The sequence below is a fragment of the Pempheris klunzingeri genome, chromosome 10 (genome assembly GCF_042242105.1).
Source record: "Pempheris klunzingeri isolate RE-2024b chromosome 10, fPemKlu1.hap1, whole genome shotgun sequence".
NCBI classification, from domain to species: domain Eukaryota; kingdom Metazoa; phylum Chordata; class Actinopteri; order Acropomatiformes; family Pempheridae; genus Pempheris; species Pempheris klunzingeri.
The window spans coordinates 13928267-14000355 of NC_092021.1; the positions used below are offsets into that span (position 1 = coordinate 13928267).

The window sequence follows — 72089 nt, forward strand, 5'->3', positions numbered from 1 at the left end:
GCTGCAATAATGAGGATCATCTATGTTTTTTGCGACCGCAGTACAAGCTCTGTATAACGGCTTCAAGAACGAGATTTCAGGCATTCAAGATTAGGTTTTGAATGTCCTTGCTGTTGTACGAGTTTAGTGAAAAGACCTTGGTGAGGCTGTACAGGGAGGGGGATATCTATGGATTTTTTGTGCTGGTTTTTATAGATACTCAACATTACAATTTATTCTACCTTGAAATTGTTGCTTGAATACACCTTTCCAACAAATAGTAGAAATATACTATATTATCCATGGCGTCGGCCCAGTTACACTACATTCAACCGCACTAAACTAAATGACTACATGACAAGTCGCAGATGTCATTTACCAGACTGGCTAGAAAACGTCACTTTTGAGTCTTTCTGCACGTACGTCCCGGTCCAAAATCAGTTATAATGTAATTACTGTGCAGTTATTTCCCCCTAAACCTCGGGATTAAGCAACAGAGAGAATCACTTTGCTTTATAGATTGATCATAGGAAGGGATTGAGTTGTGGAAATGTTAAATGTTCAGTATTTTGACATGGATGACTTGTGCAGTCCATTACCAGCTCAGTGCCATTCACACTGACATGAACTCATTGCCCCCTTGCCGAGATACCTACAGTGGCCCACAGTGTATCAGTATGTGCAGACTGTGGCTGCTGGACTGAAGCCAATTAGTGTGTGTCTGCTCTTGTGTGTGACTGTGTATCAGTTAAATGGAGCTGCACTGTTCTGTTTACCCTTTTGAAGCTTTAAACTGTGTGTGTGTGTGTGTGTGTGTGTGTGTGAGTGTGTGAGTGTGTAAGGAGGAGAAGAGGAAACACATCCGAGTCTTTGGGGCTGTTGTCGAGTGAACACCGCACATGTGGCACTAACAAGCACACACAGACACACACATACACTGATAAGCTCTCCCATTCCTGCTGTCACTTTGGCTCTTTCTTCCTGTATCCTCTGCTGTTCCCAGCTGGGTGATAGCATGGAGCTCCCTTTAGATCCCAAACTGATTGGAAACCACTCTCAGTCACACTCTTCCCCTCAGCCGCTTCTTACTACTTTCTCACCTCTGTCTCCACCCCTTCCTTTCCATCTGTCCCTAAGATACACGGTGTATTTGAGCGTGTATGTTTGTGTGTTAACCAAGGTGCCACCTGCCACTGCACTCCCCAAGTACTGGCAGCCACATCTAATCTCTCTCCCTCTCTCCCTCTCTCTCTCTCTCTCTCTCCCTCTCTCTCTCTCCTGCTCTCCCCCTCTCCGCTGTTCCTTCCCCTTATTCTCTGTCACCCTTTTCAGATCTCGGCTGCTCTCCTCTGAGTCGCGGACAACATCCCATCTAGCCAGGTGAGTCTCTCAGTATCTCCCCCTCTCTCTTTGTTTTGTCATCTCACCCTCTGTCTTGTTCTCCCTCCCTCTCTCTTTCCTCCCTGCATATGCCTTTGGGTACTGCTGCAAAGATGCTGCGTCACTGTGCCGGTTTCATATAGACGCCGTTGTAAATTCACTGTGGCAAAAAAACAAAAAATAAATGCCTTTCTCTTTTGTCCCACCTGTTTCTTTGTCCGTCTCTGTCACCTTGTCATACTGGGGATTGTGTGTTTGCGTGTGTGTGTGTGTGTGTGTGTGTGTGTTTTCATTCATTATGTTTCTTTGTATGTTTTTATGAATCATCTAAGAGTCCCAGTATACAGAGCAATATGCATTCTTATCCTATATTGTTGTAGTCATTTTTGTTGAGAGAATATGTGTGTGTGTGTATGTATGTATGAAAACAACGGGCTATATTAGTGGTTTGTGTGTGTGTGTGTGTGTGTGTGTGTGTGTGTGTGTGTGGCTACGTCTAGACACTCCTAGACAGTCATTCTGTGGGTAGTTTCACTGTCACATGGCTCAGGTGCAGAGTGGCCCATTAATTGAGACACTGTAGATTCATCCTGTTTGTCCAAACAAATTTCTGGTGTCAAGTCTGGTCACCTCTCTGCCAATTGGATGTGACAACTTTAAAGCGGTGAAGTACAAAAATCGTCTAGCACCTCATCCAGACAAAAGATGGACTCACCAAATTCAGATCATCTCTCATTAAAAAAAAACAGCGCAATATGTATAATAGTGTATAATAATAATATTAGTAATGATGGCTATGTATAGTTTACTGATATTAGCTCCGCTTTTTAAGGCTGCCATAATCTTAAAATCCATATTATAGCTTTAACACTGTCAAAACACTTCCAAAGATTGCATTTCTTTTGTATTATGTCAGTACTGAACAAATCAGCATCACACGTGGATTATGTGCTTTACTGTGTCAGTATAGTACACAGGTAATCTTTGTTGACATGAATGCAATCAAGCGTATTTATTTTATGTTAACCCTGATCCTTCGTAATGTGAAACTTCAGCTGGTGCTACGAATCCCACCGAGAATCAAGATCCAACCCTGCAGCTCTCCGCAGGCCATTGTTTTGAGTTGCTGCTCTGTATGTTCGAGGTGTTATAATCTGCATCTGTCACTGCCCCCATACACAGCTTTCAGTCATCTGCACTGACAAGCTCAAAACAATCTTGCCTATACAACAACCAGCAGCTACCTTCAGGATAGAAAACAATACAAGCTTGCTGCTCTGTTATGGCTGGATGAGAAAGTTGTGTGCTAACATGCTACTAAGTAAAAACTTTCCTTACGTAAAGACTCACTGCTGCTGTGGGGTTTGTTTCTTGCAGGTTTTCTGCCCCCTTAGCAATTACAAATCAGTAATTGCTGCATTAAGAAGTTGCCAGTGTAATCATCAACTAAGGAGGGTTATTTAAGACAGAAAGTTAATGAGTTGCTAATAGTGCTGTGAGTCCTAAAATTGAAACTGTATCCTATTTAGGGCCCCTAGATTTATTATTCCGGTTGTAATCTCCGCACACGCATTGGCTGCTCTGCAACAACACTGTCAATATAAAAACAGTCCACTTTGCAAACATTGTTGGAAATCCCTGCTTTAAGCAGTTTCCTCGTCACTGTCAGCTTTCCTAATATTTAATTTGACCTTTTAGATGGTCCTAACTGACAGCAGGGCACAGTATTCATCAGCAGTCTTTCATGCATCTGTCTCTAATATTCATGACTCTGCATAAATATTGATCATTTAGCTCCTATACCTGAAGTTGTTCTCAACCCCACCGACTCTTCCACTCTTGCTCTCTCCCTTTTAAACACACACACACACACACACACACACACACACACAGACACTCAGTATGGCCTAGCAGGGCACCGTTTTTCACTTTCCAACAACAACGTGTACATTCAAACACAATGAGAGTATCTGATGTGAAAACATGTAAGCCTTTCCTCCGTCTCTCCCTCCCCTGCTGTCTTTGTGAGAGAAAACTTTAGTGGCATTTCCCAGCAGGTCTGTTTGACCTTCTCCTCTTTTTATTTTAGCCCCTCTTCTCTCCTCTCCTCCTCACTCCTCCATCACACTGACCCGGCTACATTAACTATGTTTACATCTATTCCCATTCCTATATCAGCTATTAGATCAATTACAACTTACAAGCCACTTTAAATAGAGGGTATATATATCATTTGTACATTATATACACTATTCTTATAACTTCTAATAACTTGTGCTATTAAAGAACATGCCTCATCAGAAAAATGGCAGCTTTGGTCATTTGTTTAAGCACTTAGAATAACTTTTTAAAGTTTTTCTGACAAGTGACCTCTTGTGAATAGAAAAATGACTGTAGCATGATGTTATTACACTATTACAAGACTCAGGGAGGAGCTTTGCGTGGATGATTAGCTTCACAAAGCGTCTGACCAGAAGGCCACAGTTTGTGTTTTCCCTCTGTCTTCTCTATGGCCTTCATTGTCGTTCTCAGTGATTTATTCAGCCACATTTGTTAGCCTAAATGTGAAATTTGTTGTAGATTATTATATATTTTGTGTCATCAGAGCGTCAATGGGATGTGTTGTATTATTCAACAGGACCGCATTAAAAATTGAAGCAGTGTGAGGGTGAGAAATCCTATCAACAAGCTCTGAATTATTAAAAGATAAACTCAAATCCTGAGCACTAGTTCACTTAATGTATCTTTTCACGTCTCCTCTAACATTTGTAATATCCCTGTAACGTCTTGGAGCACAAGTTTAGTGCCTTTACAATGTTTTATATGATTTCTAATATCAGACTAATATTTTGTAATATTCCTAGAGTACCAGGAGGAATTTGTAACAGTGATAATGTCATTAATGTCAAATATTGCTGGTAAATAGTACGTCTGATTAGTAGTCACAATAGTGAAGTAAAAGAGAGTGAGGCAGTTATTACCATATGTTGTTCAGTGGCTGTTACTGTGGACAAAGAGAGACAGAGAGAGAGTTGGTAATGTTCATGCTGTCAGCCACTGCAGCAGTGATGTAATGGCCCAGACTCCCCCCACTCCTCAGGCTAGATTCTTTCATTTTCTTTCTTCTCCTCTCTCCTCTTGACCACCTCTCCTCTGCATCTCTTTTCATCTCTTTGTCTTTGTCTCACTAAGCTCGCCGACTGCCATTCAGCGTCCTTTGCTCTCTTTGTTGTAAAGGCGCGCATACATATTAACAAGAATCGTTTTTATATACACAGTATTTGCAGGTATTTACCTTTTTCTCACTCAAGAGCTGCATAGTTATTACTGTGTTCAAAACAATTGTTGTAGCATTGTTTCCATTTTCAAAAGCCAGAAAGCAACAGTTTATACTTGAAAACCATAGAGAAGCTTTTATTGTACCCATCCTAATGAGAGGAGACTGAGCCCAAAGGAGCTCAGCTTCTTGTAGACTGAGGCAGGCACTCAGTGAGCTGAAAGCATCCTGTCTTTAAACTCCTGATCAAACTTGTTTAACATAAGTACACACTTACAGTACATACACAGTGTATACATATACCTGCAGTGTCCTCCAATATACTGTTGGGATAAAGGATGTCAGTTCTGGTTGGTCTTGGATGAATTCTTGTGATCTTAGTGCTCAGACTGTCTAACTGGTGCCCATCAGCAGTTGTGTCAAAAAATGACACTGTGGTCGACAGCTGGGATAACAGATCCAACTGCAGGACCGGGATTGTCTCAGAACAGTTTGGATGCTGCTGGAATGGCCTCAATCACAGTAGAATTGGTTAAAACATAATAGTGAGACATTATTTTAATTATATTTTGATGTACTTGCTTTCTGAGAGTCTGTGTCACTCTCATGTCTGTCCCTTAAGTAGGAGGAGATGGTTTCCTTAACAACTGAAACTGAACTGTCTAAAGGTGAAAATATCCACCACCTTATTTCATTAGTACACAATATGTAAAAATTACAATTTAAGATTGTCTCTCTCATAATTATTCGTCATGGACAGAAGTTAGTAGAACTCAAAGAGGAGGAATAATCTGAAAGCTTTCTTCTTCTTCTCTACTTTCGTTCCCGCTATGATATTTGTGTTCCACTTGTGCTTTTTTAAAAACTGGGTCATGAACAATAGCTCAAATAGTGATGAGAAAATGCATAGATTGAGTGCTGCGCTTTGAATTTCAGTTACACATACTAATGGAGGGGAATGTTGTAATGTGTCATTATTAGACTGTAGTGTCCATGTTTGATAGGCTAAATCAATTAAATCATGAAGCTGAACAATAGTGTAGCAAGCCTGAGTGGAACTTTCCTTACCACCAATAGAAGCAGCACTCTATACTGACTGTACTTAAAATCAGCTCATGCTCTGTTTAAATTAGATAGCAGTTTTTCTTTATTCATTTCATTAATTACATTTCAGTCAAAGACCATAAACTGTGAGTGTGTTCTGTCATCCGTCAACATGTCTCAGCCAAAAATTGGTGTGAATGAGGTGTGAAATGATTTCGAAATTGGGACTCTAAAATCTCAGCATACCAAATGCCACTAAACCACTAAGGATACACGGGCCCTGCATTCACCACAATGTTCCCATGAAAACAGTCTCTCGCTTGCGTGACTTGTTGTGATGATGCACGTTAAAACCCTGTGGCTGAGTTTGGATGCTTTGAGTGTCATCTGTGCATTCACACACACACACACACACACACACACACACACACACACGGACACGGACACACAAATTCATGATCTCCGTAGATCATCAGTAATTCTGAAGGAGAGCAGGTTGGCGAGGAGAGGGATGATAAATGAGGGGCTAATAGAGAAGAATAATCACTTTGCCCAGCTTAAACTCTGGGAAAATTCTATTGAATAGCACAGATTTTTCATTATAAAATGTATAGATTACATTTCTGTATTGCTTTTTGCAGGCCATCACACGGACTTAGGAATAGCTTGAAATAACACTTTAAGGTTCCTTGATCTCACTGCATGAGAAAGTGATGGAGCGTTTGGTTTTGTTGTGTCTCTTCCAAAAATGTATTGTCATCTTTGTAGCAACTGGTAGCAGATGACAAATCAAAGTGGTTTAAAACCGTAGTCCAACATATGTCATTTGGAGAACTTGCTGAAACAGCTGATACTTTCAACCCTGGACGGACAGAGTTTTATTGCAGCATCATACAGTGCCCGCAGAGGTAAAGGCCTTAGCTTGCAGAGCACACGCTCATTAAATATTGAAGCTTTACATAACCATATGATTCAGAATCAAACCTTCTAGGAACACATTTTACAGTATTACTGCATAATCCAAAGCTTGAAAGGTTTCTTCTTTTTCTGAAAGGCCTTCAGCAATCAGCACATATATTTTAAGCACTCACACTGGTCCAGTCACATTGCAAGTGTAGGATTTGCTTGAATTTTCTAAGAAGGAAAAATCTCGGCCATTTGAAACACACAAACAGGCACAGGCACACACACGCCACCCCCTGCGGACTGCATTAAATATGGGCTGACAGGTGGCTGCTGGATGTGCAGTCCCTGGAGACAGAATAAAGTACACTCGCTCTGTGTGTGTGTGTGTGTCCGTATATACTTAATCAGTTTGTGTGACCTGAAAGTTTGATCTGTGTGTGTGTGTGTGTGTGTGTTGGAGGTACAGGGTTACATAAGAAATGAGGAGAAAAGACCTTGACACTTGGGGGACTTGAGGAGAGGATAGTTTGGGAAGATGTGTCCAAATTTCTCTCATACACTTTCTGTCTCTCTAGTGTGTGTGTGTGTGTGTGTGTGTGTGTGTGTGTGTGTGTGTGTGTTAGATGCATCACTGACTGGTGCTTGACCAGATGCGTAACATGTTGAAAAGAACCTGCAGATGGCAGTGTAGATAATTCTTGATATGGAAGAGATAAGTAACGCAAAACCCATAATCAAAGTAACACGATACCCATATGAAAGCTACGTACCTTTGTAGGATGATAACACGTCTTTAGAGGCACAAAACTAACATCTAATGAAATTATTCCAAACTATGTAACATGTCACCTGTTGCACACATGTGTAGCATTATTTTACCAAGTTTGCCACATTTAGCTTTAGATAAATAAAACAACCCAATATCGCTGTCTTGCCAATTAAAGTAACTAGTTACCTGAAAATAATTAGCCACTTCTAAAATGGTCCCCAATGGTTTCCTATTAATAAACTTAAGCACAGTTTATTGAGTTGAAGTCTATGGAAGGAAGAACAGAAATGTTTGTATGAATGAGTTTGTCTGGTGAAGGCTGTGTTTTTGCCAAAACACTGTCACCTGTGGTGCAAGAGCACAACATGGAAGAGTTTACTGAGGCCACGGCAAGTGAAATGACTAATTTAAGCACTAAACAAGAAAGGTCTATTTTACCGATTTGGTAAATGGTTTTTCCACCTTGTTTATATATTTGTTTATTTATTCTTTATTGTTTCTATTTTTGAATTTAATTCATAAATACCACTAATGGTGGAAATGGTACCATGATACTGGTATGCCATGTTTGTACAGTATGAAGGATTCATCCATATCATAGTATAGTACCTTGGTTTTAACTACAATGGTTTCACAACAATTATGCCATCATGTATTGTTTTTACTAATCAGGGGTTTAACTGTAACCATTGTAACTACAATGCACAGCAAGGTATCCTGATGTGTCAATTGGGGTTTCTGTTGGAGATTTTATTCATGCTATAATATAAAAGAAAGAAGTGAACTGATTTATTGGATCTATGGATCTATTAGCGCAACTTTTGGCAGCAACAAGTGAAAAGGACAGCCTTGGTGGTCTAGACCCACATTATAATTTAAACCCACTATACTTTGCAAAGGCTGTAATGATGTCGTGGACAAATTGGTGAGTGTGGCTGCCAGAGACTGGCCACGGCTCCAGAGCTTCACCAGACCCGCCTCTGGTTTCTGTCTGCCATCTGCTGCTGTGTCACCACAGTTCAAATTTGAATCTACAAAAGGCATCCACCAAAGGTTTTTCTTACTCATTTTATTCTGTCCATTAATTATGAGTCATTTCGCTTCAAGGCATTTCATTTGCATTTTTATTGGAAACTCTTGACCATACATAATTGAAGTTACATGGGTTGATAATGTAGGGCAATGTGTTACATCTCACAATGAGCTTTAACACAGACTCTTTATACAGATTTGTTAGCACATCTGTGGCTATACTGTTATCACTGGGTGATTCATGTTACGCCACTCCTTATGTGGTTTAAGTCCTATAAAAGTGATGTTCTATATTTTTGGCATAAAACATCATTTTGTCCTCAAAAAGAAGGACCTAAAACAGACATTTAAGCTGTGAATGCACCATAAAGTACCATAATGAGGTGCAGAGATCTGTCTTCTGCCTGAGGTGTGTTGTCTCCTGGTGTAACGCACTGTGTGGGAACCAAACTGCATATTTACACGGGGAGCATACAGACCTGTCCAAGGTCCTTGTCTGATGTATGACTCACTTGTGACCCTCAGCTGCCGTCGAACCGAAGCAAAGCACAAAAATGTGTCTTCTGCCTTTCTAAATACTGCTGGTGTCTAAGCTCTCAGGATTTGTCTCTCATAGCTACAGGCTCATTCTCTCTTTCTGGTCTCTGTTAAGTGCAACACCAGAATGGACAGAGTTAAGATGCTTTTTGATAATATTTTGATAATTCATTTTGTTCAGATTTTTTTTTTTTAATTTAAAGTACAGCTCTTCATTCAGCATTGGTCAAAAATGTACAAGGAAAAAAGACTCATCATCAGTGGCCTTGGTGGCCCTCTAAGAAATATTTAGTTGCATTTATGTGCCTCCATTTTCCCAAAAAACTGTATGTGCTCAAGTTTGAACCTTTTGTAAGGAGCTAATATCAGGACATGACAGAGTAAGGGTTGATTTTTAGAAAGATTAAAAGAAAAAAAAATACTGGTTAATTTGCTGTTTAAAAACACAACACTGGATGTCCAATACAAGATGAAGTTATTTGTTACTTGATGAGTTATGTACTGTAGATATTATAAAAATCTGCTGCATTAGTGTAGCTCCAGACCTTTGAATCGTCTCCCACATCTCTAACATGTTCAGCGATTGAGATAGATTGAATAGATAAAATTAATTAGCAGTTCAGTCTGATTATCAGGCAACTGCTGCACTTTTTAAATCGAATATATCAGCAACTCAGGTGTACAAGCATCCTTTTCTTGCTTCTCTCAGCCAGAACTGTGAATTTCTCCACCGTGGGACTAATAAAGGAATATCTTATCTTATCTAACTCCCACTTCCCCCTCCTTTCAGTGGGATATAAGAATATGAGCCACTTTTTGTTTTACGGTAAAGAAAAGGCTCATTTTGCTGCTGACTCACTCTGTGTTGACCCAATGGAAAAGCAAAAAGCCTCATCAGGACTTCAACTCTTTGCTAATAGATGAATTATATATGATTAAATATTAGATTAGTAATTAATAATTGGCCGCTCTGGTTTTCAGTGGTACGCTGATTCTTTACACTCGTAGCAGCACCTTGGTCATTTAAATTACAAATTAGATTTTTTATTTTTTTCCTTTAGAAACCTCTTTATTTGGGAGGCAGATTCTGGCAAATTTAATGATAAAACCACAAAGGTTTTAGTAAGTTGGATACAGACAAATAGTTGCAGTTGCAGTCACAGTTTGAGAGCAAAACATTGTACAAGAAAAGCGACAGCAGTGGAGAAAGTTTGTTGAAAGTTGGTCTTCAGAATCATTTTAAAGATGATTTTACTGTGTTGGTTTTATGAAAAGGACGCTTCCAATAGTTATTTGCAATCTGCATGTAATCTGTAATCTGTATTTACAATTTAGAAAACTTTCCTTAATCTACAGATATAAACACTTTCAGACTTAATAAAACTCTGATGATCAGAATGGTTCACTAATTACCTAATGCATTTTATGTTATCTCTCATTTGTTTTATCCATATAAAAAGTGTGCTAAGTAGTACAAATATAGAGCTTTAGAGGTGTTGTCCCCTTCTGTCCTGTATTTATACTAAACTAAGATGATTATGCTGATGACACTAGCCTTGTGCTCAACAGACAGATATGACAGTGATATCGGTCTTCTCATCTAAGTTTTGTCGAAGAGGGCAAAAAAGTGTTTTTCCAGAAGTGTCGTATCATTCCTTCAATTTAGTTGTCAAGATGTGTATTTTAGGCCACACAAAGCAAAACCAAAAAGCTAATTCTTGAATGCAGCTGTGATAAATGTTTGTACGTGGGCTGTTTGTCACCATGGAATTAATGAAAACACTGACTACTGTCATGCATTGCTCTGACAGTTTGTCTTCCTGCCGTTACAATACAGGCTCAACGCTCACTGTCTGAGCCATGAGTCCATGCATTAGCTGATTGCTTAGGACAAAATACAGCGGTAATGACAAGTTTGAATATGCATATACAGTTTAAAGACAAATATTTAAATCAAATATTCTCTCTTTTGTCACTTCAGAATTGATGGAGGAGAGTGTAATTTTCTGCCAAAATTAGAGGTTAGTATCAATTCTGTATACTAACTGAAATGGTAAAATGCTTGAAACTAATTATCTTAAAAGCACTTGCGTGATATTTGTCATACATATATATATATACACACGCACTCTACTTGCAGCCATCAGTGCTGCTTGAGGGGAAAATATACTTTTGAATTGTGACCTGAGTTTTGCAGCTCTGGCCCCACACTAAGTTTTAACATTGTGCCAGCAGGTGCTCTTAATATTAACCCTCATCTGAGCTCAGTAGACATAAAGTACACATAAATATAATTATTTGTTTGAAATAATGAAATACAGATCCTGTTAAGTAGATTATTGTTGGCTGTGCTCAGAAATCCTACGTATAGAGAGCTGCAGTGTGTAGAGAAAATACAGAGTAAGCGTGACATTAATTCTATAATTAATTCAACACTACCTTCGTAAAGCTTGTGTGATTCTTGCGTGTGTCACTGAGGTGTTTAGTCAACTCTATGTTGATGTTTTTTAAAGCTGTAGGTTGTGGTGTGGTGTATTTGTAGAGCTTGTTGCATTTATGGTGGAGTTGTTTGGTGATGTTTTTGATTAATTCTTAACTATCCCACTACATCACCATGCATCCATCTGGGTTTAGTACACAAACAACAAATGGTCGTATCAAACTGTAGGAGTTTATGCAAATGATCTCCACGATGGATGATTGGTTATTATGGCCCTTTATACTCAATTGCCAGTAGGTTCACCCACCGTAAGCTAATACAACAGTCCTGCAATAAATCCTGTCTTCATGAAGTCGAAGAAGAGGTGTTGATTTAGCCCGATGTGTTTGTGGAAGCCCCACTCTGCTCTGTGTGCAGTAGCTTTTTTTACACATTTTACTGTCTGTTGTGTGATGTGCTGTATTTTTTATTGACCAGCTGTCTGAATGTCGAATGACGTGATAATACTCAGTTTAATGTGGAAATGCAGTTTAAGTTAACAGTACAAAAATAATAGATCTACACTTTCATAATTTGCAGGTGTGACACAGAAGCTGTCCCCCTTGGCTTTCAGTATCCCACTGACCATCTCGGCCTCAAACACCTGAGAATTGGAGAGAAGACGGAGTTTTTGCATCCAGCTTAACACATCACCCAGTTTGAGACCACTTACCCAGGTAAGGATACTATGTGTTACCAAATGTGGTGGCTGCATTACAGCAATATCGCTGATCAAATTTAGCTCCTAAAAGCAACAACCCCCAAAAGACACATCAACATATAAAAATGTCATAGAAATAATAATAAACTACACGGACAGGAAGGACATGAACGTAGTGTGGGCCAGGCTTCAGGTTTCCCCATAGGTGCATCAGAATCACTGGTGGTGATACAATGGTGAGAAATGAAGCAGTGTCGTGCACCAGGATCGCTGTGGCAGCTCACCACGCATGAATGAATGAATCCAAAACCAGCCAAAACCTCATACAGCGTTACTGTAAGCCTGTTCAGAACTGCAATCATTTATCCTAAACATTTGAGATGTGGTGAATACCTGTCAGAGAGAGAAAAAGAAACATTTACAACAAAGGACACAGAGCGAGAGAGAGAGAAAGAATGCCTGTTACCTCCGCAGATAAAATGGCTGTGTGGGTGGATGTACATGTGAGTGCAGGCTGCTAGGAGCTGTGAGTGGGAAGTGGTTAGTGAGTGGGAAGAGAAGAGCTGCTTTAGTGAGACGATCAGCACCGAGGCCCTCTGAAAGGCAGTCACGCTTTCATGGCTTCTCTTTGTTTTCTGCACTTCTACAGAGACAGACTTCCATGTGGTGAGGTTGGTGATGGATGGCAGACGCAAGAGTTTTTGTGTGCGCCTGCCATCGTCTGTATGTATGTGTACATGTGAGGGTCGCCAGCTGCTTTTCCTTTCTATTATTTTCACGCAAAGTCACGATGTATCTAGTTTCAGGAGTGGACAGAAACATGACAGAAACAGTCAAATGATGTACACGCCTTATGAATTATACGACTGATGCGAGTCGTCCAAAAGAGAATTTCCTTTTGTGACTCATTTAAATAGAATAACATGAAAATCCTCCAATATTCACAGAATTGAGAACAAATGAGATACAACAATAGCATATTGCAACATAAAACCATATTTTGTGAGAGCCCAAAAGCCTGGGGAATGAGAAAAAATTGTGTAGGAATAAAGAAACAAAAGACTAATTAACAACTGAAATAAAACACTCTCAAAAAGATCAAATCAGTATTTGTTGAAGAGAGACGCTCCAATCTGAAGCGGCTCATAATCATTACAAATAACTGATTGGTTGTCAGTTTCTTTGTCACGGTTCATTCATTGTGTTTGTTGGGCTGACACGTTCGTTTCTTCAATGAATAATATCAGTTGATCCCTGATATTTTTCACTTCACACCAAAAAAGGTGAAACAACTTTGCCGTCACAACATGAAACACCCTATCATCTGTGCTGCAGTTTTAATGTTCAGTACATTCGGAATTTCAGCTTTACATTTGAGGTGTGAGAGCAAAGGATGGCCACGATTATCACACGACCGCAACAGTTCTCTGTTTGGGAAAATGTAAACGCAGACTCTTTTAAGTGATTAACGAAACAACCACTGCCGTGCTTTTTCTGATGAGAAGCGTCATGTGAAAACAGGAAGCAACTGGTGTCTTCACTCTCCTTTTTATCAGTACTCCTTCATAGGTTTTAAAGGTGCATCCAGGGCTAATAACATAATTCCTGGATTGAAGCTGCTAAGAGGCATCATTTTATGCTCTTCAATATCTTTTTACTTTCATGCCAAAGAAATCATAAGAGTGCATATTTCTCAGATGGAAAGCCTTTGAAGCCACACTTACAGTACACCTTCACTACATCTCTCCACTGACAGCTGCTCTAATAAGGTACTCTCTTAACAGCACCTTAAAGCATGCATGCCATGAGTTTCATTCCAGGTTTTAAACAAAGTCACTATTAAAGAGGCTGAGTGGAAACTAGACAACCTAGACATGTTGATTTTAATATATCTAATATTCAATCTGTAGTGTTTTACTGTGAAGAAACACTGACAATGAAATAAGGAAGCAGGGACCCCGTACACACAGTATGAGAAGCACCTTTTTAGGCCTCGTAGGGAGGAACTGTTGTGGATAAAATTACCTGACCCTGAACTACTTTGGCTCATTTATTTAAAAGAAACTCCACTTTCTCCCGCTCCAGTAAAACCCAGCCTCAGACCTAACAAGTGCTTTCTAACATGACAATGTAGAATACAGACTAAAACAGGAAGTATGTTTATTCTTGCCAAGAGTTAGTTGAGAAGATTGATACCACTGTCATTTATGTAAAGTAAATATGTAGCAGCTGATTATTTACGCTTGGCATAAAGACGGAAACAGGGCTAAGCAGCTAGCTAGCTACGATTTAACTCATTATATCTTGTTATATCCTGATACTCATCCATACAGAGATTGCAAATGCAGTGTGTAAATGACAATTCATATGACTTTATATAAGCTAAGCTACCCAGCTACCTCCTCTAACTACATATTTACAGCACAGACATGGTAGTGGTAATCTTCTCCTTTAACTCTCAGCAAGAAGGTAAACATATTTCCCCAAAAAACATTCCTTCAAACACACACACTTATTTTCAAATATCTGCATGCCAGCACACATCTACAAACATGTAACCTCACAAATATGCAAGTCACTCATGCACATATGTGGAGTGGACACGCTCACGCTTAGGACCTACGTCTTCCATCCCTAAGCTCCTCTCCTGATCTCTGGCTTCTGCAGTGAGACGGCCCTGAGAGGAGAGCCCTGCAATGCAGCATCTGAATGACTCACACACATGCACGCACACACACACACACACACCACAGTGAGATGGTGGCGTGTGAAAGTGCTCAGATCGTAGGAGGGAGATGAGGAGAGAGAGAGAGCAGAGTGAGGGGGAAATATGAAGCCTGATGAGAGGTGGAGGAGGAGTGAGTAGGAGGAGAGCAGCGATGGGAGGAGGTGGTAGAAGGTGAAGAGGGAAGGAGAAATAATGGGTGGGTGGGAGATTTACAGGTGAAAAGGATGTTAAGAAGGCAGACAAAAGAAGAGAAGAAGAAGCAGATAAGAGCCATGGAAATAACAAATGGACCACTTAATGAGCTCTGTGATTACCTTGTCGAGGCAGGAGTTTTATAGTTGATGTGCTCACAGACAGTTTTATCAGTCCTGCTTCATCTCTATAAGCTGGACACACATTGTGATACATGCTTGAATTGACAAACTGTCTTGAAATGAATGAAAATAAACCAGAATATTCTCACTGTTGGCAAGTTTAAGCTCGGGCAAAACTTGTTGCTGTATGATGTCATCATTAGATTTGGCTTTGCTAATTGCCGTTTTTGTTGTAAGGAGATGTTCTGTAGGAGCAGCCTGCAATTAGCCTTCAATCTGCTGATATATGCAGGCTCTTGCTTGATAATTTGCTGAGCTGATATGATTCATGTTAGTCTACAAAACTCCCGAACAATGCAAAAAAGCTCTCAACAGTAATGCTACAGCACAATTAACAGAAAACACTGTTAAGTCAGTGAGCTATAACTTCTACGTAAAGTAACCCAACACATCAGCCTCTCTCAGCCTGCAGATTTTACAAGCAGTACATTTATTTACGGAACTGCAGCCTGTTATGACGAATTAACATTGAACGAAGCATTGTAAGTTTTAGTGTGGCCTCAAAGGTTAAGAGAAATTTTTGACCTTTTGGCCATTTCCACCTCACAAAGCACTAATCTGTGGTAAAAGCAAGGGCGGTGAGGAATAGAAACTTTTAGCCTCTGAAAAAACATCGAATTATACTTCACCAAGCTTCTATGTGATACATGACAAATGCATTTAAGTAGGACTATATTTACATTTCAGCCAGACAGCCCACCTGCTATTTTGAGGCCATGGGAGCGCCGCTGTGGAGCAAGCATTTGTACGTGTGTTGTGTTTCATCCAACCCCATAATAGAGTGTCCTTGTCAGTATATGTTCGTTCTATTGACTAACAGTTATTTCCAATTGATTGTGCCTCACTGGGAAAATACAGTTGCAAAAAGTGATAGTCACACTTTTCCTTCATTTGTCAATTACTGTGAAGGTGCCCTTCAGCAAGGCACCAAACCATCAATTCAGTATTGTTTTCCTTTGGAGGGATTTGCTTTGTTGTCAAGATTTATCAGTATCAATCTTTATTTATGAAGTGCCAATTTATACCAAGCATTATCTCAAGACACTTTCCATAAAAAATCAGGTCAAGACCAAACTCTTTAATTAAGACGGACCCAATGAATTCAAGAATTCAAAATGAAGGATTCAAGAATCCCCAATAGAGCAAGCATTAAACAGAGTGAGAACAAATGAGATGCAACAATAGCACATTAAACAAAGAGTCAACTCGTAAATCAGAGAAAGCAAAGTGTATGTTTAAATGTATTTCTGTAGTCCATTTGTCTCTTTCTCTGAATAACCTCCTGAGCCACGATTTTTAGTCCAACAGGGAAGGAAAAGTACACTGAATAGTCTATTCTGAGGACATAGTGAAGAAAACTGCCCCCCGCAGCAAATGTAGAAGGCTTTTCAGTTTTTTGGTGCAAAAAACAAATCTCGTTCCAGTGACACTGCACCGCAGTCGCCGCTGATTCACTCCCAGGGACTGATCAGTTTGCCAGTATGAAGCAGGTGAAAGGAGCAGAGATATTGAACCTTTATACTCAGCCTTCTGTGCACTTGTAACACTCTAAGGATGTGTAACAGGCATTCAGTGAGTTTGTCATTATAAAACAAATAAGGATTATTCATGTGCCCTGTAAAACAACTCTGTATGTGAACTAATAATCACTGTTTGTACTCATAAATATGTACATGTTGCTTAGCAACCAATTTGATTAGCTGAAGTTGATGCATTGTATGGTGGGAAAAACATTTACCCAGTATCATTACACATTTAGAATGGTTATAAATATATCATACAGGTAAGTTTTTCTCCTCAGCAGAAAATATATGCAACGTTTTTGTTGGGTTCTTTCTTTTCATGCCTCCACACGATAACTGTAGCCAGAAGTACTATGCTTTCGGGGTTGTTCGTCCATCCCATTCTCATGAACCAAATATCTCAGGAATACCTCTTAGAATTTTTCACCAAGATCAACATCACTCATTTTTGGCCATAACTCGAGAATTCATACAGCAATTATGAGAACAATTCACACAAATGTCAAACAGGATGGAGTGATGACATTTTATATCCAGTAGGTCGAAGCTCAACCTCACTGTGACATCATAATGTTCTGCGAAAACGCTTTTCTGACCGTTTTTCGATGCCATAACTCAGGAGCAGAAGGGGAGAATTGGTTGGATACTGAATGGGTGGCACTAGTCTTGTGTCTGGAAAGACTTGAATGGACTGGTTGGTAGAGGCATGTAGTTGTCTTTTAGTGACATCAGTTAGTATTAATAGATTATTTGTTGTTTTAATTACACCTTGCAATACCTCTTGGCTGTCATAAAATCATTGTAACCTCAAGTGACATGCATGTAATGTGGGCAATGGATCAGACACGTGTTGACTTGTTAGTTAGCAGTTGTTAAGAAAATACTTCACCACAAATTGGTAAAGCTTTTTCTCACAGTTTGCAGCTTAGAGTAAATTAGCTCTTCTATTCAGCTTTTACCATTATATCACGAATACCACTTTGCTTTAACATACAGCTAAAGCAAGACAGACAGACAGACAGACAGATTGTTATTGTTACAGCAGCATCCACAACATTTATAGTACAGTTAAATAAAATAAATACACAGTAAGGAAAAAGGTGATAACACTAGAAGAAGGAATACATACATCAGTAACAAAACCAGCACTTTGTATTGCTCTTCATCTTATTAGTGTTTTGCTATTTTTTATCAAGTTCTCCTTCACACGTTTTAAATTATCCAGAACTCAAAGTGACTGCCAGGGTAGGTTTAACATTTTAGTTTCAGATCCACTTATCAAATCCAAATCCTTTCAAATCCCTCATCTAATCTCATGAACTTTTTGGTTTCATCATTTTTAAGTAAGTAACTGGAGCCTAAAGATTCAAGTTATATCTGTGATCGTCTGTTGTCGGGCGAGAACCCATAAATGCTGCAGTTTTTAGTGGTAACTACTCAATTAATCAACTTTAACATTCATTTAACAAGCCTAATTAATTTTCACAACCAGATGCCACAACCTGAAAATGACATGAGCAGCAGAAGATATGAAATGTTGATTGTTCTGAGTCATTGAAATAACAGCTGTACCGTACCGACCACTTGATTCAAATACCTGATTCAGAACTATGAGGTTAATGAGCTCAAAATATTGGTTTGATTTGCATAAAAAGTTTAACTGGGACTCCTGTGGATTTATTGTGCCATGATCAGGTAGATACTTTCTCTAGAGAAGAGTCAGCATTCTGTTGAACTACATAAACACAATCTAAAACTACTAATTAATCTGGTTTTGAATATCAATATATTATAACCATACCATACTGTACAGATAGAGCAATATATTTCTATTGGTAACATGTTTTTAATGCTGATCAATACCACTACTGTAACACTGTAATGAGTCCCTATCTAAAATGTCCAGCAGCAGCAGTGTCCAGCTCTGCTCGTCTGCTCACTATTCAGCTCCATGCTTCTCTGGCACAGACAGAGAGAGCATCGGCGTCAACCGTCCATCTGGCAAAGTGCCACAGGCTTTTTGCCAAGTGCAACGGACCTACTGTCTACTGAGATGCCCGATGTCCAACTCTATCACATCACCATCTCATAAAGTCTCACTCCTCGCCGGACACAATGCCTTGAGGACAGTACATTAGCTGGACAATATGTATTGTCTGATATGCTGCTCTTCACTTTTCTCCGTCATAAACTGATCAAACTGATCTTGACAAGACTTTTTCTTTTTTGTGTCTTCCCCTCTGCTCTGTGTTATCAGCCCTCTCTGCTTCTCTTTTCACTAAGTTTCATCCTGTCGCCTTGATACTATCTGATACTCACATTTATACATCAGGACATAATACACCAGTATTTCATTTGGGACCGTCGAGCAAATGCATGGCATGTTAATTAGTAGGAATGAGATTCTGCACTGCATTGCAGCTTCAGTTTGTGTTTCAGGCTGATGAGAAAGGCGTGGTTCCACATGATTATGTTGCCTAATGCCTCTCTAGTCTCTAAACCCATCATGCTGAGTTTTCATACTGCTTTGTAATGGCCCCAATTGTCTTCTTTCGAGCCGCAATCCAGCAGGTGGTGCTGTTTCATTCACCCATGCTGCACACCCTCGCTTACAAGCATAAAGATCACACGCTAAACACTGTCATCAGCAGCACAGCATGCGGCCAGGAAGCCAGGCTGCACTTTTTTTTCCTCTCCTCATGAACCACCTCTGACTCCCTGACCACCACAGCCAAGATCATCTTGTTGAGTCTGGAAATCAGCCACAGAGCTCAAAGTGACCTTCATCACCAGACAGACAGCACTGAGACATAGCATCCGGACAGCAGTCTCATCTCTGTATTTTATGACTCCTTCAATATAGAGAGTGCTCTTCAATGGAGGTTCGCGCAGGGACGCAGTGGTGGAACGAGCATCAGAAGGGACAATGACAGTTAAGGGGCAATGCAAAATATACTGCTGTGGCTTTTGGACAGAGACGGAGCGAGCATTTAATGAGGAGCCTGTGCAGTTTTGTGTGCCGTGGAGTCTCTGTAGAGGCTTCATTCATACTGGTGCTCCCTTCAGAGCTGAGTCATGCAAAGCTCCATTGACTCCTGACTCTGATCCATTTAGGCTGCAGAGGCTTACAGCCGTCACATATTCTACTCAGTTCTATTCTCTTTTTTTCCATCTGTTTAATGCTATTCTGCTCCTCTGTGCTCCCTCCTCATGGTATTCTGTTCCAGCGGTGCTCAACCTTTTCTGTGTGGTTTAACCCCACAGATCCGTCAGTACAGCTGGTTGTTATTTAACACTATTACAATAATTATAGAAAAGTGAATATGAATACAAGACATAGGCCAAACAGCAAGAAGGTTCAAGATTTGAATCCGCTGGCTGACAGGTTTATGGTTTGAACCTTGAACCTTTCTGCGTGAAGTTTGCATGTTCTTCCCGTGGGGGTACTCCTCCTTCCCCCCACAGGCCAAAGACATGCAGATTTAACTGGTGACTCTAAGTTGCTCGTAGGTGTGAATGAGCGTGAATGGTTGTCTGTCTCCTAAGTGTCGGCCCTGTGAGTGACGGGTGACCAGTCCAGGGTGTACCCCACCTCTCGCCCGCCGTTTCTATCTAATAGACAGTTTTGAACACAGCCATAGTCAATAATGGAATTGTCAATGTTTAGGCTTGGCTCTTTTTCAGCCACACTTGGCTACGTTTGGATGGATATTCATGGTCCCCAGAGGATAAATCCAACTAACCTGACATTTCCTTTATCATTGGCAGACATTAAAGACGTTGACATTTTTTATTTCAATTGCAATGTCTTAAAAGCTACTGCATGGATCGCGTACAATGTCAGTGATCCCCTAACTCTTTCTTAGGTGCCAACATCAGGTCAAAATGTAAACTTATCCAATGCATTGGTTTATGACCAAAACTTGTAAACCTAATGACACTCTCATCAGCCTCAGTTGTACGTTTTTAAAGCTTACATTACATAATTCAAAATATGTTTATCCTGTAAATCTGGTTGGGAATCACTATTCTGTTGTATAATTTTTGTTTTGCTGTGCTCTATTCCATTCTGTCCTTTTAGTGGCAGACAGTCAGCAGAAGTATTAAATACTTTGTGAATGCAGTGACTAGTGCTCAGTGTAGCAGTGCCTTGGACCCAGGCTGCAGTTATTGACTCCCCTTTTCTCCAGCAGACTACCCTTCATTCTCTGAGTCTCTGCGGACTGCAGAGTTAAGTGACAAATTGCTTCTTCACACATCCCTTTACACACAACTACACAGGCTGCTCAGCAAATGCTTGAAGTACCTCCAACCACAACCCTCCCGTAAAAACCATGAATTCCCTTTTAAAGCATTTTCATTCTAATGTGTTTGCATGCAGGCTCAGAATTGACTTCTTATTCCTCTTTCTCTCTCATCAAGGCTGCATTAATTTGAGTGTTTGAAGGCCAATACTGGTGCTGTAAGACTGAACTGCCTCAAATAAGGATTAAAAGCTGATATTGATGTCAATATCTCAGAAGAAAGAGGAACAACATGAAAATAATATAGAATCAAAATATATACATATCTAACTAACTCCATTATCCACAATAGAGGAGCCTGAGTTAAAGATCTCACATCCACGACCTTGTGTATTCATCTTGTGCTCCATAAAACCCATATATCTGCTTTCTCCACCTTCTGCCTAACTTTGTCCATGAGATCATTGAATCTTACTGTCTGTCCCTGCCTCAGGCGATTATGTGGGCTGATCAATATTTCCACCCTTTTGCCTCTGCTTGATCTCCTCTCCACACTGTTCTGATCAATCTTTTTCACTCAGCATGGGATTTCACAAACACATAAGCCCTACAGTGGTTGTAATGTTCTCGTTAACACTGAAAATACCTGTTAAACACCACAATGCCCTTCCTCCATTCCAAGTGTTTGAAATACGGCATTTTCATTTTGGGAATATTTGCTGTTGGTTTATCACAGCTACCTGACTATCTGTCTAACGCTGGGCTGGACATTGTCAGATTGATCAGAGCCCAACTTACATCTTCACAACCCTGCATGAGTCACACAAATCCAAGGTCTGCTCTGTTCATTTTCAACCAGTAGTGATGTCCACCTGGTCCACTGACTATGTGAGTCCTTACACACACACACACACACTCACACAAATCAATAGGGTTTAATCCAGTGGCTGTCACCTGCCCGCTAACATCCAAGGACAGTATTTCACACAACCACCTGCACACACACTCACACAAGCACAGATGCGCTTTCAGAATTGTTGACAGCGACGTTCAGGGAAGCTGCAGCAGGGATTACGACTGACAAAAAGAGATTTGTGAATGTGACTGATGCAGCGTGTCCTAGAGCCTCCTCTGGTCAGCACACTGTTCATTCTCCTTTATGAAACATTGTTAACATTGCAGTTAATAAAACTGACCGTGCCCCGCTGTCTCCCTTCCATCTCCCGTCCCTTTTTGTCTCAGAGACCCCACCCCTTGCCCACCCTCCCCTGCTGCTAGCTAGCACCAGCATGGCAGACAGTCGACAGCCAGAAGACGGTGCCCCCCAGTGGGACCCATCAGGGGGGCAGGAGCCCACGGGCACCCATGGAGCCAATGGCTACTCTTCCTCCGCCTACAGGACCTGTCAGCCTGGCGGGGCCCACATGGCCACGGCCTCCTACTCCGCCAGGGAGAACGGCTTCAATGGGGAGCTAACTGGTGCTCACGCTATAACTGCAGGTGAGACATGTTTATGATTTTCAGATCTTTCAGTTTTACTTGTCAGCAGAGGTTCACCTGGTGTCTACTCAACCTGACATTTATGGATTTCTTATAAAAATTAGTGACTGTATATTGTATAAAGGTCCAGTGGGAGCCCATCTCGGCCAGGAAAGAAAAGAAAAACAGATGAGGCCCGACTTAATAGTCATAATTTTGACTCAAAAAGGCAGAATTTTGACAGGGCACTCAGCATGCTCTAACCAGGACTCAGACTGGAGATGTTGTGGTTTATGGCTGCTGCCTTCAAACTCCAGACAAGCAGGGCACGCCTAGACACATTCTGATTTAATAATAATTATAATACTAATTGTTTTTTAGTATTTAGTATCACTTGTTTTTCTTTTCCTGGCAGAAATGGACTTCCATAGATCCATTCTGAATTTTAAAAAAAGCATCACTTAACGGTAAATGATACATATTCGAGATACATATACAAGACTAAACGCGCCACGCTTTAAGATTTATCTCCTGTGGTGCTGAGAGATGCTTATGACTGCCTCAGCGAAAAGAGGAAATGTGATGCGTCTCCAACCCGCTTATGGTGTGCATCTAAAACCGGGACAAACATGTAAATGCAAACGATAAGTGGGAGCCAGTGGATAGTCAGACTCTTAGGGAATGGGAAACACATTAATGATGTTTGCTGTTAGTTTTAAGCATTTAAGGAGAAAGAAGTCTGTGTGATTTAGTGAATAAAAATCTGATTCAGAAGCATCAGTGGCAATTTTGGGCTGCATTAAAATTATGGTGCCAGCACAAGCAGTTATATCCCTTTTGGTCAGCTAATTTTTGTTGTTAATTGTGTGTCTGGCACAATAATGACACAGAAAATCGGTTTGTCAGTGAGTTATGTGTTTCTGTAGCAGTATTACGGTTGGTGTCAGTAGTGACAAATCAGATCAGCTCATCGTATTCCCTTTGAAAGCAGTATATTCACAGTTGCACAGTTTGATAATGGAATGTCCATACCAGTGTGTGCCTGTGTTTTATTGTTTGGACTCAAGTGTGTGTCATTTGTAGCTTGTGCATGTTTGTCTGTGTGTTGTATATTTGTGTGTACACATAAATATGGGTTTCTGTGTGTTATCTTTCCCTGCATTGTAAAGCGTGTTTGTATGTGTGTGTGTGTGTGTGCTTTGACATAGACACGCTTGTGTGAGTGTAAGCTTTGTCTATGACCTTTGACAGTTGTTGTGTTATTATGTGATGTGATTATTATGTGTGTGTGTGTTTGAGTTTCTGTGCTTGATAGCGATGTGTTTGTGTCCTGTCTCCTCTTGTGCGTGGGACTGCAGCACTCTGAGTCCTCACTAGAATCGCATACTGTTATTAACAGTGCTATAATTAACACATAAAATCTGTCTCCGTACCACTCGAGCCCCCCACCCCACTCTCATCCTGGAAACAAGAACAATAATGTGCCAATGGCGTAACCATGGAAACAGCTCCCCTACAATTTACTTTGCCAGGGCTTTTGTTCTTTTCGCCTCTAGCTTGCCACAGACAAGGCCATTTAGCGTGCATGGATATGAGCCCAGTTAACCTTCCATTACCCCATTATTAGTGCTTAACTGACATCAGTTTTGAAGGCTGATAAAAGTGTTTTTGAATGTGGCTGCCCTTTGTCATTTCACCATTTTTGTGACCTAAATGCCCATTTTTAGGTATTTAGCATCATCTAGCATCTTGATCAGGTTTTCCCATAAGGGAGCAATAGAGCAGATTCCAAGAACATGTCACATTTCTCTTGTTTCAAGGTTTTTCTTTGAGGTATTTTATGTTAGTCAGATCTCTGCACTATCGTCACATCATGACGCTGGATTCACGACGCGACACCAGTCAAGCTGATTTGTGTTAGAAACTATGGAACAAAAACTTGCTGCTTAGAGATTAGAGATTATTTTTTATATAAAAACACAATTTATAGATATTTGTTTTTTTAGACTGTACAAAATCAAAAACTGTAACACTTATAACGACAATGGTGAAAAAAAAACAACCTTTACCGGTGCTTTTACACGTTGAGATTTCTACTTGTTTGTGTAATTTTCTTTCTGTTGCCCTACTATGACCACAAACAGGTGAACAAATTTTTGAGTAAATATAAAGCGTAGGCAGAAAAACACTTCTATCTTACCTGTAAATGTCAACAGTTATTACTTGTGAGTGTGCAGACTCTGATGTGGCAATCTCAGCTGATGTCTTTTATCCTTATGATAATGGTTTTTTCATGTTTTATATAACTAACAGTATTGTCCTGTGTCAGTTTTGTTGGACTTTGACTTGACAATTTGACATTATGTGCTCTGTTGATCACTCCTTCAAATGCCAGCATCACTCCAAAGTTGAACTCACAGTTTTGCCAGCAACCTTTGAACCTATTAAATATTACTAAACAAAGATTGTTCTTAAAATCACCCAGATCAGCCCTTTCTTAAAGATGGCACTTTTTTTTTTATGTCCACAGCTTTTGTCACTTACTTCAACACATTAGTCATCAATAAAAATAAGAGGCTACATTTTAGCCTGTGGGCTGACATAATTAGCATCTGCCAAGGCCTCATTTGTTCCTCTGGGTCACTATTAGTATATATGAAAAACATGAGAGCTGTAAACAACATCCTTCTAACTTCAAAGTGATGGCTTACAACTGATGTCAACAAGAAAACAGCATTATTTCCTCTGAGAGGATGAAGCCAGGGGTTAGTCTAAGTTTTAGCCCAAAATGTAAGACTGTACTTTCATCCCCATCTCACGGTCTTCATCGGAAAATGGGACTGACTAAAATATGGCATAAATCAGAAATCCTTTGAATACATCATTTGTCCCAAGAGCTTGTCCTCAGAGGCTCTGATAAGATGCTACCAGCTTGCATCAAATGTGTCTTCCAGATCAGAGATCCATATCACGAGATGAAGCAACAGGATGTCTCTCAAATCAGATTACCAACAAATATCTCCACTATCACAAGAGGTAGAGGCTGGCACAGTTCTAAAACAATGGCTAATAATGATGCACGGCAGCATAAAATGGACAAATTTTGTGAGCTGCAATACAAATGAAGACAAACTCCTCGATTCCTTCAGCTTTCACAGACAGTAATCTGTAATAATGATAATGATCAGTGAGTCAGTACATGTTTTCTACTCATCTGCGTGAAAAAAAAAAAAAAAAAATCCACTCAGCAGCTGTGTACCAAAGCTGTGTTTGTCCGCAGAGCACCTTGTCAGCACACATAAGCATTGCTCCAGAGCAGTGCAGGGCAGGGGTAAGTGGGGCAGAATGGGTGACAGAAGGGCTGATGCTGGAACTCTGTGAGCCTTGTCTCCCTGTGAAAAGCTCTTCAGACACAACAAGAACTATTGAAGCACGAAATTGTCCTCTTGACTTTCTTCCTTTGAGACGAAGTTGAAAAAGCCAGTCAGCCATGCTGGAAGTGGTCAAGAGAAAGAGATGGAGAGAGGGAGACAGAAAGAAACAAAGCGCGTCAATGGAAATAGAAGCAATGCGAAGGGTCGTTGAGCTTATTCCAGTGAGTGGCTGGCTTGCACAAATCAAGGAAGCCCTTGTGTTACATTAGAGATATTGCATGACTGATGTCTATGTTATTGAGCTGATGCAAGTAAATGGGTACAGTGCCGAGACGCCTGGGCAAGATTTTCTGTTGTTAAAGTCCCTAATCAGCCTACGTCAGTATGTTAGGGTGCTGCAGAGAGAAGATTTGACCAAATGAAGCTCTGGTGTGAAGTGTAGACAAAAACAAAAAAGGAATAAATCCAAAGTTTGAGGAAGTCAGAATCTCTGAGACTGACTGCAACTGAGGTCCACGACAGAAAGAAAAAATATTTAGCTTTTTTTGCAAAATCTTTCAGCACGTGAGCAAAAAAACGCAAAAGTTAGCACAGTGAACATTTTAATGCGGTTAAAATGTAAAAAACACATTATACGTTACACTAACCTACTTTTACCTACTAAAAGAGTACTCCAGTTTAGCATTGCCTAACATTACCTAACCCGAACACTTGTTGGCTTAAGCAGGATGAAAAGGACCAAAACTGAGGCAACAGCACCAGAGATTTCTTCCTTTTCATATCATGCATTCCTCTTTCTAACTGCCAAAAGTTTGGTTGGATATTCGGGTGTTTGGGTTTGCAACCTGAAATATATGGCACCCACTGTTCTTAGACCCTCAATTTAGTTGAGGAAACACTTTAAGAAAAGCAAACAGGAAGAGCAACACACGAGGGATAGGCTACTTCTTTCAAGATGGATAATGATGCAATAGATATTGTAAATACTGAGGAGACAAAAGTAAAAATGGAAGATTACAACATGGAGAAACACAAAGATGATATTTAGCAAATAAAATACAAACATACATTATTAAGTAAATATTAAGGGTAACACGTTTTGTAAAAGTTGTCACCTCTGAGAAGGTGTCTACAGGAATGGAGCGAGTGAGTAGAATAGAGAGAGATGGTGTCCAGATGTTTCAGAGTTACGCAGATAGACACGGACATTAATTATGTGATAATTTACAGCTTTTTAATCAATTAGAGAGACTGGCTGACAGGTCTAGCCTCACCTGGCATGAAGAGATGAACTGCAGTGATAATCAAGCAAGGGAATTAAAATGATAATATGTGACCAGGCTACATCTTAATCTCTTTTGGTATCATTATGATAAAAGATTTTCAATCATTGTCCTCTGTGTAATCATGAAAACTGTTTTTTTAAGGGACTTAAAGCTCGATTTGTTGTATCGGAGCATTACTCCTCCAGCAGAAACAGTACAGATGAAGCTCGATGTTTAAGCCTTTGTAGTTGTGTGGAACAGTGCTCAGTCCATCGCTCCGCTCAGGTCACTGAAAGGTTTTCATGAGTGATGATGCAGCACTTTCTTTTCCCATTCTCTCTTTTTCTAAACGCTATTGAGGAATATACAGTACTCCTTCATGGAGGTGGAGTGTGTATGACCTCTGTCTCATAACCAGATGTAGACCTTGATACAGTGAGTGCTGGTTGTCACGCTGAGGATTATCACAGGTATATGTGCCACTGCAGGAGAGTTAATTCATCTGAGCACTGCAAAGAGATACAGATGTGATGTTTACGGTACTAAATGCCATGACCAACGTGATAGAACAGACTAAGCATACAATAAAGACTATTTCCCTTGTGCTGTACTCGTAATAACATTTAATGAATAAAGATCTACAATCACGAAATGCTAAGTCATAATTACAAGAAAACATGAATAGATGCAACATGCTTCCTGTCAGGTGACATCTTGCGGTCATGTGTGGAACCGCACGTGGCAGCCAGTGTCGTCACTTGACATTCCTTTTTTTTGTCCTGTTGGCCATTGGCAATCATATTATCTCCCACACAGTTCAATGGTGTAATGTAATTGTGATTAAAAAAAACAGAAATTCAAAAGAAATCATGTTGTTTTTTTCAGTAAGCAAAAATCTGGGCTCTGCTAGATTGGTTTTAATGTGCAGTCATGTCACAGAGATCCCTTCTGATATAGGCGACAGACAGAGAAGCTGAAACAACTACACTGCGTTGCTGGCATCTGAATTACATTGGGACCCAAATCAGTGTCCCACCAGTCTGTTGCTATGGCAACCACTCGCTTTACAGATTTTGGTTGCCGGCTGGTATCGTACCAAACGGCACTCCTGCTCTCTCCGTGCCCTCTCAGTCCTGCTGTGAGTGTGAGTGTGTGTGTGTGTGTGTGTGTGTGTGTCTGGCTGTGTCTTGCTTTGACTCTGGGCTTCTAGTCGTGGTCTCTGCTCAGAGAGGGAGCGTTCTCAGCTTCAGTCTGCCTGTCATACAGGTAATACACGCTTTTACTTTATCGTGAGAGTGTGTCTGTGTGTATGTACACTGTTATTTTAGATTAGGAGTGTAGATACGCAGATGTGGTACGGTCTTTCTCTATATCAAAGCAGCTATTTGTGCATGTGCTTTATTGTTCTTTCAAAACCAGTGCAGACTGCTGTGTCATTTGACATCACTCCGTCAGAGAAATGCTGAGACGGCCTGACCAGGCTTGTCACTGCAAGCTAGCTTTTTGGACATGACAAGGTCATCTTTTTACAGCGCTATTGCTTTGTGAATGTGCATTTCTGTAGAAATGTTTGAATCCATGATGCCTCATTGAACCCAGTGCCCTTGGTGTTGCTTTTGCTTTAAGTGTGTGTCTGGAAGAGACTGCATTTGTTTTTACCCTCCCAAGGCATATGCAGGAAGCCTAGCAGAGGAGTAGTCAGCTAGTTTTAAATTTTAATACATGTTATATATTTTTTACAATAGACTAACTTGTGGAGAAAATAATCCTGCAAAGGTTACATTGCTTGAATTTCATCAACAATTCAAGGATAAGTATTTTTAAACCTGCGCCCTGTTTTTACATATTCTCAAAATGACTGATAGATACAAAAACTTTTGGAATTGGTCCTGTAGATCACGTCAGCTCAGAGTGCACTAAAACGGCTATAACATAATCCTTTGAGGCAATTGTGCTCGATTAAAGTATGTCTACTGAAAGTGCTTGTGTTTACAACTGACAAGCTCAGATTGTTAAAAGTGTCTGACAACATTGCTGAAAGGATCCCTACTGAGACAGACCTGTAAGATCCTTTTTTTTAAAAACAGAAATAGCTGTTATATAGCTTGGTTAACAAAAGTAGTAATATTACACAGTAGTTGCTGCTCTACCACTGTCTCGATCAGTTAGTCAGTTTGTGTTATTGTGAGGCTTTGGTGTTGTAAACACAATATTTGTGCAACACTTAATAAAACAAAAAACTAACTGATCGAGGCAGTGATAGACCAGCCTTTCATGTGTTCTGCAAGGTAAAATTACTGTTTTTGTCAATATAGTCTGGTGGGTTTGAATAGCATGACGCAACAGCTGTTTCTGGTTAAACAAAAAGGATCTTACAGGTCTATCTCTGTTGGGATCCTTTGGGTAATCTGAGCCTGTCAGTGGCAAAAACACATGTAAACATGTAAAAAAAATAAGTACTGGAGTTATCTTTTTAAAACTGAAAAAATGCTTAAAATACTAACACTACAATAGCTATAAAAAAAAAAGCAAGCCACTCTCTAAGTCTTCAGGCAAAGGCACTCATTTTAGATGTGTTGTTGTACGAAGAAAATTTAAATATTCACACAGATCTGCAGGATGGTTTGACCCCAGGTTCAAGCTTTAGGGGCTGCCTTTTGTTGCTTGATGTTACATCCAGTGATGGTTGTTTGACGTTGACACCTTTGGCTCTTCTTTCCAGTATTAGGAGAGAGGATTTTGCCTGCAAGCAGTGAATAGGTGGTACATGTTCATTGCACTTTACTATTGAAAATGGGAAATGGCTGCTTTGAGTTGGTGAGTGGGTTGTGTTAAGTGTTCCTGGAAGAAGTGTGTGTGTGCGTGTGTGTGCGTGTGTGTGTGTGCCGGCTTGTTTGTGGTGATGTGTGGGCGCTGTTAGATAGAAAAAGGTCCTGCAACAGCAGCAGTAAAAGGACCACACTGCCACCCAATCCTACATAACCACTGTTTCTATGCAAATTGAGGCTGGTTTGATTACGACTGTGTGGTACCCCCTGCAGGCCTGGTGATATTTCAACTGATCCATACAGACAAGACAGACAGACAGATGCTTAAATATAAAAACCAGTTTAGTTAGTTGTCTCTGGTTGGCTCCCAGTCTGGGGCAAAACTGAAAGACCCATTTTTTACATGAAAACAAATGTATACATCATTGTCACAGTTTTTCTTCTATCCTTAGAATTCACCTACGGTTTGATCTTGGTAAATACCAGCTTGTGCCGTCTCCTACAGCACTGTCCTCATTTAGCTCCTGCTGCCTACCAATTCCAGACAGCCAGACAGTGCTGGCAGCTGCCTTTTAAATGCTGACATTTCTAATATCATGACGAGAGTAGATTTCATATTTCTTCAATTTTCAGTATTACATTTTATTAATGTAAACTATTTGCAAGGTGAAATGGCATTTCAGTGTCACCTCTGACGGGGTTAGAGCCTTCACCTTGACTAGATAACGCCTGTCTGGGGCACCTTCGTTTCTGTCTGTATCCACCTGTATCAAATAAAGGAAAACATGCCAAACAAAATGTGGAAAGCACACACTGATGGTTTACCCAAAGTGCCCCAAAAAGTAACAATTGATACTGCAACTTTTTACACAGACCTTGGTCCAGGTTTAATTTTTAGTCTGCACTTTTTAAGGGATGCTCGGTTTCCATGGTGACACTCACAGCCGTCTCCAGCAGCTCCAGCATCCCCACAGTTATAGAAACAATTCTGGGCCCCTCATACTGGCTTTCATCTCAGGTTTTGAGGAACTGGTTCAAAAGTACAGTAATGTAAAATGGATGAAAGAGAGACTGTTTTATAAAAATATATACTTATGTGTTCAACATTGATATATCCCATGAGTTATGTGTTATTCGCATTCACACACAGTTGTTTCACAGATTGAAACCTGAAAGCTGCTCAGTACAAACACAGTGCCCTGATGTACTGGAGCCGCTGGGAATTTGCTCCACTTTTTTCCAGCCAGTCTTGGAATTGCATTATAATTCGTTAAACTTTCCAACTTTGGCCATTTCTTCTACATTATGTTTTTTAGAATAATGACCTCATGAGTGTGTTTTTGTCTATGTATGTGTGTGCATGTGTTCAGAGCAAGTGTCAGCGCGGATTGTGCAGGAAGTGACGGCAGAGGCCGTGGCGGTACTGAAAGGAGAGCAGGAAACTCAAAGGCTGCCATCAGGTAAGCCCTACACACACACACACACACACTAAGGCACTCACTTGTACGAATACTGCAGGGTAAAACTTTCTTTCTTCCATTCTTCCGTTGAGTGGTCATGGGGAGCTGGAGCCAATCCCAGCGTCTTAACATTTGGCAGGCTCAGAGACTTTACAAATGAAATGGACGTAGCGTCTGGGTCTAAATAGTGAAGCCAATGCTGAAGTGCTTTAAACGTGCATTCTTCTCCACTGGCTCCAAATAGAAGACCGATTGTATGGAAGTCTATGAGAAAATGAGCCTGTTTCTCACCTTATTTATTACTTAAGTAAACATTTTCCTTTAGTTTATGGTCTCAGTCACTAGTTTCAAATCTTCTTTAATGGAGCATGATTTAGAGTAAAATAGATGATTAAGCTAGGTAATCTGCGGCAGGTCATGCCTAAACCTAACCAATCAGAGGTGGACTCTTTACGGAATGACTCTTCACCTCTGGTTCCAAAACCAAGATGGCAACAGCCAAAATGCCAAACTCCAAGCTTCAAAACAGCAGTCCACAAACCTATGAGTGATGCCACGGTGGCTACATCTACTTTTTACATACAGTCTGAGGAAGGGAACAACTATGGGTAGTTAGGTGACACCGGTAGAACTAGTGTCATTCTGTTATTCAAAAAGTTTTTATTTTGGCTCTTCAAGCTTAATACCTGTATAGCTCCAAAATTATGTAATATATATGACCATACTGCTTGATCCCCCCCCCCCCTATCTCCCTTTGTAGTTGAGGACACCACGAATTTGCCTCCGTCTCCTCCCCCCTCACCTGCTGCGGAGCACTTTGGTCCCCTGGAACAAGGTAGGCCAAGAATGTGATTTGAGTGTTAATGAAAATATGTCTCTAATGGACAGGAGTGCGGTTTCCTTCTTCTCCATGGCTGAATCTTCTGGAATGTAGTGATCGCCAGCACATTGGGGTACTGATGTAGGTTGGCTCTGGGGGTACTCTTTAGTCCCCCCTCTCGGGACACGCCCCTCCTACAGCAGACAAACCACACATTGGTACCCGTTCAAAAAAATCTTTACATAGAGTTGCTAAAAGCAGGAACATGTTCTTCATTTTTCAGACATCCATTTCTTCTGAAATCCTGCTTCCTCCTCCTCATCGTACACAGGGAACAGATACAATGTGTATCTTCATCGTCATCACCATTAATCTCTAACAGAAAGAAGTGCACACAAGCATGACCACCTTATTACAACAAGTGCTCTCTTTTTCATCATCCTCTTCTTTCTGTTTCTGACCTCCACACATCGCTGTCTTCCCACACACTAATATGACAGCCAATTTAGGTAACCCTCCAACTTCTTGTTTTTGTCTTTTGTTAAAGTATGTCTTTAGGTTTGCATGTCTAATCATGGTGTTGTGTTCACGTCATTGTCCACTGTCAGTCTTTTTTGTATGTGTTTGACTGTGGCTAAAGGTCAGAGTTTTAGCTCTTGGAGACAAAGCTGCCCTCAAGGTAAAGCCAAAGGATTCGCTAGTGTAGACTGAAGCTTAGAAGCAGAAGTATGGTGTAAAAAAGAAATGAGCTAATGTAATAAAGCCACTGTGACCTATAGAAATGCAGTGTAGGTTATCTGAGTAATCTTGACAAAAGATAGTTGGCCTATCTGATCATCCAGCTCAAATGAGACATGAGCTTACAGCTAATTCTGTGTAAGTTTGAGTTAACTAGTTGGCTTTTTGACAATTCAAACTGAAAATACATTAAATGAAGAACAGAATTTGTTCTTTTCCTCTTTCACTTTTTAGTTTACTTTAAGCAGCACGGTGAAGTTTGTGCAGCTGCCTTTGAGAAATGGTTGTACAGTGTGGCTGAAACTTCATGCTTGGCTTTGCCTTCCTCTCTGCTCGGTCTGTGGTGGGTGAACCATGCACCAAGATTCGAGGTCAGAGGGCTCCCTGCAGAAGGTGACAGTGTTTTGTGTATTTACCAGATAGATGGTAGAGAGGTTACTTGTTGTGCTGTGTAATATATTTGTGGTTATAATAGAAAACGTAGGTAGGGCTCAAACGTTTCATGATCTTAGAGATGGTGCAAACATGACTTTTTGAACTGCACAGGGGTTTCCCCTTTGCTCTGAAATGATGGTTAGATGGTGTTGTGGACTGGATTTAGAGGTTTGTATAGGCGTAGGGGTTCATGCAGTGGTAATGGCAAAACACACACATTACTGATTGTCTCACAGCTACAACTACTGCTGTGTTAGTATTATACTTGTTGTCATAAGCGTTAAATCATTTTTTGTGTTTTATGTCTTTTACTTCAGTTTAGTCATTCATATGGGTAGCAGTTTGTTTTGATATCCTCCTCAAATGATGTAATATACTAATTTTGTTTGTCCTAGAGTGTGGCTGCCCCCCCAAAGCTTTGTCACCTTTAAGTTGCTTGTTACTGTCTCCTTGTCAGTGTCCTGTGTGTTATGTTTCTCTTGCTCTCAATCAAGTTTTGCCATCTTCTCGCATTCCCCTCTCTGGTGACTCTGTCCGTGTTTGTTGCCTTTATCTCATTTTTCACTATAAAAGCCAAAGATGTCCATCTTAAAAGGTCGATCTATCTAGGGATTTATCTAGTAAGGAACATGGATATTATTTACAATTTCCAAAAAATTCAAGGACCACAGCTGGTCCTAGTTGAACTTCTGATTTAGTACAACCTCTCATTCAATCAAATATCTCATCGCTATTAAGTCTTCATAACAGAGAAATGAAGCTAAAAACAATATAATAAATTGTTGCAGTAGTCATACTATACCATTAAGATATTATACTTCCATGACACTACATTTTAATTTCATTTTCTACACAATTAAGTTCTGCCTATCAACAGATGCCAAAAAGCTAACATTAATGCACAGAGCAAATGTATGTAGGAGCATGATTAGGAATATTTTTTCCAAAACTGTATGGCTTGGATTGAATTGTCAAGTTTAAGAAAAAAAAAAAAATCAGTGAAGTTGAAAACAATAGTTAGTTCTTTAGTGTTTTCAAAGAAAAACTAGATCTTATGTTGAATCACCTTTTAAGATGGACATTCTTTGTGTGTTCTCCATTTTGTTTTGTTGTTTTCTTCCTCCTTTTCTTCCTCTTCGCCCTCTCTTCCAGTCTGTGTGTCCAGATTTCCCTGCAGTTCTTCTCCTTGTGTCTGTCTTGTTTGTAGATGTAGGGGATGAGGAGGAGGCAGGGCCTCTCCGCCGCTTCCAAAATTCTCGGGAGAGGTGCAAGTTCCTCGCCCCCTCCATCTCAGTTTCGGTGCCTGAGGACGACCCCTACCACTCCGACGAGGAGTACTATGAGCACCCATTGTTCAGCCCAGAGTGGACGCACTCGGGCTCTCGCCCCACAGGGCAGGCCGTGGCCTTTAGACAGATTGAAGGTGAACCACGCATGGTTCCTCTTTGCCGTTTCCCCCCCCTCCATTCCTCTCTCTCTCTCTCACTCTGTTTCTCTCCTTTCTCTTTTTAACACCAATTTCCTCTCCCTCTTCTGTGATTTGACCTCCTCCCTCCATCCCTTCCGTCTCTTCGTCCGTCAGTTTGTTTCCTCGTCCGTCAGTTCGTCTCTTCGCCTGTCTTTGTGTGTGTTTGTGTGTCCTTGTGATGTTTGTTCGCTCAAAATCTGAGCAGTTTCATATTTGTTTATCAGTCATATTTCTTTTTTTCATTTATTTCACCCGAAGCCATTGCTACCTGTGGTTGCTATGCCGTTAAGTCTAACACATAGCAGTGAGTTCTGTTAAGTAGGACAGTGTTATAATTGTGCGTCACTCAGCAGACATAATACATTACAATCAGTAAAACCACATGGCCACCAAGGTTTACTTTTGGGACACAAGTTAAGGTCTCTCATGAATATCTCAGCGATACTGGGCACGACTGATGACCTCCATGTGCAAATTTCAATCAATTATATCCCCAGGCTGTGTTTTGATGCATTCCTCAAGATGGCCCCTCACACCTTTAATTATCCTGTGCCATGTACACTGATCCTAAACTACTCTCACACACTTACTGTGGCAACAAGAAACACTTCCAGCTCCGTACATTGCAAAAACCTACACCTACCTTCCACTTTTATTGTGTGTAAAAGTAAAATAGAGGCAGTTTGTTTTACAAAATGTCTGCCCAAATACACACCCCAAAGTACACCCTGACAGAACTCCTCTAATACTTTTCCCCATATCAGCATGTCTAAGCTAGACTAACACAATTCATGCCATTAATATCTTAGAGACTTGTAATGCAAGAAAAGTATTGCTTAAACTCTAAATTGCTATATCTGTCCCTTTACTTTATCTAAATGTATGTATTCCTTCGATAAACACACAACATTGAAGTAACAAGTACTTTACTGTAAAACTATAGCAATGTTACATGCAGCAACATTCAGCAAAGCTGCTTGTAGAATTTGTGTAACCAACGCAAAATGTTATGCAGCAATGAACAAAGCCGCGCGCTACCACATTGACCATTACACAGTATGAATCCAGTCCGGGCAGCGTTGTGAATCTGCACAGGACTAGAGCTCTTCATAGTCGTCTTTTCTAAAGAGCCAGGGATTTCAGAAGTGCTCTGAATATAAGTGCTTCTAAAATAAAGCAATGTTAGGCCATGAATTGTTGCTACTTCATTTATGTATCCATTTTCTTTGAAAAGCGTCAGTCATCAATGATGTTAGGTCAGTCTGGGTTACAGACATGGTGTGTGCGTGAGACACGGATCCTTGATTATACTGCATACTGAAAAAAAGATGGATATTGAGAAATGTTAAATAAATCCCATTCATGCTTATGACCTTTATAATTTCCTTGTATTCTGGGTACACCAAGCACCCACAGTAGAATACCATATAAACAGAATGAAAACCCCGCACACATAACACTCTGTACTGTATGTGTAACGTACCTTTATGTGTGAACAGGCATCCACTTTAGGTCATCTTTTCCCAGAGCTGAAAGTGTCCCATCATAAGTTGTGTTCTCACATAACCCAAGTCTGTGTTGCCTGTAGTCTTAATGTGTCCCCCTCTCACCCTGTTTTTGAGAAGAAGAGACCATGGAGGCTCTTACAGCTGAATACGAGGAGGAGGTGGAAGAGGAGGATGAGGAGGAGGATGAGGAGGAGGAGAGTGCAGAGGCAGCAGAATCCGAGGCAGCTCTTGATGAGCAGCAGTGGAGCGGGGAAGAGCCTGAACTGGACAGCCCCCAAGCTGAGCCCTTAGAGCAGGCAGAGGCCATAGACGAGGCCCAGGAGCTAGACCTGGAGCCGGCTGAAGCAGCTAGTGGTGCTGCAGAAAGAGAGGAGGAGGAAGCAGAGGGTGAGGAGAGCCCTGAGACAGGTGTGTCCTGCCCTCTGCTCTCCCTGCCTGCATGTTACTGCATTGTCCACTGTATAGAAATGCCAGATGTGCCAAAAGAAGCCCATAAGCATTAAAATTCAGGTGGAATGGCAAATAATCCTCCCTGCGCTCTGCTGTGGCTGCAAGGCAACACAGGCTTGTCGGTGAAAAGAGTCATATTCTTTTAACTTAATCTGGTTTTATTGTGTGCTATCTCTGCGCTTGTATTTTCTTTTTTGTGCTGTGGTTTTCCGGGCCGGCCGTTTCGTATTGGTGTGATGGAGTGAAGTATTGCTGAACCTAACAGTGCTTTGTTTCACCGGCTATAAGCTTACAGGTTTCTCACTATGTTTAATGTGGCTTGGTGCTGGTATGCCAGTGCTACACACTTTTTTGTATCATTGTCGTAATTCTGTGTACAGAATTTTGCAGGGGATTTTGTGTTGGCTGTCTCATGTTAAGTGTGGTACAGTTGTCTCATCAAATGCATTATTTATCAGTAAGAAATTCCAGTTCATTTTTTTTTTTTTTTTGTATGTTCGTTTTTGTCACCGTTAGTGACAGTGAATGGCATTTCTCCGTCATTTATCAGTATATATATATATATATAATATATGATATATTCCGTATTTATGCTAATATTCTTTGTCATTATTAAGAGCCAAAACTCATTTGATGTTAATGAAACTATGTGAGCACTTATAGATTTGATTTCACTGATTTAAAATTCTCATAACATTTCATTGTACTTACAAAGAATGACAGAAATGCTATTCTTTTTGTAGCTGATGTTTTGAAGAGTCGCATGGATATCATCCCATCTATTATTTCTTGTTTCCCATAAATCAGCATCACAGTTGCCTCATGCCGGTTCCGTCACATACCATGCCATATTCTCATCCATCTGTGACTTGGTGGACGTCATAATCTCGCCGTACTTCTTCAGTGATGGCCGTATCATTGTGCTGTAAGTTTCTGAGGAGAGCTTTGCCTGCTTCTGTGAGAACGGCTTTCCCAGTTCCTGGCTTAATGAATATCTCACTTGCAGCATGCCAAAGCAATACTTTCCTATGTGATTCAAAACAGCCAACTTATAGATGTCCTTTCAGCTTTGAAGATGGACTCAGACAAGCAGGGCAGTGAGAAAAGTGGTTCCATGAGCCCAGACAGCATTGGATCGGAGAAACGCCCAGAGGAGTTTTTTGAGCCCCAGATCCAAGGATTCTTTGCTGGCGAGCGAGTTGTACCAGAGAGCCCCACCATGGATATGCCATCCTTTGTACCTCAGAATGTTCAAAACCAAGCCAAAGAATCTGCCAGATCCCTCACACTTCAGCCTACATATGGTGAGCCGATCACAGTGTCAGAAAAACAGCCATCAGTGGAGGTGGTGGAGTTCAGCAGCATCTCTGCTCCCTCTGATTTCTCTTCAATGGGAGACAAGGTTCAAGGAGAAGACTCAACAAGAGACGCAAGAGATAGATCTGGCATGTCAGCATATTTTGAAACATCAGCCATGGTGGTTGATGAGGCTCCCCAATGTAAGGGTGAAGGTTATTATGAACTGAGCAGAGCTGGTGAAGAGAAGAGTACAGTGGATTTCAAGCCTCAGGAGATCAGTTATAGCACACTAGCTGAAGCCCAGGATAAACCGGAAACTAAAACAAGTACAAAAGAAGACGCTAAAGTGTTCACAGTTCCTGACAGGAGTAATGAATGCAGGCTTTCTCCAGGGAAACTGGCCTTAGAGCAGAGGAGTTACTCACTTAACATCACCATTGGAGCAATGGATCAAAGTGGCCAAGCCAGACCAAGGAACTTCTCCCCACTGGCCACAGATATTATGTCATACACTAGTGGAAGTCTAGATGAGTCAGCAGACTACCTCCCAGTCACTACACCCTCTGTGGAGAAGCCACCATCCATCCCTCCCCTGATCCTGGAGACTGCAGCTTCTATCACTTCAGATTCTTCATCTCCTCCCAGGACCACTGAACCAATTTCAAAACCCAGTCCTGAGCCGGAGTCGCCAGAATCACCACAGCCCCTTAAGGGCACCTATAAAAATGGCACAGTGATGGCACAAGACTTGCCTGAGATGCTCGACCTTGCTGGCACCCGTTCCAGACTGGCATCAGAAAACACTGACCCAGAAATCGTCCGGAGAAAGTCAATTCAAGCTGATGTTCCTGCCTTCACTGATGACCCACTGGCTAGCCTAGTTTCAGGGGAACAGAGTCCTGGGGCCAGAAAGAGTGAAAGCCAGTTGGAAGAGATGGGCTACTGCGTCTTCAGTGAATATTCAGGGCCCATGCCATCCCCTGCAGATGTGTTCAGCCCGACAGACACTTCTGCACAAATCTTCACCCCTTCCGTCCTGGAGGAAAAAGTTGCTGAGCAGGCTAGGAAATTAGCAGTCAGGGACACATCTGAGGACAAGAGCCAGCCATCAGGAGATTCTGATGTCACTGAAGAGGATGACCAGAAGCAAGTAGAAAGGAAAGATTCTGCTGAAGAAAAGGGCAAGGAGGTTGCAGATGACCAGCTGAGTAAATCTGTGAGCGAGGCGCCGCCTGCTCAGCCGTGTGAGTCGTTTGTGACACCAACAGTTACTGTGACTTTAGAAGAAGGCGGTAGATCAGCGAGTGAGACTGAACGACAAGCTAGTGGCGAAGGTTCAGCCTCAGAAACCGAGATTGCAGACTACGAGAGGCAGATCCGCAAATTGGAGATGGAGGACAGGCCTCTCAGTTTGGAGGAGGAGAGAGAACTACGGGAGCTGCGGGAGAAGGTGAAGCTGGTCCACCAGGAGGCCTATGAGGAAGTGGATGCTGAAGATGTGTACCAGTTGACCGGCGTGGCCAAGGACCGAATTGCCAGACCTGTCAAAACGTCACCTACTTCGTCAGTGGAGAGCAACATTGATGACGACAAGCTTCTCTCACCAGTGCTCTCACCCTCCAAGCTTAAACAAAGAGAAGTTTATGGTTCCCCCAAAAGAACAGCTTCACCAGTGTTAGGAATAAACAGAGAGGAGAAAGAGAGAGAGGAGTCAGAAAGAAAAATGAGGGAAGAGCAAGAAAAGGAAGCAGCTGAGAAGAAAATGAAAGAAGAGGCAGAGAGGAAAATCATGGAAGAGGCAGTAAAGAAAGAAAAGGAAATGAAAGAGAGAGAGGAGAGGGAGAGGAGAGAGAAAGAAGAAAGAGAGAAAGAAGAGGCTGAGAGAATACTGCAGCAAGAAAAAGAAAGGAAGGAGAAAGAACAGAAAGAGCAGGAGATGAAAGAAAAGAAAGAGAAAGAGGAGAGAGAGAGGAAAGAGAAAGAAGAGACAGAGAGAAAAGAGAAAGAAGAGAGAGAAAAGAAAGAAAGAGAAGAGAGGGATAAACTGGAGCAAGAGGAGAGAGAAAGAAAAGAAAGAGAGGAAAAAGAAAGAATAGAGAAAGAGCTGAAAGAGAAGGAAGAAAAAGAAAAGGTAGAGAAGGAACTGAAAGAGAAGGAGGAGAAAGAGAAGATAGAAAGGGAACTGAAAGAGAAGGAAGAGAGAGAGAAAGTGGCTGAAATGGACAAAAATATTGCAGCCAAGCCTGACGAGATATCAAGGGAACCCCAGGAAAAAGCAGCTGTGCAGCCTGTAGAGAAAGAAGCTGAAAAGCCTTTGGAGAAGGAGCAAGAGGAAGGTGAGGAAGACGCGTTAGAGAAAGCAGGGGCTGCAGCAGTAAAGGACATCCCAGAGACTCGTGCTGCCATAGAATCAGTAGTGACAGTCGAAGACGATTTTATCACTGTGGTCCAGACCATCGATGAGGCAGAGGAGCCGGGCCACAGCGTTCGTTTCTCAGCTCCACCTGAGGCTGACGCTCTTTGTGTCGATGACCAGAAAGATGAGGAAGAAGAGGAGTCTGTGGAGTTGGCCCAAGAAGCAGAAATGGAGGCTGCCAGTCTAGAGGAGGTGGGTGACATTCCTGAGACCCCTGCCTCCCCAGAGAAGGAGGCTCAGACCGTAGAAACCGAAGAGCCAACAGAAAGCTACGATAGAGATGAAACCACAATGGACGACTCCATCCTGGACAGCTCCTGGGTTGACACGCAAGGTGAGATCTCTTAAATGGTTTGTACCTTCATATTGATATTTTTTCCCATTCCCATTTTTGTCTTTTGATTCAAATAAACACATTTTGACACTGTCTTATATTTGCCATGGCCTATTTTGCCACACAGCAGATGACGATAAGAGTATGGCAACAGAGCAGATCGAGCCTTTGCCCAAGATGCCCAGCCCTGTCGACAAGCCCGCTGTGGTCCAGAACAAGCAGACACACCAGAAGAAGACAGAGAAACAGGAAAAGCCAGTCAAACCAAAGGCCAAGGGAGGGCGGACTAAAGGCCGAATTTCCACACCAGAGCGCAAACCCGTCCGCAAAGAACCTGTCTACATCCCCAGAGAGGAAGTCAAGAAGAAAAAAGGTTCTCATGATTTTGTTTGCCTTGTGGTTTCTTAAACTGTATTCATAATTGAAGTAGTTGTTATTTGTGAATATCATAGATAGTCATAGATTATCATCATGCTGTATATCGGTATGTGTCTTTGCCACAGAATAATTATTATTATTCACATTTCTTTGTCCTGTCCGTTAAGTAAAGCTGTGGTTGCACATCTTCTTGTGACTAAGGAGGAGTTTCTGCTGCTAGGGTTTATGGTGAATTTGTATCCTATAGAATTTCATACTTTATCATTGTCTGTGCAAATTAATTTGTCTCTACTTTTGTCAATGGCCCTGTTTCCTGTGATGATGCAGCCGTGATAAGAAAGGCTGAGTTTACCAAAAAAATGGAGACTCAGTCTCAATCCCCATCCAAGAGAAGTGTGATGAAACCAGCCGTCCGCCAGACCCGCCCCACCCAGCACCACTCCTGTCCTAGAAGGAGACCCACAGGTGACACATTGCCGTGGTCTGTCACACAAGTGTTGCTTTCTGCAGGAGAGCCCACCACAACATCGCTTCCCGCTATGTCTTGCCTCCACCGTCAGCCTCAGTTTGGTTTTGCATCCATTTTGCTCTCTGGGTTACAGCAGTTTGCTTTTGTCATTTGTCTTTCTTTTTTGAGTTTGATCATAATAAAAATTGACTTCCATACATGTTTCATTTGGCTTCATTTGTTCAATGGCTTCATTTTTGAAATTCCTGTTTTTGTTGTTTTGCACATTTTCTCTTTGTTCTTTGAAGAGCAATTTAACACCAGTCTGAAACCACTGTTCATTACCTTCCTGTGGTTGAAAGCTCGTGATTTCAGGATTCACTGAACACTTTCTAAGTACTTTTACATCACTACATCAAGCAAGCAAAAACAAGGTTTTCAGCTGGTGTTAACTTAATCTTTAAATGCATCTTTCCTTGTTGTTACCATTTCTAGCCAACTATTTTTATGTTCTCTGTGAGCTGTTGTTTGTCTGATCCTTTGTCACATTAGTATACTGATATACTGTTATAATATATTTATCCAAAATATTGTAGAGGTTGTCTGAAAATAAAAGGCAATCGCTTGGTGTGAAAACCCTATAAAACTTTCCTGACCTCTCTGGTCTTTTTTTAAGATTTACAATACACATCCACTCAAGCTTTTCCAACCTATGGTTGCTAGGCAACTAGTCATCCATGGTTTTGTTCTATGGCCCTGATACTATATAGACTCTGTAATGCTGCTCTCTCCCAGAGGCAGTTTGCATTTCATTTTCCCCTGGCGGACTGAATTCTATGTCACTGATGATGAAAGCTCACTATACTGCTGCATTGCCCCAATTAGATTATATTCTCAGGGTTGCCTTACATAATACAAAACCCCTTCATTCTGTGTGATATCTTGCCAAATCTTTGCAGAACAGAGCTCTCAAGGGGGCAGAAACCTGCTCCCACAGAACATATGATTTGTCACATAGTTTACCATGCCAGATTTGGGGATACAAAGTCTTATTTTAGTATTTCTGTGAGACATTTAAAATGTTCTCTCCCTCTGCTGTGTATGAAGGTTAAAATGTGTATTCTGTCTGTGTGTTCTAATATTGCTGTAATGCCGTTTCTGTCTTTCTCTCAGAGGCGCTATCAGACAATCGCCAGCCTCTCAGTGTTGCCAGACAGTCTCGTGACAGAGCATCGGTGAGTATATTCCACCAGCCCAACAAGGGCATGAACATTGGCACCAAAACCACTCAGAGAAACACCATATCGAAGCGTAACTAGCAAACAGCCTGAATAACTAATGTGGGTTTGCAGTAGAGTAACTGAGTAAACGTCAATCAGGACAAACTGACACAAAAGATGGAAAACAAGACTTTCTCCTAAGCAGCAGGGACTAATTGCTCCGTCTCTAGAAAACTGGACTCTCCATCATCAGGTCTGCCATCACATATTTTTGGTGTCCTTTGGTAGAAAGAGTCTCAGAACAGAAAGGTTGTTAAACGTGAGCATGATGTGCTCAGGTTACTGATATTCTATGAAAGCACGTGATTAATGTATAATTTAGTCAAAACAGATTTATAACCTTTACCTCTCGCTACCAATAGAGAACTAATAAACAAGTTGTCGTGTGCATCTTTAATACAGACATTGAAACAATAAACGGCACATTAATTAAGCAGAAGCAACCTAATCATCTCTCAGATAAACACATTACTGACAGTGTGTTGTCTGCCCTCTGTCTATCAAAGCCCTAATCCCTGCATGAAAAACATTGCATTGCATTTCCATATTAAGACCACTGTTAGTTTTCTTTTGTATTTAATGAAAACATATTTATGTTGGTTGCTTTTTGTAAAATGTTTGGTATTGTTGCCTTGTTTAATGGGCTTTTGCACAAGTAGACAAGACAGATCCATTTAGAGCTTTCTTTTTTTTTTTACTAAGTGGGTGTTGAATTACCCTGTGACATTTCTCCAGTGACTGTGGTCGTGACTCCATTTTACTCCTCCACCATGGTAATGGCATTTATTGTGTCGAAAATAACAGTTTCTGCATTTCTTAAATGTCATGTCATTACATCACACTGAAAGTGTATTCTCTCCCTTTAAGCCCACATTATATTCCACTCTTGATTTACATTTTTTGTTACTTTCTGCAGTGTAACATGAAATCTTGCATGTTGAACAATATTCCTCACATTCATCTTATTCTTGATCTCAGACATTTATTTTATTTCTTACTGACATGCTCTCAGAAGTCTGCATGGGTAGCTGTTGTGATTGGCTACGATTAAGTGCTAAACACACAAGATGCTTATAACTCACACCTCATTCCACCCACAAAGTGGAGTGCATCTTGTAGGCCGATAATGCATGTGAAAGCACTGACCTGTCTTTTGTCACCCTGTGCCCTGTATTTTGGTGTCATGCCACCCACTCACGGGGCGTCATCGTTGTACCATCTCAGTGCCATGCCCATCGTTTGCCACTAAGAAAGATCCCCACCTCCATATCCAGAGTGGCTGCCTCCTTAGATAGACCTCGCCCATCCACAGCAGAGCCTAAAGGCTCTTCACTATTACACAGAGCCATAGTCAAGGTAGGTGAACGTTAGAGCAGCGCTGTAGCTGCAGGAGCTCTGGAAAAAACCAACATATAAACAAACTTAATTAGTTTCAAAATAAATAACAGCCCCATTAGCCTAAGGATCTACTTCTTGTCTTTGGTGTTTGTTCCCAACAGGATGGTGGGTCATGGAGCCCTGACAAGAGGTCATCTCTGCCGCGGCATGCCTCGATCCTGAGTCGCCGCGGATACCATGACCACGAGGAGAGCTCCACCTCTATCACCAGCTCCGGCTCCACGGCTCCTCGCAGACCCACATGTAGGCTGCAGCTCCTCTAACGAACTGACATCACAAAGTATTGGTGTTTTAGTGGTATTAGTCTACAACCAATATCAAGCTCTATTAACCTCCAGTGTGAGCCCAAACAAGTTGATTCAACCAGTATGTTTTATGGAAGCAGCTACTATTCTACTAACATTTCAACCGAAAAACAATGTTTTTTTTTTTTTTTTTAGCTTTTAACAACGTACTGTATGCCATGTCTTTTGCCTCTTGTAGCGTTTCGCACAGAAATGAGGGCAGAGCACAGGACAGGACGAGCCCCTAGTATGACAGGTAAAAGGGAGTCTTTATACTTTCTGCCATTATAATAGGGAAAACGATTCATTGTACGATTTCTGTATTGGATAAGATTAAATTGTACAAGTTTACTTAATCAACTAGTAACTTGGTATATATGGATAAGATATTTTAATAGGAGATTTGAAATAGTTAATTTTTCATTGATTTCACTGATAAGTTCTTGATACAAAATATCTTGTGATCTGAAAAGCGTTTAAAATCTCTACAGGAATCTTTGACTCTTTCATACCGATCAGCAGTCCTATCAACTTTCAACTTAACAGATTTACAGTACAGGCAAAGGCAGTTCTGTGTTATCAAGTAGTTAGTATCATTCTGATTTCTTACAATACAGAACACAGAAATCACCAATATTGGAGTTAAAATATTTTCTATATCAGTTCAAACAGAAGGGCTTATAGTACAGCTCCTCTTTACCTTTAATTCCAACCTTCCCTATCATATTCCTCTTCACCAGTTACTGAATCAGTGCGGTCCCGTTCAGCTCGCAGTGGCCACTCCACCCCCCGCACCCCTGGCTCCACAGCCATCACCCCAGGAACCCCTCCCAGCTACTCGTCGTCCTCCAGGACCCCAGGAACCCCACGCTCCCTCAGCTTGATTTCCCAAGAGAGGAAGGTGGCCGTGGTTCGCACCCCACCCAAGTCGCCAGCAACAACGCCCAAGCAGCTCCGCATCATCAACCAACCACTGCCCGACTTCAAGAACGTCAAATCCAAGATTGGCTCCACAGAGAATATCAAGTACCAGCCAAAAGGAGGACAGGTGACACTCTTCTCCCTCACTTCCCCCAAAACCTGTAGCTTCTATCTAACTACTTGCTTCTTCCTTTCACTTCTGCAATGTTTCATTCCTATTTTTACTGTCTTTGTGTGTTTCTGTACCTGCTTCTGTTTTGCTTATGATCTCAGATATGGTTCTTGTCATCGAGAATCTTATTTTTGTTAGTACATGTAACCTACAGAAGTGAAAAACTATATCAGTGCTACATTTGTAAATGTAAATGTAGATATCGTCTGTATACAAAGAAACGGTGTGATTGTCTCCTAATAGCTCATACTCTGGATTCTGACCATAAACTACAAAGCAACACCAAAGGGTTCACTGGCAATAAAAACAAAAAGCCTTGCCATGTCTCTCTGTCTAAATAAAAAAATCAGTAGCATATATACCATTGGTATGTGGCGAGGCCAATGGCAAATGTCCTAGGACGAATTGTATTGTAAAACATGTCTAACATTTTCTGGCTTTTTCCTCTGCCTTGTGTGTTATACCCCATGGCCCCACTCTCCTACCTCTCCACTGTCATTGTCTTATCTTTTTAGTCTCCTAGCTACCTCTTTCCACTGTTCCCTTCAATCATCCTGCTGACTCACCAGTAAAAGAACTATGAGTTAAGAAATAATGGTGAAAAAAATGAAACCATGTTATTTCTAGCAATCATTCATTAAAAACAAAATGTGCTTTGAGCAAAACTTGAATTTTTATTGATTTAGAATGCTAGTGCAAGTTTGCCTTCATGTGACTGACAAGCCTAGAAATTATAATGCAACATTCTTGAGATTAACATTGACTTAGATAATAACATTGATAAACAACCCCCAGCTCTGCAGTTCTTTGCTGTTTTTAGCCGCTGTCAGTCTTTTTTTTCTATATGCCAGTTAATTACCACCAGTGTCCCTGTATCAAATTGATGGCCACTCTTGTCAAGTGAACTCTGAATTTTGTTCTTCCTGCTATTTGTAAGATTAACAGTAAAAAGAGTTCAGTGTTTAGCTGTAATTTGTGAACCAAAACAGAACTGAAGGTAAAAAAAAAAAAATCAGATTTAGATTTGCTATATGGCAAGGAAGAAGACTTCAAAGGAATGTCCGTGTTGGCCTGTATCTGATGGATATATACAGAAGTAAGCTGTTGTTTGAGAACACATTGGCTACTGTACAGGCAGTTATAGTATATGAATGCTGTCTTGCTGCAAGATTCATATAGACTCTGTCTGCCCTCCAATGGTCAAAAATTCTTAAGGCAGCTTTAAGATAATTCAGATAAAACACCCAAATGTACCAATGTGCCTCAGCTTTCTGGCTGTGTTGCAATCCATGGATCTATAACACTGATCCTGAGGATAAAAGCTAAGATGCAGAAATTTCATTCATGCTTTTTACATTCTCAAGATAAAAAAGCATGTTTCTATCATATAAAAATCTGACAATGAACTGGTTTTCAGATCTCAGTTAGTCTTGGAAATGTGAGTAGTATTTGTCCCTTCAGTTTTTCACCCACTTCAGCCAACAGAAATCTGCATTTCAAATCGTGTTTGCACAGAATCTGCATTAGCCGGGTGTTTGGGAGTGTATAGCCCACAGTTTGACAAATATCTTGTTCCCACATGAGTCTGAACCACAAAGTCAGCGCTGCAACAGGAAGAATAGTGATGAAAACAGCAGTGTGTCTGTACCCATCAGCTCTTACAAGCCTCCACTGATGACCTGATTAGGAGTCTAAGCATTGGGCTGACATCTTTATGACTTGCCAGGTCTCTGTGCAGTGCTCTGTGCAGCCAGCCTTAAAATAGGGAGGGATCATGCTCGAAACGCCTGCCTGTCATCTGCAGGAGAAACGGCCTCAGTGGAGTTTCTGTGCATGTTTGCATGTGTGTTTGTGTGTGTGCAGGCATGCATGCTGGGTCATTATCAGTTACTATGCTATATTAAGGCTCGCAGTGTTGCTCTTAACGTGCAAGTTTCTTTTAGAGTGGATGTGTCTGGAGAGTAAAAAAGTGTCAGGATGTGCTGAGAGGGTGAAAATGGAATTTTACAAATTTTAAGCTAAAAGTTGTCACCTGATGCAACGTCAGCATTTGCAAGAAGTTGTCTCGAAAGAATAAGTAGTTCACTGTTTACCACCAAGTGCCTCTTCTGAAGGCATTTTAGCTGTAGTCTTGTGGCTAATTAAGTGGCAATGTGTGAGGAGGAATTTGGGTCCTTTGTGCTTGTGTTTGGCTGTGAACATGTCACTATTTTTTACACGTTATCTTTAACATCAGAATTACCTCTTCATTAGATACACGCAGCAATTTATGATTCCTTCCTATTTGCACATGAATCCTAGAGATCCACGACACGGTAGATATTTTGTTGTTGTCTAGAAAATCTGTCAGTGTCTACCCACAGCCCCACAGTTTGTGTGCCTGTGTCACCCCTGGGGGTCGGTAGGTGTTTCCTATCAGACACAAAACGGCGCTGGCAGCTTTCGTCTAAACACAGAGGTGACTGTCTGGGCAGGGAGTTTGTCCTGACTCCTGAGCTTCTCTTTGGCCACAAGCTGCCTGGCACAAAGTTAAAATTGAATCTGTCTCTTAAGGCAATGGCTTTATGGTGTTTTGATAAGATGAGTCAAGGGGTTTAAAGGCGTGTTATGTATGTTTAATGAGATTCAGAAAGAAGTGTCTCAACAAACACTGTGCCTAAACGCTGCTATTTGTGTCTCATCTCACCACAACAGAATGTTTTGGAGTTTGAATATAGTGTATGTATCAGTTGTTTTATTTAAGTCTGCATTTATTATGAAGTTGTGCAGTCTTTTTATGTTATAAACCACAACATGCAGCTTTCAATTTTTCCTTCTAAATTAGCTGCTGCAATTGACAAATGAATTTAGAGATTGGACACGGTTATGGTAATCCCAGAATGGTAATCCCATTCTCTGGTGTGCTTTCCCTTTAATTTGACAGTAGAACATTTTAAGGTTTACATTTAAGTGGGTTTACAAAAGCCATCTTTAAGTCCATCTTTATGTTCCTGCTCACTCGGTAAAACGTTCTCATCTCCACCCACTCGTTTGTTTTGTGCCTCCTGTGACTGAATTATACCTGAACTACCCCTCTGTAGCATATTGTTGTTAAGCTCCTATTTCCGCGGTGTGAGTTTTTGATTTTTACTTTGATTGGCCTTTATTATTAGAATGCTCTCCAGCTGTATTGGCCTAGTAACAGCTTTCACATGGCGGCAATATACTCCTCCCCTGACCTTTAGTCATTTCTAGCAGCTCCATGGTCCAACTAGTTCCAATTTCAGCTGTAGTGAGCCTCCCGTAGCCCATAGCAGGCCTCTGCCAAGCCACTGACATGTCCAATGGTTGCCCTCATAGAAGCACGAGGACCAAAATATGCCAACAGAGGCCAAACACAAGGCTTCTTGGATCTGGAAGTCAGTGCTGCGCCTCATCTCCGTTACTCTGTGTTTGTCAGCGGCACACAGTGCGACCTGGACCCAAGGCCTGCCGGTACACCTCAGCACTGTTAATTATGGCTCAGTGTGTTTTATAGAGCCTGGATAAGAGTGTGCCACTGAAATAATTAAAAACCTTTACAGTGTTTAATTTTATTCAATTATTACGTGATAAATTTGAAAGACTGTTCTTGATTGATTAAATTTGCATTTTAATGAAGCATTAATAAAGTCAGAGTAAAAAAAAAAACCATAAAACGAAATTACATAAGTTACTAATTAATGATTCTGTTAACTTTTTCTTTATATGACAAATTGATATTTTAAATATTGAATGAAGTTCAAGCAGCAGCAGGAGCTGTTTGGCCAGCTGTTGTCGAAAGGAGTCATGTGCTGGATGAAGCCAATCAGAGTGCCTGCTTAATTTAATTTTAAGGTACAATTTAAGTTGTTTAAATAAAACTCTTATCGAATCGAAACTGTAAATGTTGAGACAAATTGTCACATGGAATAGGATAGGTTGATACATACAAAACAATAATTGCAATTCTGTATTCTCTAGCTCTCAGTTTATAAACGTTTCATTAGGTCAGTTATCACCCTATAATAACTTGATTAAATAGATACATTTCTTAATTGATTATAATTTAATTATTGGTGAACTGTAAAACGTCTATATTTATTTGAGTGCCACTCTCCAGGCTCAATGGTTTTCAACCTAAAGTCTCTTTGAAAACACTTATTTCTAACATGTTCAAGGAATACACCAAGTTTCTGGTCTGTTTATTAACATAAACATGCTAAGAATTCAATGATAATAAGTGTGAGAGACAGATTGTCTATCCCGCTGGCTCATGGGGCACTAAAGTTAGTAAGACAATGCGAGTTTGTAGGAACTCTAGCAGGAGATTGTTGAAAATCGGACAAAATTAAAGAACACGCCTTTAAACATATGTAAAGTTTAGAAGTAAGTAAGTAACCACCATTTCCCTGATCCCGTTAATTGTATTAAATTATTGTTATTTTTTAATCCGTTATAATCTGCAGCATAACAACAGAGAACTGGAGCATATAGTCAACAGGGCTGAATGATGGATGAGACAACTTTCCAAAAACTTGGTGTATTTGTTTCACACATTCCACAACAACTTGCATCATTCATATCCAGTCACCAACACTCACCTACTGGTGGACACATACATACAATATACACACACACACACACACACACACACACACACACACAAATTCTTCTTGACTTCTTTGGAAAGTTCTATCAAAACTCAATTCATGCCCAGCAATAGTTAAGACCATTTTATTCACCAACATGAAACATGTCTTAATACACTTGACATCGGTTTCTATCATCGGACATCGGGTCTATAATCTCTCTCTTCCCAGTGGTGTTATGACAAGCATTCATTCCCATCCACCATGTAAGAGGGCCATACTGTCTCTGTATTTCTCCATAGATTCATATTTTAAACAAGAAGTTGGACTTCAGTCACGCACTGTCAAAATGCAGCTCCAAGGATAATGTGAAGCACTCCCCCCATGGAGGAAATGTATGTACCCCTCTGTCACGACCAGTTGTCCTCCTCCCTCTTCATCCTCAGATGGAGGAGATCGTACACCTTTATTAAAGTCCAATGACCTTAGCTTTTCTCTCACCTGCGCTCCCTGTTCTTCCACTGCAGTTGGATTATATGTAATTCATTGTCTCCCTTTTACTCTACTCTCCTCACATACTCTGGAGCAACCAGTAAAAACATAGCAACTGGTCTGAGAGCTCCTGATTTTAGCCACCATCTTGCTGTGAGATCAGTGCCATAAAACTCAAAATAACCCAAGTGTCTGGCACCAAGGTGGCCTGGTGGTTAAAGAGCCAGATGACCAAAGCCATATGCTGGCAGACGTCTGAACTGCTCAAATGTCCTTGAGTCAAAAGCTCCATCTACGGTGGCATCTTTAACTGTGGCTTGATTTCCAATTGGAGGAGGTTTTTTCATCATTTTTCTTTGATTATTATTTTTCTCATTGAATCCCGTCTTGTGTTTGGTAGAAGGTTCACACTGTCTTGTTGCAGCTCTTGAAGATGTTCCCAGAGACTAGTCTACCCCTGATTTAAACATTTTCTAGTTTTTACCTTCCCTAGTAATGGTTGATTAGCATTTGTCATTTTCACTGGTGATGATTTGCTTCATGTAAAATGTTCGATTGTGGATGTCGCCAAAATGAAACACGGGTGAAATCTGGTTTCATCGCCCCTCTTCCCTATTTTTTTCCACCCTCCCAGCAGGGGAATACATGCTTGTGTATCCCACAATTCACAGTAATGTAACTTTTATTAACATTTTGTAACGTTAATCGTGTGAATCTTCGCACTTGCAGCACTGTGGACAAAAAGTAATCAAAGGAAATTATTTTATTGAGATAACAGATGACAAAGCATCAGAGCTAATTGGTTACTATAAAGAAATGAGGGGTTTCAGAACATTTTACTCACACCAACATAAACAGTTACGTAAACTGTTTTCATCTCAAACTGAGGGCAATTTCTAAGGCGGTGCTTTGATTTGTTGGTTGCGACTACCGTTTATTCCCTGTCTTTGTTCTCTTACTTTAGATCAGAAGGGCTCACTTGTTAAGAATCTGACTATGTGGCTCACTCGAAGGGAAGACGGCAACAACAGTAAACAGTGTTATAATTGGGAAATGGATGCATGCTCAAGTATATATTTCTACATATATAACAGCTATAGACATACATATATAAAATATTGTTTTGGTCCCCTTTCCTTTAGAACTCTTCAGTCCTTTCTCCACAGAATGTGTTGAATATGTATGAATGTCTTTTTCCTATCCAGTGTAGCTCCCATCGCTTTTACTGTGCTGCTGGGTAAAATGTACTTATTGTAAGTGTAATGCACTGTACAAACTCTGCTCACTCTTGCTTTCTCTCCTTGCAGCTACAGAGAGCCATTTACTGTACCATCGCAGCGCACTCATTTCAGCATATTTTATCATCCTCACACCCTACACTAGTGTACTAATGAACACTGCTTTTATTTTACATCTTAAGTCTAAACTCAGGAAATGCAAAAACGTAAAGAGAAATTCTGGCATCCTATTCAAGTATGTTCATGAGGAACTGGCTCCTCTTGTGACACAATGAGATGTCAACACTGCCTGGAGGTTTTGCATTCCTTTATGGACTTAAAAACAAGCAAAATCTCAATACTTCATGATACAAATCCGCCAGTGGCTAATTTTGACTTTAACTGAAAAGTCTTTCACCATTTGTTGCAGAGAATCCGCTATCCGGAAGATGTCGTGGGCAGCGCTCAACTCAAGGTCCGCTTTAGTCCACACGCTTAATTCAAACATGTAATTCTGCCTGAATTAATATGTGTTGCAGTAATAAATACAAAAAAGCTGGGGGGGGGGGCTGTATTCAGATAATCTTCAAATAGTTCACAGTGACTATTGAATAGTATCTTTACTTGAAATGCACACCCCTAGTCAAAGCTCAAGCAGAGAGAGATGTAGTGAAATGAATATGTCTTGCTTGTGAGAGTCGTCATATCCACAGAAAGATGTTTGTCCAGAGCAACAGGGGAACCACCAGGTCAAATATTACTGCCTGATGTCTGGGGGAGACTATTTCAACAGTGGGAGGATGCAAGTTGTTTAAAATAGAATGAAGTGCCATGCCAGAAAGCCCAAGCCTTTTCCCACCTCATTCCTCACCTCCGCCCCTGCAGGTTCTCATCCCCAATGTTAAGCTGGACTATAGCCATGTTCAGTCTAGGTGTGGGTCCTTGGACAGGCGGGGCTACTCTGCAAGAGGTGGAAACGTGAGTCTTGTACTGCAAGTCCATTGTGTCAGTGTTCATGTCAGTGTTCTTTCTCTGTTGTTTTGTGTTTTTATTTTAGTGTTTGATTTTCTTTTTTCCATCCCCCTTTACGGTTTCCCAGCTTAATGTTAAGTCACTTGCTCATTGAGGTAGCAGTGTCGGTGCTCCTAACGTGATGGCTCTTGATCAACAGGGCACTCTCCAGTAGTGGTTTGTGTCCTGCAAGGACTTTTCATTTCTAAAGGCTGAATGTCTCCTCATCCAGCACTTGATGACATCCAGGACAGTAGCAGCGTTCTACCTGCATTATACTTTTATATAGGAGCAATTCCATATTGCACAAAAAGTAGTTTGGGCCTTTTTTAGCCTTTTCTTTTTTCTTTGCCTGTGTCTCTGTCATTTAGTGAGTCAGTCACTGTGCACCACAGGCCCATTAGGGGGGAGAGTCACTGGTAATCCAAGCAGTTCACTGTAATTTTTGTGTCCAGATTAACTACATTTTGCACCTTCCACCATCTGCCAGCTCAGAGCAGGTCAACAGCACTCTACCCCCATCCTCTATGATATTTACTTTTACTATAAATAATAAATAATTAGTGAAGGCACTCTCTTAAAGGGACAATTTATATGAAAGTCAAAAATACATATTTTTCCTCTTAGCTTAATTCTTCACCCATCTTTCCTATGCATTTAGATTGTCCACTTTCTGACTTCTGTAAAAGTTACACACAACAAGCAAAACATGAATAAAAACTGTTAGTGTTATTTTTTATAAGCCTCAATCAATCAAGATTGTTTTGGTGTTAAATATGCACTGGGTATACCTAAAACCTTTTCCCTTTCTTTTTTATAAATCATGCAAAAGAACCTAAAATTATGATGATAATTATCACAGAGATGAAACAGGTTTTTAGCTTTTGATAAGATATGATCGCTGGAGAGACGAGCCAACCTGCAGCCTCATGTTCACCCACGCTGACACACAAACCACTCATCATCTCTGTCCTCTCTGTCTGTACTCATGCTGCCTACCATACCTTTGCTAGTGTCATGCATGTGTTAGGAACTCCCGGTAGATGAACAGGCTGTAGAACACACTGTACTTTGTGCTCATGGTGCTGTGGTTTGTAATGTGGCTCACGACCTGCGTTTGTTCACCCGTCGCCTCACTTTTCCTGTCGTTTTTCCCTCTCAGGCTATGAAAGAGAGCAGACAAAAATGAACACCAAATCATTGGTTATAAAAGACATATGAACTAAATCGGTGACTTGGCAAAGTGATTGCTGACCACGAGTGTGCGCCAGTGACTCATCTCAGGACATGGTGTATCTCTTCTTGTTCATTGTGCTGTGTCTGAAGCTTTGTAGCTCCGCTCTGTTTGCTGTCTCATCGGTTCACTCCTTATTTATCTCTCTGTGGTTTTCTCTTCAGATCCCCCAGGGTGTGTCACATAACTACACATCCTTATCTCCTCTCCGCCTGTGGCCACTTTCGACTGCAAATCCCTCTTTACTGTCTTGCACTGAAACCTCACTGTTAGGGTGCACATTTGACAGGTTTTCTGAATGTGCCAAGACATTTTTAGATCAAGACAGTCACAGCTGATAATATTCAATCTTGGTTGGGTTGCTTTAACAGACACTAGCAGTTCTCCACACAGCACAACACAAGGACTGTGACTTTATAGTCTCTGCTATTCTGCTCTTGTGAGCTCTTGCTTGTGTTTTCTAATAATTACATGCAATTAGATGTCCCAGTGTTGGAATGTGGAAAACTGCAGCTTTTAATTCCCACTTGATACCCAATCATTTTCTTTAAAGCCGCTACAGTTTAGCACAGATCTGATGCTCTGTCCTAGATAGAGATATTATCTGGGTCTCTGCTGTGAACATCATCTGAGGTCAGTGGGAGTGTATGACCGTATTGTGAACTTTGAGCTCTGACCCTGTCTTTTCCTGACTTTGCTTCTTCCAGGTGCTGATACAGAACAAGAAGATTGATCTGAGCCATGTGACCTCCAAGTGTGGCTCTCTTGACAACATCCATCATCGGCCAGGTAATGGTCAGCCTGAACCGGGGAGCTGAGGGGTAACACTAGTGGTGGCAGCAGTAGAGAAGCATGTTTGTGACCAGAAAGGTAAACCTTGCAATGCCAATTTGTTTGAGGGATGTCGAGCGCTCTTTATCTCTTATTAAATGAGCAAGGTACCCATCTTTCATGAAGTATTTAGTTCTGACTGTGGTTGCATCGGGCAGCTTCAAGGCACAAAAAACACAGGATGCTGCAAACCTGCTTGCATTCCTTGGCGAGGAGCACAACAGGATAGCTAGCAACCAGAGGTGCGCAGGAAGTGTGGACGGCAAAGTTCACCTGAATGGACTATGTCCTGCAGCAAGCAGGAAATCACAGCGTGGTAACCAAACACAGCTGACATCCATCTGGTAGTATTACATTAGATCCCGTTCAGGGTCTCCATCTACACCGAGCATTAACATCTCATCTGTGTCTGGGTATTGTATCTGGATGAGGAAAAGTCCATGTTATTGCAGGGTAAAAACCACGCAGAGCGCTTTGTGACTGGGAGTGCAATCTGCATTGTGATTGCAATGCAACTCACACAGTGAGACCAAAGCAGTGGAGCCAAAGCGTTCCACAGGTTAGGTGTTGAAAGACTTATTTACTTGTGTACAGTATGTCAGACACTGAGTGTGAAATGAAATTTAATGCACATTAGCTGTTTGTTAACCGGCAATTAAGTACAATTGAATCCCATTTGAATAACGAATGTAATTTCCAGTTTATATTTAACTCCTGAAATAACACTCCGGTCTGATGAAGCTCCAGCAGTAAACTGCGTTTGGATTGACAGCTCCATGGATCTGTCCACAGGCGGCCGAATGTGGGAGGTGTTGTGATTCCTGGCGGCCTCGCTGCACTCTGTGTGTGTTTCTACCCTGAGTGTGTGAGTGTGGAGCAGGATGTGGACGAATTAGATCGGGCCAAACCTGGAGTGGGTTATACATCCGATTTTTTACTGTGAAAGATGTTTAGTTTTCAGCTTTTGATGACTGGATCTTGAGGGATCGAGACACAAGTGAAATTCTACCTCCTCTGTGATCAGGTGGCGGTCGAGCTCTGAGTGGCAGATATATCAACACCTTCATAAATGAAACCAAATTTGCCTGATTAGAGAACACTACCAAATTTGGGTGAACTGGCCTTTCAAGTGATTTGTTTATTGGATGCAACAAAATGTCTGTCAACAGAAAACACTGCAGAGTTGTTTTTAATCTGTGATGAGAAGATTTAGGAACACTGAGACGTCTGACGCAGCTTTCCAGAGTACTTGCTGTTTGAGGTGTGGAAAACCCCCTCTCCACTTCCAGGTGGTGTTTTGTTGACGGCTGTAGGTCCTTGAGCTCCATCTGCTGGTTGCTTTCTGTCTGTATTTCCATTTTATAAACTTTATTCCTTATTCCTGCACAGTCACTTTGCCAGTTATTCTTTTAAACCGACCAGGTTTTTTTTTCTATAAGCAAAGTTTGCAATGACATAGACTCCTCTTTCACCTTTGGTCAGTTGCTGCCACTATGGCAACCGCAGTAGGTGGGTCATTTATCTCTTCCTTTCCTTTTCTCCAGGGGGCGGTAACGTGCGCATAGAAAGTGTGAAGTTGGACTTCAAAGACAAAGCCCAAGCCAAGGTGGGTTCCCTGGATAATGCTCACCACATTCCTGGTGGAGGCCACTTCATGGTGAGTGTCAGCTCCGTGCCCCCAATCCATGATTTAAAGGAAAACAAGTTTTTGAGAGATTGTCTTACTAGAGTTTTAGATAAAAACTCTTTTAACAAAAACTCTTTCCTGCTTTTTTGAGTGTAATTTCTTATTCAAGTCAACACGTCCAGACTTTTCAGTTACCTTAATTTGACAAGTTACCTGTAAAGTGAAGAGAATGTAGACAGGCAAATCGTCCATGTGCCTATAAACATACATGTAGTTTTAAAAGATAGATCCATAATCTAAGGTAAAACTGTCCACAAAAAAAAGCAAGCCAATCTTCCAAAAACTTGTTTTATTCCTTTATCTGCCAGTGAGGGTAGCAGTAAAGGTATAGTATTTGCCACTATCAGTAAATATTGTAGAGGTTAATGTAAACACCACACTATAAGTTAAACAATGTACTTCTATTTGCTATTCAAAAGCTGACTCTCAAAGATACACATAAATATTTCCATTCATCATGATATGAAAATGATGTATTTCTTCTTCCACGTCTCACCACACCACCTCTGTTAGATTGAGAGCCACAGGCTGATGTTCCGCGACCACGCCAAGGCACGAGTGGACCACGGAGCCGATATCATCGTGCAGTCGCCAGGCCTGTCCGGCTTGGAGTCTCCCCAACGCCACCGGGACAGCCACCTATCATCCTCCGGTAGTCTCAACATGCTGGATTCGCCGCAGTTAGCCACCCTGGCTGAGGATGTCACTGCAGCTCTGGCCAAGCAGGGTTTGTGAACACTGAACCTCTGGATTCCTGCTCTGCACCCCGGACATCCTCACCCTGGAAACTTTTCTGCCCTCTCCTGCCACCCTGAGGCCAACCTCAGCTAAACCACAGCCTCTAAAACATCTCCACTTCAAGATCCATCACTCTGAGTAGAGACTCGAATTAGGAGCTACTGTACTTTGGTCCTCTTTATTTCCTGTCTATTTTAAATCCAAATATGTGCTATTTCTGATTCATTTTCTTGGCCTCTCTCTCTTTTTGAATGATGTTGCATAGAATAGTTCAGTCTAAACACTGGTCCTAGATAAAGCGGTATACGCAAAGTGGAAACCAGGTATTGGCTTGACTGGTCCTGGATCAGTGTTTTGAAGAAGCTACAGCCTTTTTTCTACATTAAATAAGAAGTAATGTGGTCAGCACACCATGCAGCACGTATTGTTCTTGCTCAGTAAACGTGCATGGACGCCAAACCCCCTAACAAACCAAGCATCCTTGCCGCAAGTCATTCTTGTCATCCAATATATAATATATTTAACAAATATATATAGAAACATGTATAAAAATACAAGTTCTTTGCCATCTACGTGTCCTAAAAACATTTTAAAAGGAAGCGACAATATGGTAATAAAATAAACCTGTAAAATTGCATTACTGCAAGAACTAGGTCATGTTATGACAAGCATGTATTGATTCTAATATTAAAAGAGGCTATTTTGTAATCTAAAAAAAAATGATTTTAGTAAGTTATTTCCTCAATTATTGGATAAAGATAAAACAAGTTCATGTTTTGTAGTTATTAGTTGTTTACATTGTAATGCTTGGTGACAATGTCACACAGCTGAATTGGTCTTGCTAAGGAATGCATCTCAGTCCTGTTGAAGAGCATCAGACACTTACACATGCTCAGCAGTTCAATATAGACGCCTGGTTAAACATCAGAACAATATTTAACACAGGAGCTCATTCCACAGACCTGCATTCAAAAAGGTTAACAGCTAAAAGTATCTCGTCTTTTCGGCTGCAGATATTCAGCCTTCACGAGCGAGCGGTACAGACATTCCAGCACTAACACAGGCTCATGTTGCACTCACCAGGACTGTCTGTTGTCTGAGCTACAGAGGAAAACGCTACAAATGTGACCTGAGATTTAGAAGAAGATGCAGCTAAACTGAAATCTGTCTGTGTGTGTGTGCGTTTGGTGCAGATCCCATGCCGTTTTACGACGTATGCTACCGTATCTGGATGTTTTGTTGCAATATGTGAGAGAAGAAAATGGAAAAAAATATTTTGAAAAATCCATTAAAAAGACAATTCATGAAGAAAAATAAAACGACCGAGGGAACTCGGATCCTGTTACATCTGTTAGGAAAAAGTGTTTGGGTGATCTAGTTTCTTTTTCAGACACCATTTGTGGTATATCCTGCCTCCTGCCTAATTACTGCCCTCACCTGCGACTGTTTGTTTGCTTCTGTGTTTTTTCTGCATACCCCATCTCTGTGTGCCCCCTTACCACCTCCTGCTCCACCCTACAGCAACTGTAAATGTATTTAAAAGGTCAAGTAGTTGTACGCAGTTTTTCTCTTGATATGACACCAATTACAATAATTAATGACAATAAAAAGGAGAAAAAGTGATCCTGGAGTCCTGTCTTCTGTTCAGATTACAAGACATACAGTTAATAGCATTTTAGAAATACACTTATTTGCTTTTTTGTTGAGAGATGAGAAGATCGACACCACTCTCATGTCTGTACGGTAAATATGAAACTACATCCAGCAGATGTTTAGAAACTAATTGACTGTTTGCATCAAATAAATAGAGTCAAAGCTTGGAAATAAAATGGGAGTTCGTGAAAAGTTTATTTTGAAATGGCAGAGGATACAATAAGTTAAGACCTAGGGATGGGTCGGGTGAGAAGTAGATTCATTTTGATGGCCAGTCCTGGGCCACACAAGTGACTTTACCGGCAGACGGAGAGCCAGCCAGACAGTAAGTGACAGGAGGGAATTATCCTACCTTCGCCTCCGTCACCGTTCCACTGTGAAAACCACTGATGATAAAAAAAAAAGACCCCAATGAAACAGGGGGACTTGGGTTACGATGAGGAAAGAAACGTCTCGAAGGGAAGTCGGGATGGTTTCCCAGACAACAGGAGGTGGAGGAGCAGGAGAGGGAAAAAAAGCACCAGTTGGACAAAAGAGAAAAAAAGTGTAGAACAAAACAAAAGAAGGGTTCAGGAAATGACATCTCATAGTCCTTTGTTCCCCTGCATCCTCAGGTGGCACAGGAAGCAGCGAGTGGATGTCGCGACACCATGGGGTCTGCACATATACGATGTTCACCACCGCAGTGGCAGGGTCCTTACACAGACATGATGTGCTTGACAAAGGCTGCAGATGAAGACCAGGGCAGCGCACGGAGAGGACAGGAGAGAGGGAAAATGAGTGAGTTTAGACTTGAAAACTTTTAAATGTGCCGTGAATTTATGAATTACATAAAACAGTTGAGATATTGACTACAACACAGTAAGACAAATGTGTATGGGCTGCTTTATGTTTCATACAAAATACACACGAAATGCATGTTCACTTTATTGGAATATCAGTGGAAATGGAAATTGTCACCTCACTTTCTGAGTTAAGAAAGCATTTAAAGAGGCACTCATCAGTTTAGTTATGCACTTCCATGAAGATGGGTGACTCATAAGAGACATAATTAAAAAAAGATGGTCAAATCAAAGCAGCAGAGGTCGAGATATCCTCAAGGTTATTTTTCAAAACTGTTTCCACAAACTGAGAGGTGTTCTCTGAGCAAAATGACCTCCAGTGCCACCGAAAAGTGATACGGTGGACTATTGTCATTGATTAAATAATACCCAATTAGTGTATGAATACTGACTGACTGACTGTTATATAAGCGTGCACAGTCTTATTAGTGGTAATGTTGTAAACTGTGGCTCACCCTCATAGTTGATACAACCGTTCTCGTCCTCCTGTCCTGCCATGAGAGCATCGATCTCAACCTCAGTCATCTTCTCTCCTATAGAGGGAGGCACCGGACGGCCAGTATTAATAACGCACATACACACACACACACACACACACACACATACAGAGAGACACACCAGTGCCCTGTCCTGACTCACCCAGTGTTGACAGAACAATGCGCAGCTCAGCACCCATCACTGTGCCGTTGCCCTCCTTGTCAAAGACACGCAGACCCTCAACGTAGTCCTCGAACCCTGCCTTGTTTGGGCTGTTGATGATGGTCTGGAGCATGGGCAGGAAAGCCTCGAACTCAACTCTCTTGCTGTTCATGTCTGTATTGTCAACACATTTTCAGCATCAATAACACGTATCCACAGGCTCGGCTTTTTCTGCAGACAGTTTTCGCAGGTTCATGATGGAACATAGTGAGGTTTAGTGATAAATTGCCATCTTGGACAGATCCCACACAGTTTATTTCTTTATTTCTTACAATATGATACTACTTGGTATTTTGCAGGCTGGCTACAATCCCGTGCCACAGTGCAGAGTGAGGCACAGTGCTGCATCTGTCAGTAATGATTGAGCATCCTGGTGCCATTTTGGTTTAAAGGTTGCAGAGATTAAGGCCTGCGTCATTGCCTGTCTTCGTGCATGTGCAAAGGCACGCATCAAAAGTGCAATTCTCTGCTTTTTTTACAATTTTACCAAGCAATGTGTGTGATCAAAAGCCTAACAAAATATGCAGTATGAAGAACAACACCAGACCAGTTCTTGAATGGAAGAAAAACGTTGTTGCACTGACCCCTACAGCTTGACAAAAAAAAAATTCTGGACACGTGACAACAGCAGACTGTGTGCATAGAGCACAGAGCCATACTTCATTGGGTGGAACAGTGCATGCAGCAAGGTCACAATTTCAACTACTAGCAAGCAGCAAAAGTTGTAGGATTTTCAGCCTGTGAGTATGCACAAATATACTTTTTATTAACTGGTGGAGATTTTGCCCCTTCTACATTTACTTAATTTTTGAGACAGATCTGTTCCATGTGTTAAAAGACAGATTTTTGATAAGCAGACACATTTCAAATAAAAGTATAACAGTGGATTTAACTGAACTTTCCAATTCCAGCTACAGAAACAGCTACTGATAATTTCTTCCCCTCCTAAACAATAACTTTGCACCATGTGCATCTTTTAAAATCACATTACTGTGAACACCGGGGATTACCACACACACTCTAAACATCACCTCAAACCAGTCTTCCCTATCAATGACGGATCGGTTCTAACAATATTTATTAAGTGTTAATATAAGTTAAGTATAAGTGCTGCTGGCAAAGATTAGCAAATACACCAAACCGCACCACAATCACAAAGAAATCTTCAATGCCATCAGTGGTAGAACATGATACTAAATATATGTCTTACCATCAGCACTTGGGTTTCCCAGCAGTTTGGACACCTCTTTGTTGGTGGGGTTCTGTCCCAGAGCGCGCATGATGTCAGCGATCTGGTTGTAAGCCACCTTGTTGTCACCCACCCTGTCGAACAGACCGAAGGCCTCCCTGTAGTCTGCGGAGAGGAGGGGAAGAGCATATCATCTTCATGAATCCAACATTTTCATATTTATGAACAGACTTCTGGTGTTCAGTAGTGAGCGTGTAATGATCAACCTGTACCTTGTGACCTGTACCTATCATTTTGTGCAATGTAATATTTTTATAACATCTGCGTTAAATGATTCGACTGTTGTAGTATTATATCCTCTGTGGTAATTCCTTTGAAACTGAAATCAACTTAGGGGTGTTTTCATTTTATTTTTTGTGTGTTGTTATAGATTATAGTGTTGAATTAAAACAGTAATTGTAATTTTTTAGAAAAGCAAGAGAAACAAGTGGGTCTATTTAGTGGTGAAGTAGCATTTTACATTTAATTGCATAATTGGTTTACGCCTATTTGTATGTGTTTAAAAGAGATTATATTTATATTTTCTCCTGTGAAGTCATATCATCAGCCTCACCAGCCTCAAAATGTATTTGAATAAATTCCATGTAGTTACGTATAAGTATTTTCTATAATGTGTGTAAAATGCATTTTCCCCACAGTTGGAGACAGTGGGTTGCATTTTACCAAGTCTTGCTGCAGCAGTTTCACGCTTTCCAGCAGGTGGAGGCAGGAGACATAACAAGGGCAAGACATCTCTCTAGGTTGTGGTATTATGGGCTGAATGGACTGACTCCTGTCGAGCTCCGTCACCCTTCAGACTATTTCTATCTCAGCTGTCTCCTCTCTCTCTCTCTTTCTCTCTCTCGCTCAGCGGGGCTGCGGGCTCTTTTAAAAGACCACCTTGGAATTGATAAACATAGCTGAGAATATGAGCCCCTTCCTTTTAAAGGCAAGGTCCTCTGTGAGTGAGCTGAGTAAAAGTAGGGAATGCTGACTGCAGTGTCACAAGCAGCTGGCCAGACGACAGGTCTGTTCCGGTGGTGTCCAGTGGCACCGATGGCACGCAGGTTTTTCTTTCTATCACACACTATTCTTCTAGATTCTGTAATCCCTGAAAAGAGCTGCTGAGATTTTTGACTGCCATGAAAATATGCTATGTGATATCTTGGTTTGGTGTCAGTGATCTAGTGACACAGATTGCCCTGTCACCAACAAGCGGACAATAAACAATCTCCAGTTAATATGAGGACACAGGGATTGGTTGATTTCATATGTGACACTGTGCCCTGCAGTCATTAAATGAAGCCCTCCACATCAGTGGCCTCCAGCTATGGTTAATAAGTGATATAATTTAGTCTGTCTGCTCTGGTTGGTGATAATTAGTACAATAAGCTTGGATTTGTTTAGAATAAAAGGCTGCAGAATACACTGCTTTTTATACACCACTACCTGCAGCATTTACAACTGACCATCACCTGATATGTACATTTTTCATTATAACTTGCATTTAGAAAGACCACCATCCCGTGGATGCTTTCTTGGTGATGTAACATTCAAGGTGACAGTTTAAAGTTTACCAAAAATTTACTGGACACTGGGATGGCTTGTTAGCTCCATAGCCAATATCAGATTTCAGAAGATATCTGTTATTCTCATGGAATGACACAACATAAAAGAGACAGAGGTGACCGTCTGCCATGAACACAGTCGGCTGCATAGCCTGTTGCAGGTTGGCATTGAGCTAATGTTCATCTTTAAGGGAGGGTACAAAGTATTCTACACTGCTTTACTCCCAAACATACAGTATTAGTCTCATGCATAGTGATGTATGATATTGATGGCTCCTCTGGTTTGACAGACAGTGGGCTCTGAGATATTTAAGGCAAAGGTGAGTTGAGTTTCATGGACTGTATGCAGGTGCAAAGGTAAAATGAGGTGTACTTACCTTCAATCTGGTCTGCGCTGAATTCCACCTAGAAGCCAACACAACGGAGACATATTAGTTAATGATATACAAGTGCAGGTGATTTCATGTGCCATTTAATCAGCAGCACAACCACTTTTATTCAAAAGGCCAGCATAGCCAGACGTTCCCACTTAATTAATTAATCACAGGTCTGCACAGGGATTAAACTTGTCTCTTTGCCAAAATTAGCTTTGCATGGTGGCATCCGATCTGTGGAGGTCCATCTTTAGCTACATTAACATGTCCACATTTGGTGTCACCCTGCGATGCCATCACACATCAGCCACCACTCTGGTAGTCCAATCCAGAGGGCCGGGGGGAGTGGTCTACACCATGGTGAGCTATCCATGGTTCTAGTCATTCATACCCCTGTGCAACTCTGAGTGTGGCCCTTCAAACCTGCTGCTGCTCCCACTAACTAACTATTACTTGTGCATCCCCCTCATAGGTGTTCATATAAATGTAATAAATTTCATACTTTGCCAGTTGTATTAAACTAAAAACCCCACTGAACACCACAATCCTTTTTCCGGGATATGATGCTTGTGCAATTAGGCAGCATTTGCCCTGTAAATACTATGACCTCTAAAATCAAATGTGTGAAATAAAAGTTGTTTTTAAATTTTTTTTAAAAAAAAAGCACTGCTTGTTTACTCCCTCAAGGACCTCTCTGGGATCCACTAAAATCGGTCTAGCTCTGTCAAGTCAAATCCCAGCTCTTCGTGAGCAGCCATCATCCTATCTCCATCCCTCCCCACTGCAGAACTCATGTTTTCATGATCATTGTACCTTGACGGCGGACAGGTCGACAGCGGGAGCCGCAGGAGCAGGGGCTGGCTCGGGTGCCGGTGCTGGTGCTGGTGCGGGTGCAGGTTCGGCCTTCTTGGCGGGGGCCTTAGGGTCCTTCTTGGGTGCCATTTCAAGTGATGGTAGAACGACTTTGTCCCGGTGACACAGACAATTCCCGGTTCGGGTGACAGCACAAGGAGCGTAGCACAGAGTGGAGGGGACTCGGAGCAAGAAATCACCGTTGGGGCGTATATATATGAGGCTATTTTTCCTCTTGCCCCCCGTCAACGCTGTCCCTGTGTAAGGATTGGATAGCGGATGGGAGGGGGGGGGTGTGTGTGTGTGGAGGAGTCCGCTCTAAACATGGAATATAGGGCTGCGGGCCAGAAAGTGTTTATTTATGCCATATATCGAAAATCAAAAACGAAAACATTGGAAGGTCAACTGGGGCCATGCGCGTTCCTGTAGTTCCACTATTACGCACAGAAATGCGCACCATTACGCACAGCCTGGATAACATCCTCGACTATGTGAGGATTGATTAAGCACTTTAAGGTTTGCAAATGTTAAAAGACGTATCATGTTGGGCTCATTTAGCCTTCTTTATAATCTCACGTGACAAACATCTCTCTAATTGGCAACTTGCCTCTCAAGGAGAGCGCCTCATTAAAGCCTGAATCGAGCGCTGAAAGACAGAGAGAACTTTTTCGCTATTAAAGTAAACAGTAAATCATGTGTGGAATTTCACAACAGCTCCCTCACTCCGGTTAGCTCCAGCCTCAGGTAGAAGGTAATGTTTCAGTGCATGGTTTGAGCCAAGATACTGGAAATAAGGCCAGGAGGGTTTCCCAGAAACCTTCGTCATAAGCCCCGAGCACTATCGTATCCGAATAGATCTGATATGTACTGCAGTTGATTTTTTATTAACCATAATATTAATGGTGTGAGTGTAAATCATCTCCAGCTGCACCTCTCCTTTCTCTCCTTCTTTGCCAACTGCTGTGAGGCCAAGCACTTAACTAACATTTATTCTAATATAGTATATAATCGATAGAGTTTCAAGACTTAATTCGCCTACATCTGGGTGAATTTGGTGAAAATGTGTATTTGTTGTAATGGTGCCATAAAAGCATGACATATTTGAATATTTTACTCACTATGAGCCTCTTATCTGGCTTCAGCAAGGTGCTAAAACAAACACATTTACATGTACAACCAGGAGCCACAGATCACAACTAGTTCAAATTTTTATTTGATAAATTGTCATTGTACCGGGCTTTCGGTTGACAGGTGGCTGAAGTGGTGTCTTTCTAATAATGTGCCGTTGTTTATTTCTAGTCACTGAATGTGCATTGGGTAGAGCAGCACCTGTGTTCAATTTGGGGCTTTGTGTTAGTGGTGAGGATGTGACGTACAAGCACAGGATGGAGATCTAGAGGGGCTTTCAGCTGCTGATGCCAGTAACCCAGACAAGGCTAAGAGTGCAAATTCTGTCTCCTTAATTCTTGTCTATATCTGTCTCACAGTGCCAGCGGTGCAGCCCTGCCCCCCACCACCATGACAGGGCCGGGTGACGAAGGAACTGCATAAATTCCTCCACCCTCCATCCCTCCCCCACTTGCTTTCACTGACCCCATCAAGCCAGAGAAAGCCTCAGTCCCTCAGCTGTCATCTGGGCTCACCCCCGGCACCCCACTGCACCTTCTCTGACTTCCCTTCACTCCTCCCCCCTATAGAAACTCTGCCCCGATCCTTGCACCTGTGCTGCAGTCCAATCTGAGCTCCACTATAGAATATTAATGGATTCAGCAGTGTGGTAGAGCCAGGCTTTATTAAGATGTGATAACAGATCAACTTATGAAAACAATTTCAAATTTATTTGACAAAAGTTTTATTGTGTGAATCATATATATACAGAGCAGAGTTGAATGTGAAAAGTAATTCATTTCAGACAGGGGCATTGTAGATATCCACATAGTGTTTGTTTTTATTTATCCAAAGGGGCTTTGTGTGTTAACACACTGAATGTTGCTACAATTGCCAAAGCAACTTCAGTTCCAATTGCCAGTCCCCATGACAAATGACAAAAGGAACTCTTTAAAGAGTAGATAAGTCCGCTGTTAATGTTTCCTCCAGCTGCCTGAACAAACAGGTTTCTAAATACGTTTTAGTGTACTGTTACTGAGTCATTTTAAGTATCACATTAGTGAAGATAACCGATCTTTGCCCTAACTCTTTAGGCCACTTATTCATCATCAGTGTTCAGCTCCTTTGGGAAAGCCATACTCGAGATGTGAGGTCAGACCTTTTGAGGGTGGTGGTGGTGATGGGGGGTGCGGGACATCAACTGTATGATAAAGGGCACAGCAGCGATACATGCCAGGTGAAGATTAATTTCAACAGCCACCCATGGTGACCACCACTAATGTCCATGATGGAAGACTGAGGTAAGGGAGGTGGAAATTCAAATGAATGGTCCCTGGGAGCAAGAGGTTGTATTTTCTGTCTTTTGTTTTCATTTAGCGAAGCCTTTGTCTTTATGCAAGTCAGGGGAGCATCTCAGGTGCAGGTTATGGACTGTTATTACTCACTGAAAAAATGTATTCAAGACAGAAGCATGAGTAACAGCACAACCATTGTTTCACTGTGTCAGCATATAAAAACTGGCTTTCACCACGCAGGTCTGTGTCTACACATCTGTGAGAATACAGTAACATAGGCTCAAAATGTTTGACCACGCTACGCCAGTACTATTAAAGTTTAGTATTTAAGGCACACAATCACCTGTAAAGGAAACAGAAAACATGACTAAGGTCGGCATGCTAACATGCTCACAAACACAAAGCTAACATGTTGATGCTTAGCAGGTATAATGGTCACTATGTTCACCACCTTCTTCTTCACTTTCGTCTCTAATTTTAGTCATAAACGGAGGTATCAGACAAACGTTGACCTGGTGATGGCACTAGATAAACAATTAAGGGATCACCAAAGTGACTGCAATTCATCCTGGGGGGAACATGAATGTCTGAAATGTCATGTTCGCCTCAGTCAGTTGGTGACACTTTTCACTAAAAACCAGAAAGATAAGATAAGATAAGATCAACTTAATTGATCCTGAAGGAAATGTGAACCTATTGGTGCTGCTAGAGAAATGTCAGGAAGCAAGAGTCATTAGGATTTATCCTCCAGGGACTATGAATCTCATGAATGTGCAATTTTGTGCGAATCCATCCAGTAGATGTTGAGATATTTCACAGGATACATGAAACTTTGACCTACTCTTAGTGCCGAATTTAATGTCTGGGGATCATCATAGTCTACAGGATTAATCTTCTGTTGACTATAACCATCTGTTCAATATTCCATGTCTAACCATCCAAAAGTTGTTGAGATGTTTCAGCCTGTGCGGCGCGGTGAGCCAACTGACTGACCAAAGGTTGTAGCTAGTAGTAGAGCAGATCTTTCAGTTTCATTGTACAATGTGTGTGCTCAGTGCCATCTAGTTTACACTTAAACCCAATTAAAAACCAATCAACATGAACTAAAGCTTGTATTATTGAAGGCTAATGTTCTTACCAAACACTTATTACAGTGCACATGTCATGCAAGTGGCTGGTTAGCATGTCTTCTCTCCAAGCTCAAACAATACTGATCTATAAATATCATGGTTAGGGCCAAGACCATGAATGACTGCTGTCAGAGCTCTTGATATTTTTTACTTGACCTCTGTTCCTACTTTGGCAGTCTGCTCTTCCAGTTGGCCGACATAGCCAGTGCTCTGAAAGCGTGGTTCTGTAGCCCTTCTTTAATTTAACCAGTCAAATAAGTTTTTCCTTTAGAGCTATTGAGCCAACACAGTTGTAAATCCACTCTTCCTTTTAAAAGACGAAGGTAGAAATGAATTTGTTCAGCAAACCTTGCCCACCATAAAGTGACACCCACATTGCCCTTCATACACAAAAGTAAGAAGTCAGCTTCTGCCAACACAACCATGTGTCAAACATTATCATAGATATTATTTTGAGCTTGATCCCACTGGGATAATAGGAATGTTTAAGAATCAGCAGATGGTAAAAGTAGTAAAAAGCGGAAGTAGAAGTAGAAGTAAAAAGCACAGTATATTACAGGATGGAATAGAACAAATGGTTTGTGTTTAAACAAAAAAGTATTATTAGCAAGAAACTTCATTTCATTTTAATAATTTCACCTAATTTGCATGAGCGTTCTGGAGAGATGTTGCAGCCAAGAAAGGGATGCTGCAGGCTACTGGATCTCACACACGAGGATGAAAAATATGTTAATCGAATAAAGACAGAGACCATGGTGAATTAGGCCGCTTTTCATCAGCTAACACAAAGACGCTTTCTTGGATTGTGTCAGTTTAGACCGAAGATAGATGTGAGAGGAAGTGTTTTTGGGGATATTCTTTTCTAAACTGGTATTCTTGGATTCATTTTTTTCCTTGTAACCTCTTCACCCTCTAAATCTGTCCTTGGGAGGCACAAGCAGGGCATTTCATAACATCACCTCCAGGTTTGCCTCAGGACAGACGCTATAACTGTCTCCACTCAGGAATGACAGCGTGATCTGCAACACTTACGCTTGTGTATGCTGCTATGCATTTGTAGTAACCTCTCAGCGTCATCAGTGCGCAGTGTTTCGAATCTCGATCCCAACGTGAACTTTCGTTGAACAGAAGAAATGTCATTCGTGTTACCGGCATGAAGAACCTGAGCCTGAGGAAAAAAATTACAAGTGCAGTGTGGTGTAAGATTTCAAAGATGGTGGATGCTCCCAGGTCACTGGCATTTTGGCTCTGTCGAGGGTTGGGGGCATTGAGAAGGTTGATATAGGGAAGGAAATGACAAAGAGCACCAATGGACTTCCTTTGCTACAAAACTTGCAGCAGAGTTCACTCAATCGGCCATCTGTGTTGACTAGAGAGTAGAATGTGGATACTGGTTCTGTCCCACCCCCTCCCCTTTTCAAACCCTCAGTGCTTCCTTCCCTGCCCTCCAGCCATGCCAAAAGGAATGAGGCTGTAACTGAGCCTGGGGGCACAGATGGAGCCTATTTATAGTCCCTACAGAGAGGTGTGAAGTTTCTTGGGATTTCTAAGAGCGGGGGCCATGGCTCCTTAAGGGGGCTGATGCAGCCTCTGTGGCCCGCATGCTCTCTTTCCCTCTCTCGCTCTCTCTAAAGCCCTCCCATGGCCACACAGGAATTAGATGGGGGCAGGCTAAACAAAGCTCTACTTGCTGGCCTCTTTGTCGGGGACACTACATCAATGCAGAGGAAGGGAGTCCGATAGCGGCCTAAAGAGACGATCAGTCTCCCGCTTCTTCTTTTTCTCCAGCTGATGACTTGGTCTTCCTTGTAAATTCTGGAGACTGAAGTTGTTTTCCCAGACAGGACAATCACACAGTCTTAATGCCATGATGCCATCACCCATAACGAGAATGGTGACACTGTGTGTGGATTTTCTTCTAAATTGACAACGCATACATACAGAGATATAGGGGTATCATTTCTGTATCCAAAGGTACATTAAGCAAAACAAATTACAGAAATGGTTCTTAAGGTGATAACTGTGGACGTTTTAATTTTAAAGGTTCATAACTTTTAACAAATGATGCAACAAATCTGTGATCGCAGAATCTTGATCTAAATGGAATTTTGTTGCACTTTTGTTGATTAGTGAATGGATCCTTTGGCTTTATGCTTCAGCGTAATGTTGAAAACCACTTTTTTTCATTTGCTAAGGACAAATTAGTTCTAGGAGAACAATATAGTGACAAGTAAAATAAAATATTGATTTTGTTTAAAGGTGTAAACTTCAAATACATGTTGGTGAATAAAGTCTGAGCAGTAAGGCGGTTTATTTAGCTTTGTAGGATAAAAAATAAACCACCAGGTTTATTTAGCGGGTTGTAACCCGCTGGCCGACGGCTTGGACTTTGTATGTGCTCCCCGTGCTTACAGCGTGTGGTTGGCGAGAACCCTGCCTCTCACCCAATGTCAGCTGGCATTGGCTCCATAAAGGTATAAAATGGCATGTCGCTCCAGCTCTACCTCATTAGGTACCAATTCTTTACCTTTCCAATGGGCACATTTTGTACCAGGACAGAAAGGTAGATTTTTGTTAGTAGGGGTGCAGAAATGCCTTCATGGACACAGATGGAGTGACAAAACATTTTAGGTCCTTTCCTGTACCCTGATTCCTTAGTGTATACTTTAACACTGACTCAGGATGAGAGCAAAGTACAGTTGATGATGATAATAGTATACATGCCAACCCCATTACAGCCATGGAGGCTTCAGTGAGCCACTTAGACGTAATTATAGACCTGTTGAGTGGTTAATTTGATCAATGTATTGGTCATACTTCATGTTGAACGTACCTTACTTCTGGTCCAGGAAACTTGCTGTACAATTTTCAATGTGACTAATACATCTAGTAATACTACTACTACTACCACCACTACTGGATCAACACTGAATTTAAAATACTTTGATTGGCTTATATCTAACACAGAATGTTTAAGGAACATAATGCATTCCTTCTGCCGCTATGTTATGAACCATCCAGGCATCTCAAGTCCCCAAAGCCAAAGTTAAGTGTTCAGTTTTCTGCGCCACAAAACTTTTTATCTGCACCAACTTTCGAGGCTTAAAACTTTTCTGTGTACCATTCCCTTTTATGAAATCAAATGCAGGACTATCCATTCATATCTTGAAGTTCGCTGTAAATCCTGTTCTCCTGGTCTGTGTATGTGTAAAGCAGTTTGATGCTGTACGAATAAACTTGTCTTACAATAATATATGAAATGATAATATCTCCAAACTGGTCTGTCAGTCTAATCCCGCACCGAACGAACGTCATCACAGATCCTTGGAAGATTCATCTATTACTTCTGTCAACTCAGGGCCAGGTCTGTGCTTGGAAACCTGGCAAAGAGGATGGCGAGGGATCCTGCCGGTCTATTCACGTCCTCCATTAAGCTTGGTCACCATCTGAAACTCACACTTGAAACCGCAGACAATGTGGGCTCCCTCCGCTGAGGACAGACTGGAGCTCATTAGGCCGCGCCCCAGCCAATCAGTGGAGGAATTTAGCCAGCTAATCACAGCCCTCCCAGTAATAAAGGGCCATACAGTACATTGCACAGGCTTCTCATGTTCTCCCAATCATCACCTAACAATTTTCCATTGTATGCGATTCTGTCATTATTGATGATAAATAGCCAGGGCTGTTTTTGACGGCATGACTGTTGCATCAAAGCATTCTGAGGTGAAAATGATAATAATTTGGAAAAAAAAAACTCATTTGTGAGTAGAGTTTATTATAGTGTAAGCAGGAAGCTTGGAAGTATAGCATGATTGTGTGAAATGGTGTATAAACCTTTATCAGCACTGGCTTACATCCTTTCACTTATTAAAAACCTTCATGTGATATTGATATTATATAATGCAGACTTAAAA

The 72089-nt window shown here is 41.3% G+C and overlaps 2 protein-coding genes across 2 annotated transcripts; one reads left to right on the forward strand and one right to left on the reverse strand.

Moving 5' to 3' along the window:
* The first annotated feature begins 22222 nt into the window (after positions 1 to 22222).
* Positions 22223 to 57585, forward strand: map2 (microtubule-associated protein 2). Its single transcript, XM_070837904.1, has 17 exons — positions 22223 to 22433; positions 31190 to 31279; positions 32040 to 32114; positions 34480 to 34695; positions 36366 to 36656; positions 37766 to 40747; positions 40878 to 41120; positions 41453 to 41590; positions 42747 to 42808; positions 44353 to 44494; positions 44735 to 44791; positions 45276 to 45583; positions 50520 to 50612; positions 52812 to 52904; positions 54879 to 54960; positions 56547 to 56659; positions 57203 to 57585. The coding sequence occupies exons 1-17, from the start codon at positions 22223 to 22225 to the stop codon at positions 57422 to 57424; spliced, it is 5418 nt and encodes a 1805-aa protein (XP_070694005.1). The 3' UTR covers positions 57425 to 57585.
* Positions 57586 to 59251: 1666 nt separating this feature from the next.
* myl1 (myosin, light chain 1, alkali; skeletal, fast) lies at positions 59252 to 64840 on the reverse strand. The gene is made up of 6 exons (XM_070837608.1): positions 64605 to 64840; positions 63795 to 63822; positions 61832 to 61975; positions 60562 to 60735; positions 60378 to 60455; positions 59252 to 59806 (listed from the first exon to the last, which is right to left on the reverse strand). The coding sequence occupies exons 1-6, from the start codon at positions 64731 to 64733 to the stop codon at positions 59778 to 59780; spliced, it is 582 nt and encodes a 193-aa protein (XP_070693709.1). The 5' UTR covers positions 64734 to 64840; the 3' UTR covers positions 59252 to 59777.
* Positions 64841 to 72089: the final 7249 nt, after the last annotated feature.

Bases quoted from the DNA above. Each gene is read 5' to 3' on its own strand.
- myl1 (XM_070837608.1), bottom strand. From the start codon at position 64,733: ATGGCACCCAAGAAGGACCCTAAGGCCCCCGCCAAGAAGGCCGAACCT. The intron at 60,736-61,831 runs GTAAGACATATA...TTGACAATACAG, and splicing joins GGGAAACCCAAGTGCTGATG to ACATGAACAGCAAGAGAGTT. The intron at 60,456-60,561 runs GTGAGTCAGGAC...CTCCCTCTATAG, and splicing joins CATTGTTCTGTCAACACTGG to GAGAGAAGATGACTGAGGTT.
- map2 (XM_070837904.1), top strand. From the start codon at position 22,223: ATGGCAGACAGTCGACAGCCAGAAGACGGTGCCCCCCAGTGGGACCCA. The intron at 44,792-45,275 runs GTAAAAGGGAGT...CCTCTTCACCAG, and splicing joins ACGAGCCCCTAGTATGACAG to TTACTGAATCAGTGCGGTCC. The intron at 54,961-56,546 runs GTAATGGTCAGC...CCTTTTCTCCAG, and splicing joins CAACATCCATCATCGGCCAG to GGGGCGGTAACGTGCGCATA.